The 71362-nt window shown below is 40.3% G+C and overlaps 2 protein-coding genes across 3 annotated transcripts; one reads left to right on the top strand and one right to left on the bottom strand.

Moving 5' to 3' along the window:
- The first annotated feature begins 22920 nt into the window (after positions 1-22920).
- Positions 22921-31707, top strand: TTC14 (tetratricopeptide repeat domain 14). Its single transcript, XM_072344759.1, has 12 exons — positions 22921-23120; positions 23204-23328; positions 23945-24144; positions 24746-24830; positions 24916-25045; positions 25332-25484; positions 25894-25965; positions 26417-26536; positions 26620-26742; positions 27484-27601; positions 29449-29558; positions 30287-31707. The coding sequence occupies exons 1-12, from the start codon at positions 22957-22959 to the stop codon at positions 31248-31250; spliced, it is 2364 nt and encodes a 787-aa protein (XP_072200860.1). The 5' UTR covers positions 22921-22956; the 3' UTR covers positions 31251-31707.
- Positions 31708-31850: 143 nt separating this feature from the next.
- CCDC39 (coiled-coil domain 39 molecular ruler complex subunit) lies at positions 31851-46557 on the bottom strand. 2 transcript variants are annotated; one of them, XM_072345031.1, is made up of 20 exons: positions 46317-46557; positions 45880-45999; positions 45194-45340; positions 44052-44210; positions 43394-43486; positions 43181-43309; positions 42418-42609; positions 41498-41601; positions 41021-41153; positions 39248-39442; positions 38375-38539; positions 37825-37962; positions 37385-37593; positions 36288-36411; positions 35400-35559; positions 34393-34499; positions 33964-34104; positions 33643-33822; positions 33327-33415; positions 31851-32773 (listed from the first exon to the last, which is right to left on the bottom strand). In XM_072345031.1, exons 1-20 carry the CDS (start codon positions 46425-46427, stop codon positions 32632-32634), a joined length of 2838 nt encoding a protein of 945 aa, XP_072201132.1. In that variant the 5' UTR covers positions 46428-46557; the 3' UTR covers positions 31851-32631. The 2 variants fall into 2 exon arrangements, with proteins under 2 accessions (XP_072201132.1, XP_072201133.1); XM_072345032.1 differs by lacking the exons at positions 33964-34104; positions 34393-34499; positions 35400-35559 and having other exon boundaries at positions 31860-32773.
- Positions 46558-71362: the final 24805 nt, after the last annotated feature.

The raw sequence follows: 71362 nt of genomic DNA, 5'->3' as shown, positions 1-71362 counted from the left end.
ATTCAAGACCTCTGCTAGGTTAAATTTAAGTGAAAGAAACAGGCATTGTACTTAAGGATCCACACATTGTCAGTATTGGTGGTGTCAAATTTTGATATTTTTTTTAATAGATTCATCACATAGAAAGCAATACCACTTTTGCTAATGAGGGGAGATGAGGTTGGGCATGTAGTCCAACATGATTTTTGATGGGATGCAGCAAGTTCTTAAGTCCTTAATTCTGCCAAGACTTATGATCTCTACAACCAGAGTTTTCAACAGTTAATGAATGTAGCAGTCGAATAAATGTGAAAAGGAAACAGGAGTTATTTCATAACGACTTAATGAAAATGTTTATTTTAATCCCTGCAAGGGAACCTGCTTTTCAAAATTAAGAATTCTTATGGAGAAACTGTCTCTGAAATAGGACTGGTTAAAAGATAAGACATTATTTGATTCCTAATGAACTCATGAAGCTTAAGAAATACAGGCTTAATCTTCTCTTATTTTGCAGAAGGAATAAAATTTGAACGTCATCTCAATGTGCTACATCTTCCCATTAACCCTGCCAAATAGATGCAACTATACTGCAGTGTTTAGGTGTTGCCAGTGAACCTGACTCAGTTTTCTTCTTTGGGATTGTACATAATGGCCAGAGAACACCTCTGTTTATACTTCTGGGACTTCATTATCACCAATTTGAAACAATTGGCTTAAATTTGGGAAACAAATCTGATGAAAAAGCAAAATTGGATCAGCAGTCAGCTCCCTATCTTCCAGCTGCAGTAAAAGCTTGGTTTGGTCAGCAGCAGAAACAAGCTGTGATCTGGAAAACCTGCAGCAGCAAATCATTGGTGTGCAAAGTTACCATTTTTAAATATCTAATTTTAGAGTAGAATTGTATGAATTTATTTTGGTAGCATTTGAATGTGAAGATAATCAGTGATATAACAAGCAAGCAGTGATGAACCTGTGAAAAGGCCCAGGGGCTGCATATAATCATGTCTTTGGGAATGTGCACAAGGCAACATAAAATAGAGTTATGCACAGACATGATTTTCTGAAAATGTTCCCAACTGCTGAGCTTTCAGAGGAGCTGCTCACCTAAACTTGTCTCCATTCTCTAATCCATGTAAACAAAATACAGCAACCAAAACATGTGCAGCCATCTTGGCTGGGCTAGGTAATGTGTTTTCACAAGAATCCAAGACTGAGAGAGATAATAAACCATGGGAAGTATTGATCGTGTTTGCCTTTTCCATCTGGGATTTAAAAAGTGAGAAAGACATGTGGTCCATTTCTATGGCGTGACTATTAGTCATTACAGCAGAGTCCTACCCCATCTGCACCATGGTCCAGAATGAGGCAAGCCTGTGCATTGTGAAGTAAAAACCAATTGTGTGCTATTTCCATATGGACTCTGAATAAATATTCCATTTCAAGTCACATTCATGTTCTGGCACAGCAGCATCCCAAATGTGCCAGTCACAACAGGAGCAAACAAGAAGTTACCATGTCATTATGTAGAATTTCTCTCCTAAGAGCAGACAGTCAGAGCAAGCTCCATAACTTATCTTGGGATGCACCTTCTGCAGCTCAGATACATTTCCCTCTTCCTCAAGGGAAGAATCAAGAGGTTAGTAGGTTTTGAGGTAATCCTGGCCTTTATCCACTTATCGTTATCTCTGCAGGTTCCTGCACTCAAAGCAGAGCTGTATTTTCCTGCGCTGTTGCACAGTTCCATGCCAGTTTTCACAGTCTTACTTTCAAGCTTGGTTGGGTCTTTGTGGAAATTCTGATGGGGGCACTAAATAATTTTGCTGGGGAAAGTGAGCCCGCTTTGGCTATTAACTGCAATTAGTGTTCACCCTTGCTGTTTTCAATGAGCACACTGATCTGGGCTCCTTTAAAAATAAAACAACAACATTTTGCTCACTCTAGGTTTTGCTTTTGTTTCCTGTAGATAGACACCTTGAGAATTCTTCAACAATACTCTCTATCATAGCTCATCATTCATCAAGACTGGGAGTTTATGATAAATTTGTGCAGTATTTATATAAACAATGGCTAGCAGTTATGTAAATGACTGCGTTTTGTACTGAGATTATTATCGTGAACTTACAATTTGTTAGTGTTGTATTGTGGTGCTTTTATGAAGTTTGACTGTAAATGGTTTCCAACCAAGTTACCTTGGCTTTGCACAGTGCTAGGGAGAAGCTTGTAAAACGCTGGGAAAGAAAGCCCCCGGGGGAAGATAATGAGTGTTTAGAAAGGGTCCATTCTGCCACTCTAAAATTACCCTCAGAATTTCTTCATAGTGAGTGGGAATTTGAGATGAGAGAGTGCCAAAGCAGCAGCACATTTTTAGCCTCCTTCTTCATTCCGTCCTTGAGAAATGATCAGGGAAATGCCTGTCCGCCATAGCGTATTCTTTTCTACAAGAATATCCCTTTGGTGCCAGCTCATGATGTAACAGAGCAACTTCTATTAGATGGCCCAGTGCCATGAAACCACCCCAATCTCTAGCTGGAGACAGAAGGCAGAGTGCACAGTGATAGTTTATGGCCAGTTTACTTTACCCTGAGCTGTACATGCTCGAGTGCAGTTTGGAGTGCTGAGTTGCTATAAGAACCTGTGGAAGGAACCAAGATTTCCTTTTGTTCAAGAGTCATTTTCAAGTCTGTAACAAATACACGAATTTACATGGAAAAATGGTAAGTGGGATGAAAGTAAGTTGTAGTCCATCCCTGTGGGGCAAATCCACTGAAATGGAATCAGCCAAAAGAAAGAGGGAGAAAATTTTGAGGTGGAAGAGGATATAAGAGCCCAGGCTTTCTCTCCTTATGTGTTTGAAGACAAGATATGTTTAGTTAAGCTAAAAAGAATTTGTAAAGTGAAAAAATAATACTTGGAGAAGAAAAGAAAGGCTGTACAGGACATGCAGTGAGCAGCGGGAAGCTGAGGTGCCTCGTGACAGGTCAGGCAAATGTAAGCCATTGTTTTGCACTGAAGCAGATACGCAGTGCTCAGTCAATCTATTTTGCTCCTTTGCTGTAGCAAAGTCCAACAGAGGGCAAAGCACAGAGCTGGGAGCAGTAACCTTTTAAGCTGCTTCAGAGACACAAACAAAAATACATCTGGCCACCATCAGCTGCATGCCCTTCATGCTGCCCGTTGCCACCTCTGCTCATTTGTGACCAATGCACTAACATCTGCACCCAGCATTTAGGGATGCACTGTTTTGGGCAGCATCAAATAGGCCTGCTTCTGATTAAAAGCTTCTCTGACTGCTTGCTGACTCTTTAGTGTTTGCACTGTAAGTCTTGCACACACCTAGCTGTCCTCTAGGTGCTCTCAGAGCATAACGGTAGAAAGTACCCACATATTTTGGTAGGCTGCACATTAACCGGTGAAACATACCTAGACTGAAATTGTTATTACTTAGAAAAAAGTATGCAGTTGGCAGGTATTGTGGGATAGAAATGCTGTATAAAATATCTGGCTTGCAATTCTTTTGCTTATTTTCCTTTTGAAGCTGACAGTGCACCGGGATCAACAGGTGAAACAGTTTTTGCATACGGCCACAATCCCACAGACTCAAACACCGTATTCTGTTCACAGAGTGGCTCTCTCTCAAGGGTCATGGCCTACTCATCTCACAGCAAGCACTAAAGTAGGAGTAGCAGAACTGCTCAGATCAGCTCGTTAGCACTTGAAGCTCTTTTTAAAAGCATGTCCTCAATCCTCAAGTATATATCCATCTATGTCCGATCTGTGTCCCGAGCCAGAATTTTGTCCTGAAACAGCTATTGTGACTAAGCTGAGGGTGGTATTAGGAGGTATTAAATATTTATTTGGGGATTCTGATGATGCTAAACATTTTTTTCCCGTGGAAGCTCCTATCCCAGTGACCGTGAATGAAGAACAGGACTTGGGTGAAGCAGATGGCTCAGCAGATGGTGGCTTGCTCCTTTTTTTAACCAGGCTTTTGTGTAAATGGAGTGTGGCATGGATCGCTGCATGCTTTTTGACTTTGAGAGTGTGTATGTGTGCTTTTAGGTTTTAATAAGTGTTTAATTATGAAACCATGTGTCACGATGATAACACAGATTTTACTGAATGTTTAAAGATTTGGGAAGCTCTTGAAAATGTCATTTGTTTGCTGATTTCTGGAACAAATGCTGTCTTTTAAAAGGCTTTCTTTGGTGCTGATTTTTAATTAAATGGGAGCAGCAGCAGTCAGTGAACGTGGGACTGGACAAAGCAAGGTTTCGTGATAGCTCTTAATTTTTTTGGCTCTGGTTTTGCTTCTCTTTTATTAGACCTAACTTTCTGCCCAGAAGCATTAAGATTTCAGTGAAACTAACTGACAAAAAGCCAAGAGGTAGCTGAAGAAGAGTGAGATGTGAGGTTCACTCTGCAAACAGCTCTGCAGAGCTGCACACAGCCCACAGCACCTACTTACCATTCCTGGGCTGAAGGTACAGCCTTCTCACACCTGCCAGCAGGATGGCTGGTGCATGTGCTCCCTAACCCAGTTATTCCAAATTAGATGGATTAGTGGAAGAGAACATACTGTGCAAATATTGCAGCTTATGTGCCTCATTTAGGCTTATGCAGGTTAAGGAAAAGTCATGTGAGCAGCTTTGGCAGCGTATCCGAGGCAGCATAATTTCTACCACAGGAAATGATGATTTGCAGTGTGGATTAGATGGAGGGTAGCAGAATATTGCATGGACATGGCTAGAACAGGAATGGAATGTTCTTTGGCTGCCTAAGAGTGGTTAACCTGATGCAATGTCTTCTGCCTCATCTTCTTGTAACTCACCTGCTTCTACTTTCGTGTTATTTCATATGACCACCGAGTGGTCTTCTAGAGTCCAGCCCTGTAAGTTGGAACATAATTGAAGAGAGTCTTCTCCATTCTCACTTTATCTAAATTCTCCTATCGCCAGGAATTGGACTCAATGATTGTTATAGGTCCCTTCCAACTTGGGACAGTCTCTGGTTCTATGATGATTCTATGATTCTATGATTCTATTACCCAACTGCCTTATAACCTTTCCCTGGGGGCTGCAAGCTGATAACTTTGGAGATCTGTTCATTCCCTCACTGTTTTCTCAGGTAGGAGATGATGTAGGAAGAGCAGTGGGTTTGCTGGCAGAGTTCACAGGTTTAGCAGATTGCTGTAAATTACACAAAAATATGTTTTGGTTTCTAAGCCAAAAGACAACCTATCTGCAGAATTGTCCAACTTAACTTCACCTCCTGCTTGAAGGGTTTCTAAGATGAATATAACACAGATCTATTCTAGGATTCCTAAGGGATTTCTTCACAGAATCTGGAACCAATCCACAGGCTTCCACACTTTAATCAATGCAGACTCTAATATTGATTTCCTTCACAAGCCAGTGATTTGTTTCCCTTCCCTGGGGACTTTGGGCTGTTACCTTTGGCTGCAGTCCTTGAATTAATATGGAAATTGAGAATATCACTTAGGCCCAGTCTCACACTCCAACAAGGTATACCAGGCACGGAGCCTGGTATCCTAGGCAGGGTCAGACACTCGAGAAGGCTCTGTCTCCTCTGGCAACTGAAAACCCACGCAGTTCCATGCCCATCTCTTTAAACTTCTGTATGTCTGAGGAGCAGAATAGCAAGTCACTTATTACTGATTAAAACATTGCCCACATGAGGATTCCTGACATTATTTGACAGTGTCAGAGTAGAGTGGCTCTCACTTGCTTTATATCACATGGAATTGGAAATGAAACAGTGGGGAATGAGATGTCAGCATCAGGGTGTTCCATGTCAGAATGACTTCAGTCAGTACACAGAGGGTGAAGGTCAGAGGATGAGGGTTTCATGCTCTCTCCTTCCTGATTGCTGCATGTGTGCTCTGTGCTGTACACATGCAGGTGTGACTGACCACAAAGAAATGCATCAAAAGAGTGAGATCAGCAAAAATGTTCTTTTAAATGACATATGTCATTTTGTGAATTTGTCACAGTGCTAAGAGAGTTGAAACAGTTCCTACTAGAAACAAAAGCATGAGTTCAGGCAGTGATGGAATCAGGGTCACATCCAGCCTGATTTGAAGGGTAAGGTTCTTGGTGGTGTTAAATGACAATCTGTCCTGAATTTGTTGTGCCCATATGTCATCAGTAACAACTTACAAAACACACCTCTCATTTTAGATCCAAGTTTGCATCTGTTCCAAGCAAAACATGTGCCATCTCCCTGCATATTTCTAGCAAGGCTATATTAGACAACACATGAGAAAGCTGAAAGTGAGACAGGAAAAATAATTTTCTATATTATGGAGAAATTAATAGCAAATCACTCTCACTTTTACTTGAGAAAACCTCAGTGGAAAGAATATCTCAAAACACTTGACAGCATTTCAATGACACATTACTTATTGTAACCCATGTACATTTCTCCCTTTGGAGAAATACTTTCACAGGACTTCCAGAACATGATGGTAAACAATATATATTTGTTCTGGGGCAAATCAGTTAAAAAGCTACAGAAACTGAGTTACCACTGACTTTTTATGATGCTTTCTCCTGTGTTTCACTGCTCCATCACATAGATAAGGGACATCTTTAGATTAGGATCCAGGCTGAGAGCAATCCATCTCAGGATACTGAGATGCCAGATAGCATCAAAGGACTTGATTTATAAATGTTTTCTATTTTTAAATATGCAGCTGGACATTTAGTGGGATTTACAGGAGCATCTGACTGGCTTCGATACTTGATTTTCATTGACTATCAAGCAATGTTCAGGTGCTTCTATAAATCTCCCTAGACATTTCTCTTCATCTTTAGACAAATAAATGCTCTGTAGAGCTGAAGTAGGGCCAAATTCTCAGCTCCCCCATGACATCAATGGCCAAATTTCAATGCTCTTTTCTGAGCATTCTGAATACTTGCAGTTTCTGAAAATTCACCATCACATGATGGGTACTTTTTCAGGAATTCTGAATTTCTAATCTGAAAAAACAAGAAAAAGAAGTGATATTGAAGAGAAATCTGCAAATCTAGGATATCGACATTTGAACTCTGTAGTGCCCTACAGGAATTCTGGCACTGTTATAAATGCTATAAATGGGAATATCCCAAGTGTTGCCTTTGTAATTCATATTTTTCTTTTCCCTTGTGTTTACAATTCAGTGGTACAAGGTCCCACCGTACACTAACATGACGTTTGGAATTGCTTGTCGGTGTGAATATTCACATCTTGTGCAGCCTCTTTTCTCCTTTTACTTTCCCCATCGTCTCTGCTTCCTGTTGGTATGTCAGTGTGAATCAGAATTGGGCCAAAAGGATTCAAGGTGGTAAAACCTTGAGATTAATTACAATTAGAATAATGGAAATGAGCTCTATGTTCCTTGAAACATTCTGGTAACTGATTGCAATTGGGTGAAATGTGCTGTGCCAAATGATCTGCTTTCTAAACTGTAAGTCCTATGGGAGGGATGTTCTGGGTTTCTAGTTGTTTCACAAGGCTATAGTTAGGGCTGCAAACTACTATTTTTGGATATGTTGGTGACTACTGTGAGAGTTTGTGTGATAAGTAAGACTGGGAAGGAAAGTTCACATCATCCCAAATTAGTAGCCTCAATGCACCCATTTTTCTGCTCTCTGTCCCATTTGGGGCAAGACCAGCTGCCCTTGCAAGGCTATAAAAGAAGGTGCTATCTGCACATATGCAATGTTATGGATTGTTGAATCTCTAAGCATCCAGATGGAATTCTTCAGCAAACACTTCAGAGCATCTAATAGGATTAGGGTTACATTTCAGCTTTTTTTTTTTGCTTTTACTACTTTACCATTTTTATGTTGTTTCTTTAAGACCAGCACGAATAATCCAAAACCAAACTATATTATTAGAAAGTTTTGGGGGAGAACTTTCTAAATCAAGAGACAGGAAGAACATGGCTAATAACCACATATTCTAACACCAAGTTTAGATTTTTAAACCACTGTAATTCAGTTTCATTTTAATGAAATGCAGGAACGTTTCAAAAACTAGTAAGAACTTAGAGCTGGCTTCTTATTGATACACCACCTGATCCAGTACAAGATTTCATCATTTAGAATAAACCAAAAGCAAGCTAAACTCAATTATACATGAAAATGACTTGAAAAATGGACAGATTAAAAATTTTCATTAAATTATATATGAAATGGACTCATTCCAGCACTTTGTTGTCACAAATACAACATGTCAAGAATACTACACTAAAGACAATTGTGGATGAATATGGAAAAGGCAAAATCTAATTACCTGAGAGAGCTTTTAGACTCTCATTTTTCTGTCTGATTAAAATTTAACCCAAATAAATTAAAATAATTGAAAAAATCCCTCAGCAAATTGAACCTCTTCCTAAGCCTTGTGCACTTGCTGAAGTCTTCTTCCTGCAGTTGAGTTTACTCCTAACAGCTGTATTTGCTTGCTGTGGTACTCCTTGGTGCATGTGAGAGGAGAAGAGATTTGGGGCTCGAACAAAATGAGCCATAGCCTAATTAAACATAACTGTCCCTAAGTGCTTCCTTAGGAATAGTTGCTCAATATTATGTCATCCTCTTTCTTAACAGCTCCCCCCACCAAGGCTTTGTTTTCATCTCGTTTATTGGGATTTTATGTTTCTAATCCCCAGTTTTGGTAATGCTGCTTTTGATTTATGTGGGAGGAATATGCGGTCAGAATTTGGCTGCTTGTCATTAAGATGGAAGCATTCTTCAGCAAAGAGCTCTTCAGCCTGAGATCTGGGTTCGGCCCTGGCCTACTGAATTCTCTGGGGCTCTCCACCTACCAGTGAATGAGATGCAACCCCTGCTGTTTATTAAAACTTTTTGAGAAACACCATAGTTAGGCACTGAAAACAAAAGTTCCCAAGGACCAGAATAGGAGAATGATGACCCCAGGGAGAAGATGAAGAAATACTCTTATTAATGAGAAAATAGAAGCTGCTATTTACGTAAGTCCCTTTTCTTCTTAAGAACCTCATCAGTTCGGTTATGACCTTATCTTTCTCCCCATTTGTTCACCAGTTATATATTTTCTATACAGTTTCATGCAATTAACAGGGAATGTAAAAGCAGAATGAGGCCCTTTATAAGTGAGCAGCTATCTGTCTGCAAATGAAAAATAATCTACCACTTGGCAATAGAGCTCTGCAGCGTTGTGTAATAACAGTCACAGCAGAGTTCAGGATAGGAAGAGGAGATCCGAAATGGACAAGGGAGAATTTGGGCGCTCAGACAAAATGATATTAGAAGAATGCTGCTTGGCTGTGCAGGCATTGCAATCTGGGCACTTAATAGGAGCTCAACAGAATCTTACAAAAATGTCAGGGACCTTTACCATGTATGTGTTTTCTTTAGGAACAGGTCAGGGGTTTTATGAAGCCTGATAGATGCACAGCCTTTCCTCTTGACCATGTGTTCATTGCTATTCCTTTCAATTTGCTGTGTCTTTAATGAGCACACTTATGTGCATCCATACCTTTACATCAGAACTACAGTGATATAATTTGAAGTCTGAGTTTAATCTAAGATGTCTGAGCTAGTGCAGAAAAAAAATAGGATTCTTTTATTTCAACTTGAGCGATTTCTTCTTTCCATTTTACATGACATTTTTAGAAACAACTTATTCTGTTTTTAGAAACTTCTTACTCTAGTTGGCAACAATCACTAAAATAATAGGATATGGAAAATCTTTTGTGTCAGTGCAATTACACTGATTGGGAATCTGACTTCAATTAAATGAATGCTACTTTCTCATACAAAGTTCCTATGTGTACCAAATAATTCAAACATTCGTAAAGATTTCTTTGCTTCTGTAGGTTGTTTTTTTCCTATCTCATATATACACAACACTGGCCTTCTGGACCCTTTCCTAAGCAAAACAAGACATCAGTAGCATTGCATTCTGCCTTCAAAACTGCGGATCTGTGGGTTGGGGCAATACTGCTGCTTACAAAAGCAAAGCCTGGGGCTATCTGAATTAATAATTGCTCTCCAGCATTTGCTAAGGACCTTTGATGCAACTCACTACTGTGCTGTTCCAGCTCTGCCTTGTTGGTGGCAGATTTTGGCAATTGAGAACATAACGGAGAAGATTAAGTGCAGGCAGTTGTGCACTCTGTCTTGAACTCCACTGAATCCATCCAGTTCACATGTATATAATGAATGCTATGTGGGAAGAAAATGAAGATGAGAGACAGAAAGGATAAACACGGGCTTCTGTATCCAATAAACTAGAGGAGATTATTTTTCCATTTGTCACCTGAATATAGATGCATCCCACTGAATTCAGTCTCTTCTTAATGCGATTCTCTTCCGACTTTGATCAAACCCCCATGAATGTATGAAGGCGAATACAGCTCCTTCCCTGCACCCCCTGTTAGGTTGATCAGCTTTGATCTCTGAGGCAACTGTTCCTTGAAAACTTGAAGAAAGAGATACGTAATTAACAGCAAGGGAGCCAAAATTGTGAAACTCTTAACATGTAACAGAGAGTGTTTGATAACCAAAGGACTATAATTTCAGCTCCTCAAGGCAGATACTAATTCTTACTGATTTTGTATAACATACCTAGCACAGTAGGTTCCTTTACCTAGTTAAGGAGGATAACATGCAGTCAAAACATCAGGTGCTTGTTTTGAGTACTTTGGGACTTCAAGAACCTTTAACTTCCAGGCTATGAGTTGACCTGAACAGAAGGTCTTTCCTCTGGAATTCTTTACACATAAAGCTATTGCAAAAGTTTTGAGATCTGCTTTCAACACGGAGACTTCAGACTCACAGGAGGATTCCAGGCAAGCGACCTCACCTCTATATGCCTCAATTTCCCCATCCAGAAATGACAGATAACCACACTGTTCTTTTTTATAAATTACTTTGAGATCGACAGATAGCAAGTGCAAGAGAACAGTATGACTTTTATCAGAATTTGCTTTGTGCACTGCATCCATCTTAACAATGAGGAAAGTTTGGTTTAAATTCAAAGTGATAAGCAGAGTTTTAGACAAAACATAGGGCAGTTGGTGGATATACAAGATTCATTCTTTCCTGTATTTAATTATTTTATCAATAGAATGAGATGTAATGGCTTTTAGTTGTGCCAGGGGAGGTTCAGGTTGGGTATTAGGGAAAATTTCTCATCAGAAATGGTGGTAATGCATTGGCACAGGCTACTCAGGGAGTGGTGGAGTCACAGTGCCTGGATGTGATCAAGAACAGTGGAGATGTAGCTCTGGGGGACATGGTCAGTGGCCATAGTGGGGATGGGTTGGGGTTGGACTTGATCATCTTAGAGGTCTTTTCCAAACTTAATGGTTCTGTGATCTCCCATATGAATGTATATATTTTTGGGGGGATTTATGGTATACAAAATCTTCTTGTAAAGTTCTCAATGCACTTGACTGTAAATTATTGCAATCTGCAATAGGTCAGACTGACTGTGTGCTGCCCTGAGAAACTTCCAGTGATTTTCTTAGTAGCCTGTTTTTAATCATTTCGGAGCATTAATGATGTTTTTAATATTTTAAAAGCTGCAGACTAACAAATAACAAAAAAACAAACAAACAAAAAACAAAAAACAGAAAACAGAAAACAAAATACACCAAAAAATGAAGATAGAGATTAAAGTATCTTAAGAAAAATGTTATTGTACGTCTCCAGCAGGCAGTAATTTCAGTCCAGCTGTAGCTCTGAGTCAGGTAAGATTTACTTCATCGCTCTTCACAGACAGCAGAGAGGGAACTTTTGGCTATAATTAGATCTGAGGAGCTGAGTTCCTGTTAGGGTTTGTTCATGAGCAAGAGAGGTGAGCTCTTGTTGTTGCGTCCTTGCTTACATTTCCCAGCTGGGGAGCCAGCGCTAACAAGGCTGTGCTGGAGATATATAGTGCCCTGGTGACACTTGGGAAGAAAACAGCACTGCAGTGCTGCTGGGAACACTTCTGAGCCCAGGGCTGTGCTGATCAACCAGCAGAGCACAGAGGGCTGGCAGTCAGCAGAGGGTCTGGCCCTGCATCCCTACATGATGATTCCCTACTCCTCCTCAGCTCTGCATGCTTTAGCTTTGGCCTCATTAGATGCGTGATTCAAAGCATTACAGCCCAGACAGGCATGTGCAATTAACAGTACCTTTAGAGCAGTTGCTGGTCAGCTTCTTCATTATTGTGTCACACAGAAGGTTGTTGTGAACTCCATTCCTTGAGGCACAAAATCAGTGAGTAAAACTGTACAAAAAATACATCTGTAGGGTTTGAGGTCCATATACTTCTCTTTGGAGTAACATGCATTAGTTCCCCAGGGAGCTGAGGGAAATTACAACTGCTAGGCTGAATTTCTTTATGGAAGGCTTTTAAAACAAGCATAGAGGAAAATGGCACATTACATTTGATGCTTAATCATAACAAAAATGTTTAGTCAGTGGCAGAATAACTGTACAAGAACATTTTGAAGGCTTTTATATAGATTATTTTCACTCAAACTTGTTCCACATGTAGGTCTGTCAATCACTTCAAAGACATTTTCCTGAAACCTTTCCAAAAAATACGATGAAACTCTCTCCTCTCCTCTCCTCTCCTCTCCTCTCCTCTCCTCTCCTCTCCTCTCCTCTCCTCTCCTCTCCTCTCCTCTCCTCTCCTCTCCTCTCCTCTCCTCTCCTCTCCTCTCCTCTCCTCTCCTCTCCTCTCCTCTCCTCTCCTCTCCTCTCCTTTTTTCCCTTCACTTCCCTTTTCTTTTTATGATGGTTGTTTCCATTGTGACATTTGAAAGTAGTTCAGATGTGACATTAATGATTTGCGAAGATGAACTGACCAGTGACTCACAAATGGCCCATGATTCTGCTGTTCTGGGAAGCAGCAGGTGAAAGAGAGCTGCAGAAGCTGTCAGGAGTTTGGCTGTTTGATCAGCTGCCTGGTGAAATCTCCAGGCACTGTGCCTTGCTCTAACCTGTGTCTTGTTATTTGTAGCTGGAGCTATTTTTGAGTCAGTCAGCAATTACATTTTGTGTTTTCTCTTTGCTACTGATCTAATTAAAGCAAGGCTGCTATGGGATCTATTGTTAAGTATTTGTTTTTCTTGGAAAAATGTTTGCCCTCACTGAAATGGGGGTAAAGTGTAGGCCACAGTGTGATAGATCTCAGTCCTGCTTTGTCATCTAACACCGTGCTTCTGAGACTGTCGTTTTGCAAATGTTTCTTTTGCTCTAAGCTCCGGGTCTCAGATCCAGAGATGAACTGAAAGCTGCTAACAAAAAAAATGCTACAGCTGATACAGATATCCACTGGAACCGGATTTGAGAGAGAACATTCAGGTTCTACAGAAAGAAATGCTGAATAATTTTCCTTGGACGTGGAAACAGTTTTCTGAAAAAGTTTTGAAAAAATATAATAGTGGGCTGCAGCATTTGGACTAAATTGCTGATTCTGTGAGTGTTCTGACAGCTGTCACAGAATTCTGACCTTCCTGTATCAGTATTACCAGAAAATCTGTAGGGAGGGACAGAGGTTGAGAATCTGTGGGGTTTCAGCATGTTTTCAGAAGCCCCAGAACATGACAAAATACATGCATAGGATGGTCACAAAAGAATGGGGAGGCCATTCATTAACGGTGCAGCTCTGTTAAGATATCACTTAAATATATATTTGTCCTGGAGGCTTGTGATTATACCATCACATATTCCGATCTCTCCTTTTGTTGCATATGATGCGATCTGTCAGTTCTGTTTCAGCCAGCGGAGGCTTGATAGCAGCAGAGGGTGCCAGCCAGCAGAGCCCTTCCCGTGCTTGGTGTTGTGAAGGGCATGTCTCCCCCACACAATGAAATTGAGAGCAGTGTAACTTCTTTAATGCAATGTTCCTGAACTAATGCGTCTCCCCATGAAGCTGCGTGATGACCTCAGCCTTGGCACCACACCAGAGCAGCCACGCTGCTGTCAGGGCCGCAGCACGGCTCAGAATGTGAATGTGCTGCCGCTGGTCAGCACTGCTGATGGATTCTCCCCATGCTGTCATGCCAAGCTGCCCGCAGGATTTACGTGTAAAAGGCATTTCAGCAGTGAGAGACACATCACAGATCAGGCTGTGCATTGATGCATAGATTCTGAATTATGTCACAGCCCAGAGGGCTCATCAAACATCAGCTGAATCCCCTATTAAGCCCTAAGTCAAGGCAGGTGTTCCCAAGGGGACAAAACAGCAGGAACCCACCACTGGTGTCAGCCACAGTGCTCACATCCTGGGAGCAGCTGCGCAGTCCTCCAGCATCACTGCAGCTGCCTCCAGCACTGTTGAAGCCATCTGGGCATGCTGTGCCATGGGCTGGGAATTCTGTGCTGCGTCCCTGAGGCATGGCACCAGAGTTCATCTTTCGTTGTTCCCCCCTGTGGTTTGGCACAAATAAATAATAGCTGGAACTAAAATGGCAAGCATTAGGCTTATAAACTCTGAGGGAAACTAGTCATAAGAAGGCAAATTGAAATTAACCGGGCTGAACAACAGGCAAATCAATAGGATTATACAGGGGTCACAAAAAAGGACGACTTCATTCTGCTCCATGACCTTTTATGAGGACAAGCTTGGGGAAACACATGAGGCAGAAAAGAAAAGAATCTGAGCTCCAGTTAAATAGCGATAACCAGATGTTGTTAGCAGGTGCTGCAAGCCCAAACAGTGGGATTTTGCTGCATGATGTCTCATTTGTCGGAATCAAAACATTGACTCGGTCTGAGGCCAGAGAGATGCAGGTGGCTGAGCTTCCAAATGCTCAGTGCCTTCTCATATGCTCTGGCTGGGATGCAGAAGGAAAGAATTTCTTATCAGCAGACAATTGATCTAAAAATAACCCCCTCAAACAGGCTTTCAAGCTTCTTTTGTAGGTAGGTATTAAGCAGAAGTAATTCTATGACTGCTAAAACAAATTGTGTTATTAGACATTTGCGGAAGGTTCTTGGTTCACTGTCCAGGGTAGTTTATATTATGGATGTGAATTACAACAATATTCAAGGCTGCAAACTTGCATGAGCTATTGCTGCTGGCAGCAGCGGCTGCAGGACCTGCTGTCTTAGTAGAAACAGAATGAAATGATTTTGAGTATGAAATATAAAATTGTAATCTTTGCAGTGAATTATAGTGATTTTCATGTGTATCTGTGCATATGTACACCGACATCGCAGATGACTCCATTTCTGGAATACTCCCAACTGGTACGAGAACTGTTAAATAAGCCAGACAGTTGTTTGTTTCCTAAAGCTAGTGGTGAATCAAGAGGAAATCTAGATCCAGGTTTATAAATGGGCAAATGTTGTCTTGGAGTAATGGGACTGACTGTAGGGATCACTGGTAGCTCCCCCCAAAATATGTTCCCTGATAGTCTAGGGAAAGAAGTAACTCACATGTTAACGAAACCTTCTAACTATCCTTTGGTTGTACTCTGGATGAGTTGTGACAAAAAAGGAAAGCAAGCAACTGGGAATCAATCTGTTTCCTGAAGCTCTTAAAAAATTGATGAAATACAAGAAAAAAAATGAATTCAAATGGGGAAAATGCCAGCCACTCTACCTGAAAGAAAATAACATTCAAGATTTACATATTTGCTTTGGTGAGGGACAAATCTGTAGAGCAGTAATGTGAAGGACAGAGAAATGGTTGGATCGACTGTGCTCATGCAGCATCCATCAGGAGGTAATTGTTAATCTCTGTACGACTGATAGGAGGACGTATGCTTTTCCAGGGAGCACATTACAACAAACAAGTTGAAGGTCATTCAGTGTGGAGCAGAAAGAATATTGAGGGATTTTTGAATAGACATAGAGGGGAAGATTGAAGTAGACTGATATTTATAGCTTGGTGAAAGTCTATCGGTGGAATAAGCAACAAGAAGGAAGAGGAATTCTTTGGGATGTCCTGGGGCAGATGAGTGCTGAAAGGAAGAGATGAAAATATTCTGAACTCAAAGATTAAAACTCTGATACTGAAATGAACTAGACAGTGTAAAATTCTCCCAGGGAACTATTTAAGCCTTTTTGTTTGAAGACTTGGACAGTGTCTTGATTAAATGTATTTCAGCGAATAATTTATTTCTATTAGCATCAGGACATGACCTTCACACAGACTCCCATTAGTTTCTTATGTGCCTTATGAAGCAACAGCAGGGATTGGGCTGGCTGTCACTGCCTGGCACGGCACAAGGCAAACCCCAAACAACTGCCATTCAGACTCATGACAGGACCTCATACCAGCCCAACCTTCACAGGCGTTGTGAATATCCCCAGTCCTTTAAACTCATAGATCAGCTCAAATTAGAATGTAAACTAACTCAACTCACTTTATCAATAGCCAACTCAAAATGAGCACAAAGACAGTCTGTCATCCTTTGCTGTTTGTGTATTTGCAGAGTGTAACTTTCTTTCCAGAGTTACTTTCTTCTCTGATAGGAATCTTCTTTGTGCAAGCACCCTAATCTTATGTAATTACGGACCAAATCATTTGAGGTGATGACCAGGAGGTAGCACAAAGTTACACCACCTTTCTGTTGGTTTTGTGTCCTAGGGTAGGTGAGGAGATGATCTACACTGACTGGATCCTTCTAGATTTCCAGTGTGTTTCATGCTGTAGAAATGTCCTCTGTTTGTTGTTTCTCTCAAGTGTATTCTTTTTTAATGTCAATATGGGAGTACAGTGTGCCTGAGAGTGAATAATGACTCTAAGATGATTAACATGTTATTATTAAACTATGGGATAATCACCATCCTGTCAAGTGTCAGTGCAGGCGCTTCATCAGCTCCCATCTGACTGCAGCACCCATGCTTAAGTCCCAGGAGCTGTCTCTGATCTATGGAGAATATCTTTCATGGTCAGCTGCCAAAAGTGACTGCTGTGAGCTACAAACATTGCGAGGAAAACAAAGGTGGATAAACACTGCCAAGACACCGAAACATGTTACTGTTTTGTACCATTTGGAATAAACCTCAGGTGACTTTTCAGATGGTGAAGTTCTGCCCCTCCTGTTCCTTTGGTGCTACTTTGAACCAGGGCTTTTCACGGAGCCACGTGAGACTGAAGATAGATAGAGGCAGACTGTGAAGTTCAGATTGCAGTTCACCTGCTGATAGCGTTTAATTTCTACCATCCTGCCACCGTGCCTTTCAGCTGTGAGAGCCAAGGTGTAGGATCACAGAACAGTGGCTTTCTGCACTGAAAATTTGTTTGTTTTGGGTTTTTTTGGGTTTTGCCATGGAGCTGGCATTTAATCACTGAGATGTGTCATGCTGCTAAGCTGCATGAGGGCTTGATGTACTGAAGGATGCTCCCCTCTGTAAATGTAAAATATTCATGCTGTATATTTCTCTATCTTAAGATTTTCTCCAGCGATGGCTTTCCTTTTCTCAAGCTAAATAACAAATAAGTGTCTGCACTGCAGTCCTGCTGTCAGTGAAAATAAGTAACTCTTGTACTCTTATCTTGCTCTATATTTTCCTCCTTTCTGATCATTATTTTAAAGTATGAAGGCAATAAGATGGATTTGTGAGTGGCAGTATCCAAGCTGCCACAATTTCCCACTTTTTGTGGCTTCAAACACAGCCCCTAAAGAGACCAAATGTCCATTTCATCTCTCAGCTGTGTGAGACACAATTTCTGAAGCAGAATAGAGAGGGTTACGGCCCGTTTTAGCTACTAACAGGAACACGGTACTGCTCCAGGTCTGCAATTACAGACTACCTTAGACTATTCATTATAGCCCTCTTGTTTTATTTTAGTAACTTGTTATATTTTAATACCTCGTTATATTTTAATGCTTCCATTTGGCCCGACTCTAGACACTATGTATCTTAACCTCTTTTTTTCCTTATCCTATATCCTACCCTTATTTGTTTTTTGGCTTTGTTTATCTTGTTGTTATCTCGGACAGCACTTTATTACACGTGGTTTCCCAGACTGTTTCTGGCCATGTGATGCTGTGGCTGTTTCTGTGCAGCCCATTGCTCACAAGCAGGCACTGTTAGCTTCAGCACGGCAAGACTCTCCCCTTCTTATTGGAGCCCAATGTCTGAAGGACCCCTGAAGTATCAGGAGAAACCCTTCTCACACTTTGAAATGTCCAAACCTGTTCTGAGTTGCAGGCATCCCAAGGGCTGTCTGGATGCAGTACTGCATTTCAATTTGTTGCTTCTGTAGAACAAAAAAGTTCCTCGTGTCTTTGAGAGCTGACATGGCAGATCAACCACGTTGGCATGTGAGGTTGCCAGGGCTGACCTGCTCCTGGATTACTGAGCTTTTGTTTAAGCTGTAGTTGTGCTGTCCAGCAGGAACCAGGTCCTATTGCACTTTTCGAAAGCATTTTCTTCTAAATCTTCAATTAAATGAAACGCTGTTTGAAGTTCTCATTAAGTCTTGCTGTCAGCGAAGATGCAAATTAGAACTTGACCAGACTGAATTCTGCTTATCAGGATTTTGGTGATGGCTTTTTATAGAGACTGTGTTGACATTCTGTGCAGATGGGAAATTTAGATTCCTTTCTCCCACTTACTGTTCTCCTACACACGTACCCACAGTCCCTCACGTATAGTTGTCAGTTTCAGGAGGATCACATCACCACAAGTACAAGAGGGGAGTTTCAAACCCCGGTGTTTTACATTTGTGTGTTTACCCTGCACTCACAATCAACTAAGCACAGAGTTACATCTGCAATTAGATGTGACAGCAAACAATGCCATTTACATATGTAGGAACTTTGTCTGTGAATTATCATTCTTTCTTAGGGCAGAATTTTCAAAGGTATTTACAAGCTTAACCTACTTATTTGTTTTTGGAAGCAGTGCTTGGCACCACCCTGTGCCTTTAGCTGCCAAATACCTTAAAAACAAATAAGAGGAAAAAAAGATGAACAGAACACATAATTTTCATTTCAGTCTTCTCTGCATTAGATTTGAAATATATATTAATAAAAGAATAAAGAGGAATTCAGCCTCTTGCTGTACTTCAACACAGGTCTCTCATTTCAGTGATTTTACCTGCATGTGCAGACAGCTTTCTTTCGCATGTGTTCTTTATATTGTTGTTGGTTTTTTGTTGTTGCTGTTTCCTTGCTTCTCCATTGGATTTCATTTGTTGAAGACCTTCTGTTTTCTGTGAATCTGTATTTGAGTTGAACTGCCTTAATAAGACACATAGTCAACAGATGTATGTTATCTACATTTCATCAGCTCCAGCCAAAGTGCCCGCATGCTGACACTCAATTGCACTGATGTGCTGTGATTAATGCTTCCTAATTGTAGACAGCAATGCAAGCACAGAAAATTTAATGATAGATTTCTGACTTCCATGGCTGACCTGAAACCTGCTCAAAATCTTCATCCAAAATCCATCAGAAGCACAAAACTTCCCATTAAAATCGGTGCCGGTTGTGGCTGTCACAGCCTTTCTAAATTCTACTGTGAGCAAAAAGACAACAGATTTCATTTGCTGCCTGCTATTAAAAGTGTGTGCTGATACAAACTGGAAACCTCTACTTAAGTTACAAACCAAATGATACTAATACATTTCAGAGCAGATATGCATATATATTATTTTAATGGAATGTGAATTTACTTGCAAATCAGTTCAGCTTTCTGCGTTTAATGCTGTGAGGGATTTGCCAAGTGTTCAAAGAAACAAACATCACATACATACATCAATTTGCTATTTTGATCTCCTGTGTTGTGGGTTTGGTGTCAGCCTTTCCCAGGTGCTGGGAACCCCAGACCTTCTGTCAGAAGGCCAATGGATGTCTTTGCTACACATGAGAGTCACTGTTCATGGCTGTTAATTTTGGAATTACATCCTCCTTGACTTTCTGTGGATGAGTTGTATGCTTGAAGTGAAAAGTCTTGTAGTCGTTGCAGACTGGAGATCAAATATTGTCACTGTATTTTGCTATGTGCTGGAACTAAAGTTTCGGGTTGTAAGGAGTGATCTACTCTGCTGAGTGGAATGCTGCAGTGCTGTAATGATTTACTCTAAGATTCTGAAGCCACAATGACTCCCTTGATACAAAGCAACAGATACCACCAGCCTGCGGACTGTGAGAGGCTGGGGAGTTCATAGGAAGCACAGTGATCTATCTGCTCAGCTTACCTTCTGCTGGGTCCCTCATGTACCGTGGGAATTTGCTCTGTAGGAAGTATTTCCAGATGCACTGCACGCTGCACAGGTGGGTGTGCACATATTGTCTGTGTCATGGTTATCACTAAATTGCCTGACTGATGTTCCTGTTCAATAAGTAAATCTTCACACATGACAGCCTGCTTTTCCACATGCAAGTGAAACAATATCAGTGTCAGTGTTTCCTTCAGCAACGTTTTCAGTTTCACCCGAACCCTTCCAACGCTCGTCACTAATCTGCAGACACGGTGCTGCACCAACAGCACGAGCAGTAATCCCTGCAGCCACACAAAGGCTCAGCAGTGCCTCTGCCTGCAGAGTTTGACAGAAATTGCTGAAAGTCGCAGGGGGTGCTCAGTTGACATTTCTTAACTATTATTTCTTCTGTACTCCAGCAGCGTCTAATTGCTCATTCAGAGCCTGGGCAGTTTCCACAGTCCATCTCTGCATAATTGCTACGTGCAACCAAGTATTCTTTGTCTGCACAATTACACACATCTGAGAAGTGCAAAGTCCAGGGCACCACAGCCAGGTGCCAGGCGTACCTCCGTGAGTCTCCAGTGAAACCTTACTCCCTCTCACAGACCATGCCAAAGTTGGGCTTAGGATGAACATATTAAAAAGGGAAATGCTTGAATGTGCCCAGCCTGGGTTGTACAGCCACTCAGTGTGGTGTTGTTTTCACACCGCCTCCATCATAATTTGGTTGTTCTGTCTGCAGACATCGTGTTTCTCACAAAGGAGAGCTGCTAGCTGGCTAGCAATTATTTTGCACTGAACATCCCTCCCCCATTCTTGAACTAAAATAGTGCCTCTGCTATCACGTCAGCTCTGAACAAACCCTTTGCTGCCTCATAAATGATCAGAAAGGTTGGGCAGCAGGACTACTTCAGGTCGAGCCTCCCAAAACAACTCCAAGAGAACGTCTGGGAGCACAGCTCTCCATGTTAGTTCTCATCAACACCATCAGTTTCATCTTTCTTAGCTGAAAGAAAAAATTTAGTCGAACATTCCACTCCCATTTGGAGACGGATAAAATTTACCTCAAATCTGCTCAAACTCTGCAGAAAATAACCCTTTGAAAAGCGTGATCTTGGAAGATCTAGTCTTTTTGTCAGCGATAAAATGTGGTTCTTGACACAAAATCCTTTCTTCTATGCAATTTTCTTGTAAGCTTTACCACTGATAGTGTCTACCTGGGAACATGGAAAAAGCAGCTTGACCTTGTTGCGTTCAAGCTGTGCTTACTGGAGTTTGATGAAAATCTGCTTAGTGTTTCACATATCCGCTTTAAAATTCTTTCATGCTGATCAGGTTTTGGGTTGTTCGCTGTAAGCAGGAGCCCAGGTTCAAAGGTAGCCTGGTGTGAAAGTATAAGCTTTGTGTTGAGAGAGCTGCAGGGTACATGATCTTAGAAGCAGCCTTTTATCATGCAGTGAGCTACTCTGTCAGAAAATTTACATCTAACTCCTTTGGCCAGGGCTGGCTTCAGAGTGCCTGGAATGCTGCTCTATGAGTGGAGTGATGTGTCAGTGTCCCTAACTTGCTCCTGCAGGAGCAGGGGATGTCCTGCACACCCTCTGCCTTTGTTCAGTAGGGGAGGAAGCAGCACTTATTCAGGCAGTTCTAGAAGTCAACAGAACTGAGGACTGCATGCAGCATGCCCCAGCCCTGGGCCTTGAGTCTCTTACACTGCATTTCCTATCAGCTAACTGAAGAAAAACAAGCAAATGCAGAGGGAATAAGACCCACCACTAAGAACATACAGAGATTTTTAATAGCACAGCAAATATCCCGGCAATGGCCCATGACAAGAAAGGATAACACAGGCTTGTGTGCATCCTGAGTGTGACAGAACTGTGCACAGAAGGTTCTTGGTAGCCATGCTTTGCTTTGGATTTCATTCCTATAATCTGAAAACGAGGAAAGAAAATGATGAGTTCTTGCTCCTATAGCCTGCTATGGCAAAGCTATTTCCGCAGTTGGAATTACACGGTGCGTGTTCTGACCATTTGATGAAGGTAATTTAAGAATGTGTTGGGCCCAGGTAAAATCTAGCATAGCTACCATTGGGCTGGGTTGTTGTTGCTTTGTTGGCACAGCGTCTCTATGGCAGATGTCCCTGTGCAATGGCAGCGGTAGCATGGAGGGAGAAATGATCCCTTTAAATAAGAAATTAACCCTCTCGTTGAGGGGCGACCAGATACAGTCTGTGGGCTGACAAGAGTTTGACTCGCTCAGTTCCCTCAAGTGCAATTGATTTCTGCTCACAGAAGAAAACGTTTGCAGAAGTCCATTAACGACACGGGGCTCAGCTCTAGCCGTGCACTTTTGCGGGTGCAGAAGTGCAGAATCACAGAATCACAACACACCTGAAGTACTTACACTGACGTGTATCTGCATATTGCACAGGAGAAACGCTTACGCAAGCAAAGTTTGTGCTGCAAGCGTTTCTCATTGCTAGCTCCTCGTCCTTGCTGATGAGCACGGACCGACCCCGAAGAACAGCGCAGCCCGCTCCCGAGCCGCTGTTCCCGTGCAGCCGCTTAGCCCGGCCCGGCAGCGGCCCCTGGCGGCACGGCGCTGCTGCCGCCGCTCCCTCAGCGCTGCCGGCTGTGTTGGAGCGCACGAAGCCGCCCGCTTTTTGGACCGCTTCGCCACAGAGCGGGCCTCAGAGTCCTCCCGCCCGCCAGGGGGCGCTGCTCCCGTTCCTTCGCTCTCCCTTTGCCCCCGGCCTCTCCTAGCCAGCACTACGCACGTGCGTTGCCCTGTGCTCACCCTTCCGCTTCCGGCCCTGGCGGAGGTGGCGGCATGGAGCGGGAGTTGCTGCGCCAGGTGCTGAGTTACCACGGCCCGTCGCTGCTGGCCTTGCTCCGCTCCGAGCAGCACGACAACCCCGACTTCCGCGGGCTGCTGCCGCCCCCGGGCACCGTCTTCGAGCCGCCCCGCGGGGCCCCCCGCTCGCCGCCCGCCTGGTGAGGGATCGCAGGGGCGGTTGGGGGCGGCGGGAGAGCCCGGAGGGGCGCGGGGCCGTTCTCAGCTCGTTGTCCTCCCTCAGGGCCGAGGAAGATGCGGAGCTCGACGCCGAGATACAGCGCTTCATCGCCAAAAAGGCGGACCTGCTCTTTGCGCAGTCCTGGAAACCCAACGGCCCTATTGCCGACAACATTGAGGAGAATGAAGGTAAGGGCCAGTTCCTGGCTCCACAGAGCACCGCCCAACCTCATGTCTGCGGCAGTGGTCGAACACTTGATGAACTCCAGCAGCTCAGGGCTGTGCCCGCTGCCCCGGCACTGTAACGTGCCCACCGCCCTCGGGGGAGGAACCTTCCCCTCATTCCCAGCCTCCCCTCCCCTCCCTCACACAGCTCCTCGTGTTTCCTTGGGTTCTGCTGCTGTCACCAGCGAGCAGAGCTCAGCACTATTTCTCCACTCCCCTTTAGGAGCTGTGGGCTGCATTGAGGCTTTTCTTCTGCTCTGGGCTGAAAATACCAAGGGACCTCAGTCATTCTTTATATGTCTTGTTCTCTAGACCCTTTCTCCTCTTTGCAGTCCCCCCTTAAACTCTTTCTAATAGGTCTATGCCCTTCTTGTATTGTGGTGCACCAAACTGCCCACAGTGCTCCAGGTATATTTAAAAGCCCAGTTAAAATTTTTGCTTTTACATTTTCTAGTCCGTGCATAAACTTTTGCTACCACAAATGAATCGGGTCTTAAAGCATCGTGCTATTTTGAAGTATTTTATGCTTTCAGGCTGTAATTTGGTCATTTTGGAACTGTGAACGTCTCCTGTGTTGCAGAGTATTATGCTGTGATGCCTCCCCTGGAGCAGTTCATGGAGGTTCCTGGGGAAATCAGGAGAGAGTTATTTTTTCGAGACATCGAACGTGGAGACATCGTGATCGGGAGGATTTCTTCCATTCGTGAATTCGGCTTTTTCATGGTGTTGATGTGCCTGGGAAGTGGCTTTATACGGCAGATTGATGACTTACAAATCAGTGTAAGATTTGACTGATTGCTTTACAGGCGTGCATTGATCTTGCATCTCATAATGCAGTGGTGCAAGTAAAGGCGAAGCTGTGCTTTGGGACAGAGAGTGGTAATTGAATTAGTGGACAATTCATGGTTTTATGATGCTTTGCTGAGTCAGCAAGCACTTTCATTGTGCTCTGTGCACAGAACGTGTTACTTGAGAGTGGAAAAGTTCATTGTTTATGGGTTTGTAATTTGTAATTTGAACCAAGCCATGCATTTAATTATTAGGAGTTTCATGTGCGTGAAGATTAAACTTATATTTGTCTGCCTTAATTTTCTGGAGCAAAAAACCCTTCTGGTTTTGCTCAGATGCTTTTGTGGAAGTATCTGTGCTGGCTTGGTTATTGTTAGCACATGTTTTGCTTCAGGGAGGAAAGAGCTCCCATTTTTAAGGAAGTTCATATACTCACAGAGTGTTCCTGCTTTGTACGCATGTGTGTTGAAAGATCGTAGAGCAGATAAAGTTGAGGCTTGATGGCAATAATATGGAAAATTCTGTACTGCAGCCAACTTAGCTCTGTAATTACACCTTGTTTTTGTGTTATTCCTGCTTTGCTGTGTTGTAGGCTCTTTGTCCACTGAGAGATGTGCCTTCTCAAACCAACCATGGAGATCCTTTGTCTTATTATCAAGCTGGAGATCTTATTCGAGGTAAGTAGCTGCAAGTGTAAACGGGAATCTGTTTCACTTTTGAGACCTCCTTTCTGCTTTATCCTAACCTGTATTGTTTCTGTAGCGGCTGTTAAGGATGTCGATCGATACCACGAGAAGATCACATTATCACTCTACAGCTCTGCTCTTCCACCCAATCTTTCTAGTTCAAAACTGGGAGTAATTAACTCTGAGGACTTGCCCTTACATTATAGGTAAGAGTATATTGTCCAGGTTTTCTATTTCTATTTTCTATCAGGCTTCTTATTTTTATAATGACTCTGGGGCTGAAATAGTAACCGCTTTAAAGTTTACTTTGGTGGGAAGGTCGTAGCTGTCTCTGCCACTTTCAGTATAGCTAAATGGTAGCAGAATTTATGCCTGTAAAAATAAGTGACTTGTAAGCAGTATTAGGTGTCAGTATGGGCACACATCTTCTGAAGCTAATATTTAGTACAGTATCCATCTGTGATGTTTTGTGTACACTGGTGCTTTTTTAAGGCGAAGCTTGGAAGTTGCAAAAACAGGAGAGACATTCGAGGAGGTTTTGCATCGTTCCCCGGGATTTGCAAATCCATCATTAATTGAATATTTAACAGAAAAACTAGGGATAAGTGAATCAAATCCACCATCTTTGATGAGAAGTCTTCAAATGTAAGTGATTTTTACACCGTTCCTATCCTGTAGCTTTGTTATTCTAATCCCAGCATAGACTTGAGTGTAAGTCGTAGACCACTGATACTTCAGCCATTAATAAGTACAATAAATGTAATGTGAGCCTTCCACACATAGATGTATGTATGTTTTGATATCATACACCCCAAGGTAGATGTGCACATGATATCTATAGTTTTATATGTGCCGTAGCCATGCTGCAATCTTACAACAGTTCAGGAAAAGTAGATCCAGAAAGATAACAGTTCCTGACTGAGGGAGGGATTTAATGCGTTGTAAAAGTGATAGTTAAGCTCATTTGAAACGCATTACGTATCATCATGTCTGTGTTATAGAGTTAAAAGGCAACTCTATGTTCTTTTTTTTCATATTTTTATTATTTTTAAAGGAAAAATATTGATGAAGAAGATTTTGCTCCTGCACTGAGGAAAAAGCAATCTGAATCTTGGGCCCTGAATTGGTACGCACTGACTGTTTTCTTTTCAGAGGATATTGTAAGACTAGGTTAGGCTACAGCTTGTATTTCCTGAAGGAAAATACCCGTTGGACCAATTTTTGCACAGTAACACTTCAATTTTTTGGTTGAAATTCTTCTTTTGAATTTACTGCATGTTCGGGGGGGAAAAAATGGGGATGAGTAGTTATTGTTTCTGGATTCTATGCTACCAAAAGCAGTGCTTTTCTTATAACAGTTGTGTTTAGCAACTGCAGTTAAATGCATGAAAGATCACTTACAATGATAAATATCTTAAATCATGAATAATAGTGTCTAAAGAAAGCTCTAAAATTTATTGTGTAATTTACCTTCCAATAAGTTAATTGCTTGCATGGAACACCAATTTCTGAGCTATTGGCAGTAGAAAATGTGTAAGCTAACCATAACAATGCTTTTATAAATCTGTTTATCTTAGTGTGAAGGCAGGGGTTGATTGTTTTAAGGACGGGCGCCACGTGGAAGCCATGAATGAGTACAACAAGGCTTTGGAAATAGATCCACAGAACGTTGAAGCGTTGGTAGCTCGTGGAGCTCTGTAAGTCTGCTTGTTTCATTGAATTTTCAACTTTGTGGAAGAAACACTTCATTAAAACCTGTGCAATGTTTGTGTTGTTGTAGGTATGCAACAAAAGGAAGTCTGAACAAAGCCATAAGTGATTTTGAAATTGCTCTAGAAAACTGTCCTACGCATAGGAATGCAAGAAAATACCTTTGTCAGACACTTGTGGAAAGAGGCGAGCAGTAAGTGTCGTTAGCACTGTGTTTCTGTTCATCTGTGAACAGTTTTTCTTACAGTAGTTTTTAATATGTCCCTGCTTAGGGCACAGTTTGCCACCCGGCCTTCCTGGTTGTTTATATGTTGGAAATACACCTGCCTGTGGGTTTGCATTTTCTGCTCTGTCCTAGTTAAAATCTTTGCAAAATAGTCAAGATTTAATCCTTGATGTCTTTTCACAGGCAGGGTACCAAGCTTGATTAAAGTGTTGTGAAATGGCTGTAGATATTCCCATATACATAGGAATGTTGACTGCTCCTGTGTATGTAGGAATATGTATATTCTCATATGTCTCTATATATTTTTAAGAAAGTATTTGTATCAAGATCATGCTTTGTTAGTTCTGTGAAATATTTGTTAGCCTCTGCAACAGAGGAATTAACTTCTGAGTGCTCAGGGAATGGATTTGTTAGCATCTGCATTAAGAAGAGACACATTATTTTTGAAGCTGGGTTTGAAATTATACAGAGTATTATGTCTAATGATGATCAGGACGTGAGGAGATAATGTGTCAATTACTGTTTTGTTTTTGTACTGATATGGGATGATTGGTGGTAGGGAGGGATGGAGGGAAATAGTAGCAGTGCTACCATGCAAGTAAGAAAGGCTGTCCAGAAAAGAAACAGCCAACATAAAACTGTCAAGTTGTTGTGTATGTGCTGTGTATACAGTTCTTAGCTGTGTGTGCTTCATCGTTTAAATGTTAGGTTGGAAGAGGAAGACAAACTAATGAACGCTGAGAGTTACTATAAAAGAGCCTTAAGTTTGGATGAGACTTTTCAAGAAGCAGAAGAGGCCTTAACAAAAGTCCGTAAGCGTATACAGGTGATTCTTTACTTTCTCTTCATATAATTAAATGACGATAAATATCAAAAATCCTTTTAAATCTTTTGAACAGAGAGGCTTGAAATGGATGGTTTGTCTTACTCTCTGCTTCCCTTCTCCATAGTAAATCTTTTATAGTGAGCATTATGGCTGTACCTACCAGAAGAGAGATACCTCTTGACGACTCCACTGTTTTGTATGGAATAGTAAAGAAATGCCAAACAGTGGAGATGGGAAAAGAGGATAAAACCCTTAACCTTAGCTAAAAGCAGCCAAAGGTAGCTTGCAGGAAGATGGCTACAGGGCAGATCTGTAGGTGATTTAAAGGAAAAGAGCGGGCTGGGAGGATGGACAGATGATTTTGGAAATGGCAGCTTTCTTTTCTTGTATCTTTTTCCTTCCTTCCCTCGCACACAGCGTGTTTCCCAGGTGAGCCCTGGTTGATCTTTTGACTAATCTGTTTGGTTTTTTGTTTGTTTGTTTTTGTTGGTTGTTTTTATTTCCTTCCTCGTTTTCCTTTCATTTATCTCCTTTACTTGTGTTGTCTTCCAGAGAGGATCAGAGTAAGGTATAGCACTGAGGAACACACTTGGTGTGTTCTGTGCTTCTGCATATAATGAAGTAAAGAGATGAAGGCAGATGGCCTTAGTTGACACTTCTTCAGTTGGTGAAGCCATAATGCTGACAGGTCGTGTTGAGAGAAGGGGAAGAGGAGCTATAACAAGCTTTTAATAAAACTGAACTGCACTGTAGATAAACAGTGCTCAAATATCAGTAGATATTTGCAGTAGAAAGATCTCAGAGTCTTGGTAAAAGTGAAGAATATTTGCAGCAAATAGGAAATACTTCATTTTCTTTTAGCATTTTTCTGGTATTACAGTGATTGATGCAGCAGGTGAATGCAATGTTGGCTATTGTACACGTAGCTTTATCTTCTATTAAGGGTTTCCTGTATTATATCTGTTACGACTATTGCTAAGTTTGCTGCTGTTTCTGAATAGAGCAGCTCTTTAGGGGTGTAGGCTGCAGAAGTCTGATCCTTACGAGATTCTAATGGGCTTGTCTGATAATCACAATCTTGCATTTATATGCATTTGAGTATGTAGTTCTGATGCTATCGCTGTTGTGTTAGAATGGCTGAAACAACACCCACGTGTGTTTTCCTGTAATACTGATTATGTGTTTTTCTTCAATGCATTTTCTTCTGAATTGGACCGTTGTTGCTGTATCTGACACCTGGTGCTGCTCATCACCAACAAACCCTTGGAACATGATTTCTTACGTAAACTATGCATCAAACTGGTCTGTGAAATTGATACAAAATGGTTTGTATGCACACATGGCCAACTTGAACATGTTTTTACCATGGGCTCTGCCACACTTCGCTTGTAAACTCCAATAACAATATTTCCCCTCACTTGTAAACTCCAATAACAATATTTCCCTTCAAACCTCTTTTTTTTTTCTCTTTTTTCTTTCTTTTTTTTCTTTTTTTTTTTGTTAAATCTTCCTGCTCTTTTTCTCCGCTTTTCTAACATTGTGTTTTTCTTGCACCTGCTCTCTATACCCTTCGGGCTGTGTGTTTCGTGCTGTGCTGGATCACGGGTCCACTGCAATGGTTGGTCAAATACATTTCTAATGGATCAAAAAACTGCGACGTGGTCATTAACAAAAACCTGATCGTAACAATGGCCAATGCCAAACTTCTTGTTAATTGTCCATCTGGGAATCCTGGTAAAACATCCCTGCTGTAACTACATATTTGAATGGGGTTGGGGCCGCGGGGAATAATACCTGTGTTAACACTTTTAATGAATTTTTTTTTATGATGTTTGGGTTGAAAAAAGAAATCTTTGGAAATGAGGGAGAAACAAGCTGCAAAAGAAGAGAGAGAGAAGGAAAAGCAAGTAGAAACAAGTGCAGAAAAATTGCGTAAGCTTTTAAAAGAGGAAAAAAGGTAACCTTGTTATATTCAGTACTGATTCTTGACCATATTAAGCCAGAATGTGAGCTCTTTTTTTTCCAATTAAAGAAAGCCCCCCAAACCAGTGAGCTGCAAACCAGTAAGGGGCCTGTTGTAAATATTCATGTTTCCAACAGCTAAAGCACAAATTAAGTGGATAAAAATCTCAGTGCATAAAGCAACCCAGTTCCATGGTTGTGTCTCAACCCAACCGTGTGCTTTTAATGAATGCTGATGAAAAACAAGCTCTGACACGAGCAGTTTATGAAATTAAGCCATTATCTGCATCCTAACTGTTATTGTTTCAACACTGGCCATTGAATAGGCCTTATGATTTTAAAAAGAGCAGTGGTTGCAGATAAGGCCACATACAACCAATTTTCCCATGAACTGTCTGATGGTAACATTTGCTGGTACTGCAGCCTTTTATAGAGGTTGTGTGGAACGGATGTCTGTGTACACTTTGTATACATGGTACAGTATTTGTGAAGCACAGTGCCGTATCGAACAGGAAGGACACCTCATATTGCAGTGCTTAGTGGATTTAGTCTGCATTCTTTTGGTAAAGAAATGACATTTTAAAGTGTCTTGCTAGGTCAGGCCCTGTTTCTGCTCATGCCTTACCATCCAATCTCAGCCAGACTATGCGAAGTGCAGATGCTTTCTAGATAAAGTGTTTGCCTAATGCTGAAGATAACCTCACAGGTTAATTATATTTTTAGGTTGAAGAAGAAAAGGAAACGATCAACTTCTTCCTCCTCCTCTTCATCCTCTTCTTCATCCTCAACTGATTCTTCATCAGATACATCGGTTTCTTCCTCCTCTTCCTCTGATCACAAGAAACGGAAGAAAAAGCATCGGAATAGATCGGAGTCATCCCGTAGCTCCAAAAAACGCTCTTCCAGAGCGTCCTCACGTTATAAAGATCAGCTTAGGAAAGAGGAGTGGTGTTCACCTCCAGCCGATACCTCCGCCTCCTTCCTTAACCAAAATTTTGAAATGGAAAAACTGCTGGAGGGGCAGGACAGCTTAGTGTGTCCAAAATCAGAGGTAAGAGAGAAAGACAGACGCTGTTCTCTGTCGAGGACTTCAGGTGATGATGAAGACACTTTTGGAGGTAGGTCTGAAGATTCGAGAGATTCTTTTAGTTCCAAAACTCAGGCAAGTACTAGCAAAACTGAAAGATACCATAAAACAGATAGATTTTTCCCCAGTAGAAGGGGATATTCAGGTTCATATTATAAGTCGGGTGATAAAAGCAGGATGCATTACTATAGGAGATCGGATTGGGATGCAGAAGGGAGAAGAGAACACTATAGAAAGCATGGCTGGGGTCAGGACAGGTATTACACATCGCCAGCAGGGTCTGACTATTCTGGCAAGTCAATGGGAAAGTACAGATCGTATTCTAGCACTCCTTTACATGAAGGTGATAAACGTTATGACAGTGATAGGTGTGAGTTAACTCAGCATGAAAATGAAAGCAGGGGTAAGAATAGGGAAAGAAGTTACGAGGAGACCAATAAAACAAAGGAACCAGACGGGGAATCTACTTTAAATGATACAGGACAAACAGAAGGCGGCACTAAAAGAAACCTGCCCCAGAACTTAGTTAACATATTCAATCAAATTGCTGAGTTTGAGCGGGAAAAAGGAAGTAAGCAGAAGAAACAGCAAAGTACATAAGGAAATGCTTTCTGTTGGATGTAGTTATGAATTTTTATCTGGGTATCTCTTGAGGAAACATGCACGTGAAAAATGATGAGCGGAATTTCTTGTCTTGCAGAATGTCAAAGAGTTCTTAAGGTAAAGATTTGTATGGTGAAAGGGATGCAATGATACCTTACATAAGATATCTATGATTCTTTAAAATCAGATCTTCTTATGCTCTCAAGATGTTCTTGTACAACATGCTTGGTGTGATGGAATGAAATCGTTTGATTCTCTTGGACTGCAGCTGTGGAACGTCCACCAAATACACACTTGAACAGCAGGAATTTGTTTTTGTTTTACTTCCCCCTGGGATACAATTGACTATTTGCATTAAGCTTTAACTTCCTGCCACTGAAGGTGGAAAACTAAATGAAATTCGTATGCCATCAACGTATATAACTCGTTTGGTCAATAAATTTTCTTAATTTTGTGTCCTGGTTCTTGTTAATGTCACTGGGCTGTTTGATGCAGGTGCAGTGGTTATTTTATGTGCAGCTCTAGTGAACTGAACCCTCCAGTGTCTGTGAGAAGACAAATGCATTGTGCTCTTTAAGTACATCAAACACATTCTCTGATGTCTTTATAAGAAGAAATTTATTATTATTTCTTAGTACTGAAGAAATAGCTAACATCTGGCTAATGATGTGTAATACCAGTTGTATTTCATTTCAACTGCACCTTCACAAAGTAATTCTTAATATGTCAGCTGCCAAGAAGGTACCACATAGTTTTGCAAAGCAGGTGTTCTACTGACTGCAATTGCACTGCTGTGTGGTGTCATCATCTTTGGATTATGGTAAGATCCGAGATGACTGTTTAGAAGTCAAGAGTGACCTGGAAACAACACCCAAATACTGTTGGTTGTTGCAAGTGTTCCGTGTTGCTGTTAAGGTCAGAAAGACACTTATAGGAAAATGTGACATCTTAATCTTAAGCTTGATCCTTCTTTACAGATTTATTGCCCCCGCTGCAGCTTTTGCAAGTACAGAATAGGCACAATACTGTCAGCTGACTACCTGGAGTTCCACGTTGTGCGTTGAGACTGCAGTAATTGTGAGATAGCAGTTAACTAAAATTAATGTTAGTTATGTTAAAGCTATTTTAATTTACAATGGGAATTACTGGTTTCTAAAGGGTTTTGCAGGTTTTTTGTTCTTCAGCAGCACAATCAGAAAGATATTTAAGGTCAACTTATGCAAAACACCCATTATAGTAAATAATACATTGCTTACTTTAAAGAAATAGAGAGAAATAGTGTTCTGATTGCCAGTAGACCTGCATAAATTAAGCTGAAATTTAAACAATTTAGAAGGCTTCAGTGCGGCCTTCAAAAGCTTATTTGAGAGTTGTGATTTTAACTGTCAGAGCTGCTGGTTCTCCTGGATGGTGGTGAACCGGCAGCAGCTGCTTCTGTGGGAACGTCGACAGATAAGTTCAAGTCCACGACTTTGAGCAACGAAGTCTGACTAGAGCCTGAGTTTGTGCTTCTGGAGGATCTGAAAAACAGAGATTTACTCGTCAGCATACAAAATCAGGGTCTGCTGTAGGGAAATGCACTGCAAGAATCTTTGTAGACATTACCAGTACTGGCTCAAGTAACCTGTGGGAATGCTGTTAGATCACACTGATACAGTATGTTTCCTGCATTGTTGATCAAATGTGTTTTGGAGAGAGGAGGAAGGTATCAATAAAATAGTTGAGGCCTGTCTTTCCTGATTAATTACGAGAGGCAGTTTACAAACTTAAGTGCCAAGTCTGGTTGGAGCTCAGATTTGTGCTTGTGAAACCACTTTTTAGTGGCAGCACAACTGGAAAAACAGAACAATAACTGCAGAAGAGTTAATTTTAAACTGTGTGCTAAAAATAATGCGGTAGACCAAAAGGAGGGAGAAACTTTTCACAGGGTGTTGAGTAAGCAGAGGCAAGACTGAGAAAACCTGCAAGAGTGAGGAAATTTATCGTGTAGGGAATAACTTTGGTGTTCTAACTTTCAGTTAAAAAGGAATGAACACATCCCCAACCCCACGTAAGAACACTGCTGGCACTTACCTGCTAGAAGACAGTGAGCTTCGTGTGGATGATGATCGAGAACTTTGACTACCCCCAGCAGAAGCAACTGTTGGCAGCTCTAGATTGAACTACAAAATTTGGAGGGGAAAAAAATAGTTGTGTAATAGGATACAGCACAGCAGGACAGTTTATAATGCTTTGCATTTAAATGTATGTTGAAAGCTGATGAACACATTTTTGCTGTTGTACTGTAAGTGTACTTCATTGCTGAATTAGGCAGCTGCCCTTGAAAGGCACTTTATCAGTAGGCCTTGCTATGAATCAGGATTTTAGTGGTAGTAGCTGGAAAGCTCACCTGGTCAAAGTACTTTTGAAAGGATGTAGTTAAGTCCGGATTTGTACTTAGAACCTCAGCTAGCAATTTGTTGATGGTTTTGCTGAAGGTCTTCAGTGCACGGAGATCAATGTCTTTCTCTTCCTGTGTTTCTGTTTTAGTTTTCTTTAGGGACTGAATCTCTCTGGAGAGTCTGGAACACTTAACATAAGTAAGTTTAAAACATGCTGTGATGAAGATGCAGTTTCCTTGCAGAACTTGCTGAGGTCAAGTGCTGCGGTTTTAACACAGCACAGCTGTTGACCACTAAAGTTACAAGTTGTCATTAATCAACGTACAGACCTGTTTCATAACCCTTTCTAGTTTTGGCTTCTGTTCTTCTATGTCTTTGTTCAGCTGCAATATAACAGCTTGTTTTTCCTTATTTTGCTCTTGGAAGATGGCCTCCTGCTTCAGGAGAGAATCCAGGTTTTTTTCCATGCTCTGCAAATGCATTTGAACAGCAGCTTTAATTTATGAAGCAGTTCTGATATCCTTTCAGTTTTTGTCAGCTCAGTTGTGGCTCAAAGAAATGCAGAGAAGCAATTAATTTTTGAAAGGATATGTAGAGCCTCACATCAAAAAGTTGCATATATTGATACAAAGTATAAGTTGTGAAAGAGAATGAGACAAAAGTCGTTCTAGAATTTCCTGCTCTTTGGATGAGATGGTTTGTATGGATGGAGATACATGCTGCAGCCATTTCTGACTGAACTTTTGCTTGTGTTTTACCTGGAGATATTCCTGAAGTTCCCTGACTCGTCTGCGTTTGTATCTGTATTTTTCCTCAGCAACCCTTTTCTCTTCTTCTAGTTTCAGTTTTTCCTCATACTCCTCACCTATGATCCCAAACAATGAGGCAGAGTTGGTGCTGAACAACTAACGTACACAATGCATTTTTCGTTTCAAACTAAGTTGTACTTGAATGTGATTGCACTGCAGAATATTACTTAGTGTTGAAGCATTACAAAAATATCTTAAACCTCGAGGTATCTGTAACATTCCCTTGCTGGTTCCAAAACACTGGCTTTATGGAAGATAATGATTTTAAGTCCATTGTTTCCAGAGCCAGCAGAAGACACATAAGTTAAATATCTTCTAGGATTAAATTTTTATATAATTGCTCGTAGTGCTTTTTATAGGAAGAAAAAAGCAACACAAAACCCACTAGTTTATGACAGAAACAAGAGGTGAAGATGAGTCCCACTAGAGTGCATGTACCTCAGCTGGCTGTAACTGAGCTAGAGTTGCAGTCCAGTGGCTCTGGGTATTTTGTGACCCAGCTAGTTCAGTTGACTCCAGAAGATGATCAGTGGATAGTTTGTTTTGTTTCTGCAATTTGAGCTGGTTGCAGTGTGAGATGCAGCACTGCAAGGAGAGCAGTGCTTTTTGTGCTGTGCAACTCTATCTACATACTTCACTTGTCATTCCTTTCTCCCAGTAATGACTTTCCCAGTAATTATCTTTATGCTCTGCTTCCTCTAAATGTTCCTTTGCAGTATTCATACAGGCTTAGAGGATGTTCACATAAATCAGATGGAAGAATGTGAATGTCTTCTGTGGTTACTCTGCTCAGCCTTGCTGAACTAATCATAGTGTGTGAGTTGCACTCCCTTTTGCTACCACAAGTTTAGTCTCTGGCTGTGATTCATTCCTTTGTGCCACTGAATTTCCCCACTGTACTGCAGTTATACCATCATCTATAACTCACAGCAAACAGTAATTTACATTTTACATACTTGTCTCAGTGACTTCCTTGAAAGAGTTTCTGTAATTGCTGTTGCAGTTATTAAGTATTTGCAGAGTGTTTTCAAGAGCTACAATTTCATTTTCAGCTTTGCTGATCTTTGCATCTAAATCATCACCTTCACGCTTAAGTGCTTCCTTCTCCTGTGCAGCCTGAAAATAAAACTGTTATTTTAGGTGACTGAATGCATACTAAAAACATTAGGACAATTATACAGAGAAGAATACATTCAGTATTTAGGGGGTTAAAATCCTAGGTGAATTCTGAGGTTATCTATGTCAGGATTGGACTGAGATTTGAGTTACTGGAAGCAGTGGGTATTTACAGTATAGAAGCTGGATGCATATAAGTCAGTGGGACCCAGTGGGAATCATTCCAGGTTACTGAAAGAAGGGTTGATGTTTTTGTGAGACCTCTTATAATTATTTTTCAACAGTCTTGGGAGGCTGCAGAGGTTGCAGGTGATGGGAAGCTGGGGAGGGTCTTCATTTTCAAGAAAAGAAAGAAGATTCTTGTAACTACAGGCCTGACCATCTCACTTGGCTGCCTGGTAAAATTATGGAGACTATGCTGGGAGTTACTGAAAAACACATCAAAAACAACATAGCCATTGGTTATGGCCAACACAGGTTGACAAAGGAAAAGTCCTGCATAACTAATGTCATTTCCTTTTGTGACAAGGTTCTAGTTCACCAAGAGAGGCCAGTAGATAAAAGTCGTCTTGAATTCAGCTGAGAAATCATGAAATGCGTAGATGTTGTACTGAGGGAACGTGGTTCAGTGGGAAATATTGGTAACAGGTGGGCAGTTAGAGTGGATGATCTTGGAGGTCTTTCCCAGCCTTGGCAATTCTAAGTTGAACACAAACATAGTAAAATACCTTTATTACATAGTAGGTCTGAGATTTCTCCTCTTCTCCTTCAGGTGGCATCATGATAATGGTAAGAACCTCGTATCTGCATCTCAGTTTATCAATTTTATTTAGGCGATCTTGAAATTCAGCACTGAAATATTTGGGGGAAAAATAAATAAGATGAGCAGATGTTTGTCTAGCAGCATTCTGTGTGCACTTCTTGCTGCAGCAGTTTATTGTTAGTCCTGCAGTCTGCCCCTCTACTAGGATGCAGGCAAGGTAGCAATTGTGCTGCCTTTCTGTGCTCTCTCAGCCACAGTCACCTGTTTTCTTGGTTATTTACTGTTATATCTCAGTTCTAAAATGAGTCAAATTTATTTTCACATTTCAGATCATAGCATTATGAAAGGCTGTGCCACAGTCCTCCCTGAAAACGTTTAAAGGTTTGGCATTTAAATCCTGCAGCTGCACAAGCTGCCCCCTGCTGATTCTATCTTAATATTGCCACTCCGAGATGAGAGTAAGCAACAGCAAGCAATAACCCCAAATCAAATTACATGGAAGTATCAATTAGCTGTGTAATTATCAAAGGGACAAAAACACCCATTCTGCACTCTTGGTGAGCAGTTAAGCCTTAGTCACACCAAATCCTTCTAATTTCCCATTGTGTGGGGTGTGGTTAGCAGAGCAGTGACTAAAAGCCCTGCCAGATTTCAGCAGTTCAGCTGCTGATGCATTGATTTTTATTTATTGTTTTTTTACTAGGTACAGATACTGGTCTTTAAGAGTTAAGGCCTGTTCCAAATACTTCATAATGATTATTGTAGAAGGAAAAAGTTGTTTTTCTATCTCAGTCTATGACCGAGATGTATATTCCTGTCTCCATATATGACTTACAGTAAGATTTACTTCACTCTCACTTCCTCCAAGTGGTAAAATGGGTTAAAATGCCTTTCTTTTTAAGCAAGCTCACATGTAAAAGGTACTCGATAAAATCTTTTTAATTGCTTTGAAGATGAAGGAGCTGAAGGATGATTGTTTGGGATTTTCAGGGATACGTAGCATGTTTTAAATCGTAGTGTTGTTTTTGTTGCTGCACTAGAGATTTGGAAAATAATCATTACCTTATGCGTTGCCGATCCTGATCCACAAGTCTGATCTGGGAATCCAGCATTGCCTTGTGGATCTTAATTTCCTCAGTTCTTTCTGCTATGGCTTTCTTCAACTCCAACTTTTGTTTCTCCAGTGTTAGAACCTTCTCTGTCTTATGACAGAGCGCATCTTGAAGACGCTTCGATTCTAGTTTTAGGAGATTATCTTCAATCATCATCTCCTATCAAATGTCAGAAAGATCTCAAAATAAGAAAGTATCATTTTTAGGTAAGATAACAGTGATGAAAATGACTTCAAATAAAAACTTGGAAGGCATAACACAATAAAGTAGGGGCACATTATAATGTAGTACCAGAAGAGACAAACAACCTTCAAGTGACACATGAATTTATGTATACGGGGGGGAAAAATGGTGCACTTTTATTAGAAAAAATACAACATAGAACCGTACCTGCTTAATGGCTTTAGCTTTTTTTAACTCTTGATCTGACTTCTCATTGAAAAGATTTAGTTCATCTATCTTCATCTTCAGACCATTTGCTTCTTCTCCTGTCTTATCCATTGCTCTCTTGATGAAATGGACATCGCTCTGTTTAATTCAATATTAATTTATATTTATTTCTGTTAATGAAAGTTGCACAAAAAACTACTTGTTTATTTAGGTGAAAAGAATCAAGTGCTGGAGCCAGGCACCATAATGATCTTTTGTCCATATATCCGTATTCTGCCACATCCACAGTGCCAAGAGCACTGCAGTCCTAATGGAGTACTGCTGGCATTGCTTCATTGGGAGTCTCGTACTTAATTCTTATTTACACAATGTGCGTATTTCAGCCAACTAATATAATCATGTATTTTGGTCTATAAAAAAATAACATCTGCAGTCATGGCTGGCCATGACTTCCGTATTCTTAGTTCATCTTCATGAAACTACCCGACTCCAATAATACTCCAGGCTATAAACATATAACACAATCAACCTACTGTTCTAAGGAAGTTACCTGAAGTTTCTTGTGCTGTGCATTTAAAGTATCATAAGCACTTTTCTTTTCTTCTAAGGCTTTCTTAAGTTCAGCAACTTTCTCTTCCAAAACTTGTTTTTCCTCTGCATTAACCTCCCCTTCTAACCGTGACAGACGTCTCTGTACTTGCTGAATATAAAAATCCTGTTAAAATATTTAAAAGCGAATTCATAGTCTGAGATAAGCAATTACAGCCTTCCCATAAAGCTAGAATGCTGGATCTAAATGTTGCTTTAGGATAGTCACCTAATTAAGCTATTGTTTCATCATAATTTATGGCTTATAGACTTCATAAATGTAAAACATTAGCAGAATATTCTTAGGTGACTGATGTGCAAAGATGGCTCAGAAGGAATCTGCCAGAAGAATTACAAAGCACGCTTAGCAGTCTGCTCTAAGGGAGGCTTACCGCATAGTTGCCATCTTGCTGTTACCAGTGGATGCCAATATAAAAGAGCACATTTTCAAAGTGGTGCAGAGGAAAATTTGCACAAAATCCAATTAGTAAATAAAAGGATTTTGGCATGTACCTCTTGTATTGCTTTAAAAATGTACCCCGAGGTGTCTGTGGTTCACAGGGATCAAAGAAAGGAACCGATTGGAGAAATTAGTGGGAAAAGTATCAGATCCAAAAAGTAACGAAATACACACACACACAACACAGGTGATACACGGCAAGTTTCAGGTATTTCAATTTTACTGATGCTTCTAGAGACAGAAATGCAGACTTCAGATTAGTACTGCACAGCAGTGTAGAATGTTACGAGACAGACAGGGATTACAGAACTCGAGCAACTTACTCTCATTACACCCTGGGAAAAATCAGAATAGAAGAGTGTGTTGACATTTTACCTGGTTGTATATCATTTCCTGTTGTTTTAATGCATCTGCATCAAGTCTGCGCAGACGGCTATTAAGATTTTTAAGTGATGCTCGACTGCCCTCAATTTCTGACAGAACACACTTCTCCTTATCCGTCTGCACCTTTAGCTCTTGAGTTCTCTTGAAAAATACTTCTTTTAGCTGGTTCAGTTCTGCTTCTTTTTCCTAGTGACAAATTAATCATTAAGTAAATTGTGAAGATTTCTTAATCATATGGAGGGAGATAAAAGATTTCAATACTGTATCCATTAATGAGAACATGGAATTTCACAGGTCTTCAAAATGGTTGTCAAGAAAGATTTTTTACTTGGAGAGAAAGGGTTTGTTTGCCTAACCTTGATCCTACTCTGCTATTACATAACCTGAAATACACATTTTTAAATCACTTCCTTATCCAGAGTTAAGTTACCACTGACACATCAATCAGTGCAACAAATGAGGTCTGAGGAGGGTCTGTTACAGCAAAGACGTTGCTGAACATTTCAGGTAACCGGAAACAGAGCAGGATTGGAGCGTTTTTTTTTTAATAGCCCTAACAAGAAGACAGCTCTCTTTCTTCCCTTCCTTCCCCTAGCCCCCCACTCCCCACCCCTCCAACCCCCAAATGACAACAGTTCTTCCAAAGCTCAGGCAGCTCAATATACTTGTTTCTTATAAGGTACACGGCAAAAATGAGGTAAGTGGCATTGCATTCTGCTGCCTTTGAGAGTCCTGTTCTGAAAGACTCAATTGCCTTTAGTACAGCTCCAGTACAGAGTCTGAATATGCACATTCTAATTAATAAAGCAAAACTACGCAATTCACTCTTCAAATTGATTAAAAGTGCACTTATTCTTGATTTTATAAGTGTACATTGTGAATTTTGCTTGTGAATGATCTTGCTGGCTTTAGTAACATTGTAAGATGAGTTAAATCCTTTAGGAGTTCGTAATCAAATTCACCCATCAGAATTTTTTGTAGTTGAACTTGACAGCAAGTGCAATTCCTAATCCAAATCTCAGGAGGGAAAAAGCAAAGGTAAGTTTAGTGCTGAATCTGTTAAGCAGTGGGCCCTGGATCGTAGTCAAGCAGAGGAAGTTAATTTCAGAAGTAAACTTTTTAATTTCTTGTGTCCAATTTTGAGGTGTGTTTCTGAACCAAGAGAAAGTAATTACAGATTCATCAACTGAAACTGGATCAAGATTTGACCCTATTTTCATAGTCTCTCTTGCATATCTAAATTATTTAGTAGAATTTTTTCCCCCTCTCTTTAAATGTGGTTGTCAATAGCACAAGGATATTCAGAAAGCTTCACGGCACAACAGTGTATTGGCAGAGATAGAAGAAGAAGTTTCAAAGAACTAAAGCGTAAAATGGTGAGATTTCATCCACATTGTTCCTGTAAGTATCTCTTCACAGTAAATTAATAGATGCCACAAAAAGTCATGTGTAGCTAATGTTGATGGAAAGCATCTTTCTGACTAATACATTGCAAATGCTGTTCAAGAATAGCACATCCAACTTAAAATACTACCCCGAAGCTCCAGAGCTGCCAAGCTCAGTGTCATCTTAGGTTATCCGCCACAGACGCGAGTAGAGAAACCCTGCTAATGGTTTAGCCACCCTGGTAATAGTCTTAAGTAGAAGCAAGTAGGTTTTTCATTTTAATGGAGTGTTTTATTATTCCAACTTAAGTGTTTGTTCTAGAAAGAGCTTGCAAATTCAAATGAATCCTCATTTGTAAAAACCATACAAACATTTTACCTTGACAGTTCTCTCTTCTTCCCTTAGCATTTCTTCCATCCTCAAAGCATTGTCTTCTGAACTGAGTGTCTGCTCAGTTACAAGCTTCAACTTATTGGAAAGACCTGCATTTCTTTCTTTAAGAAAGTTTAGTCTAAAGAAAAATAGAGATTTAACAGGTTGCAAGCATGTTGCACTTAGAACACTACTAAAATCAAGTTATCATTAAGTATCTTACTGAGCAGCTGCCCAATAACACAGACTGAACTGGAACCTGTGATAACTGAGGCCCTAGCTGGATGTTTCACTCCCTTTCAAAACATTGTTACCAGGAATATTTTCTAACTAAGAAATTACTGTACACAATAGTAAAATAGACATGAAATAACCAGAGGGTTGGAGGCTTTAATAGTTAACGTTATTTAAGGTTATTTGCTAGAAGGATCTGATTATTTCTGTAATTCTTACAAACTGTATTTTTAAAAGTTTATTTCTTACCTGGATTTTTTTTTCTCAATTTCTTTCTTCATATTAGTTACCTGTACTCTTAAAGACTCTAGATGGGAAGCAGTTTTGTCCACAGTGGATTTCAAAATGTCCAGCTAATAAATTAATTAGGAAATCAGAACATGAACCACCTACTATGGAAAAGCTGTCCAAAGTTAATTCAACTGTATTTTATTACATTTTTAAATTATTAATCTTTTTAATTGCCAAGCTTGCTGAGTAGCCCCATAATGCCATTTTCTTGTTAAGAGAAAACTTACTGCAGTAATCTGATTGTATTCCTTCTGCATAGATTCATGAGACTTGGGTTACCTCCTGGAACAACGACTACAGGTATTTAAGTGACGTGGCTCATTTCTAGCTCTAAATGCAGATTAAATATAAGTTTAAACAGCATCAAACATTTCCTGCTCACAGGGCAGCTTTATTCTGTTGGTTTGATTAGAAAGCTTTCAGAAAATGTTTTTCAAGAATTTTTAAGCTGACTGCAAGGGCAATCAACGCTCATTTGTGGTAGGACGGGACAGGAATTGTTTGGAAGAAATTTCTCTCATCTTTATACAGTACTGGAGTCTAGGTGAAGAAAAGGCAAGACACATCTGAAGCATCTAAGAGTGTTATATCATTTAAGAGAAAATGAATTCATTTAATTGCAACACCGCAGAGAATACAAGCTCATCTCAATGGCCGTATGCTTGCTTTTCTATAGTGCTGTCACTGAAGGGTTTAAGTTCAGGCTTACGATCCAAACAATCAAGAGTAAACTGGGAAGAACAGCTGTTGTGTTGAACTATTGAAGAGCCTAATATGTGAACAGAAAAGCGAATGCTATTCAGGTATTTCTTTCACCTAATCAAAATTAAGAAATTACAGCTTCAGTCTGGTTTTCTGAACGGACTGGACATCCTCACCTCGTTCTCCAGCTGAACTCTGTAAGTATCCTGAGTTTGATACTCCTTCCGGAGATTGGTCGCTTCCCGCTCAGCAGAAGAAATCTTCTTTTCATATTCCATATTATTAATAGTTTCATTCACTAAGAAGGAAGCCTTCTCTTTCAGCACAGTTTCTTTCTTTCGTATCTCCTGTTTTAACTCTGCTAGTAGCTATGGGGAGAAAAACACTTTAGGTTTTCTTGCATTATGTTAGATGTGTTAGATTAGAGCTAAACCAAAAGGCAGATTACTGTTAAGACTTCTCATACATTTGTTCATGGGTGTAGAAATGCTAACTCCTTCCACTTCTAAATGCTCACTATTTTCCTTTCTTTATATCACAGCCCAGACATAATCCCCTCACTGCTGCTGACAGTCTTTGCACTCTGAGAAATAAATAACACTCCATCTTGTTGCTGCTTAGATTCTTAGGTCATAAAAAAAGAGCAGTTCTGAAACTGGCATGCTTTGCATTTTCAGACTGAAAATTAAACCTGATGCAGCATCAAGCAGAACACTATTATTTACACTGAGGAAATGCTTTAAAATAAATTCTGACTACCTTTCAGAAATATATGGACTTTGAAAACACCTTAATAGAATACAGAGGTCAACACAGAAAGAACACTAAGCATCGCAAAAAAACCAATGGTTCTCATGAGTAAGTGGCAAAATGTCTCCCAATCTCACAGATAGAAAAGTAGGCTGATATAGTGATATAAATCAGGCAGAGCAGTTTTACCAAAGCACAACGATCAATCTGTTGATCTCTTTTTTGCATCTGTTGGATTGCATTCTCCCACTGCCTGATGACTTCTTGCCTTTCCTGATGAACTCTGCGAAAATCTTCAGCTGTCCTATCGAGCTCCATCTGCTTAATAGAAAGCATCCCTATGATTTCATGTTCTAAAAAAATTGGATATAAAGACATACTTCAATTACCTCACGTACAAACCTGAGCAGTTATGGTTTCGGTAAGCTCATTATCAAGAGCTCTGCGTTTCTGATTTGCTTGCATGGTCAACTTTTCTACTTGAAGGATTAGCGCCTGAAATGAAATGATATGAAAATAGGCTGTATTTAGAAGTAAATATATTAAAATATCTTAAATCTCTAAAGCTTTGCAGCAACTAAGGATGGAGTTATTGAGGCATCCATTTTATTGTATTTTAGAGAACAAAGAACTAAGAATCTAGCTTCCTCAATTTCTCTTTATACAAGAGGCCATAACCTTATGTCCCTTAGGTCCAGACTGGAGCTAGGCCTAAGGAACCTTTTAGCCACATACAAAATGTGTTTATGGTCTCCTCAGCACCGGTTGTTTCGCTCAACTCTTCCTAGTGTACCGCGTGACTTGTTACTGGAGATGTTATTTGTCTAAATTGAAGTTTTGTGGTTACATATTTAGTAAAAATCAATTTTCTCCCCACTGCATTTGAAAGCTAAAATGAGCCCTATTCAAGTTCCACTCTTGTGCTAATTAGGAATCATGAGTATAAAGTGTACAAAATCTCAGTCTTACCCGATCTGACAACATAAAAAAGTCTTGAGATGCTAAAAACATATGTGGCTTTTTGGTTTTGTTTCTGATAATTGCAGTTTATTTTACTTACTCCTAGTTTCCCTTCATCTTGTTGTGCATACTTCTGGATTGTCATAATATCGTTATCTTTGCGATTTGATTCCTTTATCCAACTCTCCAGCACTTCCTCATCGCAGTTCATCTGTTGTTTTAAGCTTTCCAACTTCTTCATGGTTTTATTTATAGTATTCTGTTAAAATGTGAAATAAAGTTAAGGGTTAATATTAAATAGTTAATACTTTGACTAGTAATTGAAACAACTGCTTCAAGCACTGTAGCAAGTTTACACTCTTGTTGCCAACAGAACCGATAGGTAGGTTTGTGTTGGTTTTGTTTTTTGTTCATTGTGCCCAATAACTGAGATGTGCTAATATATGTCCTAAAGAAGAAACAAGGCGATAAGTTATCAGAAACCTAAAATGCAAATGATTTCAACCAGAAATGTCAATTCCTGGCAAGATACCCATCTGCAAGATATTTCTTCCACTTAATAAACCGATCTAAGGCAACAACAGGAGGTTTCTCCCTCACACATTAGTGCCACGTTCTTAGATCTTTATCCTGTGTCTGAATTAACAAATGGTCCCACATGACTGTGAAGAGACTCCCTGATATAAATATGATAGTATCTGGATGCAGCTGGATAGCAAAGGCATCTTCATTCTGCTGCCCTGTCTGAGAGAGTGGGGAGCACAAACTGACATAATGAGAAGAAAGAGATCATGAAAAATAAAAATTCAAATGTTTTGTAGAAAAATAAGAGACTGTTCCATAAAATACGAAGATACTGTAGTTACACAGCTTCAATTTTAATCTTTTTTTTTAATGTAAAGCACCCTTTGCATTTTGAAATCATACCCTGAATTTATTGTATGGGGGAAAAGAAGACTTGCCACCAACAATCTAATCTGTAAACCATAAAGAAAATAACTTCCAGAGTTACCAAGAAAGGGATACAGATGTGTGGTTGTGTATCTGGCATCAAGAATTGAAACCTTTCAATATCTAGTTAATATTTGAACCAGTCTGTGCAAGGAGAACTTCAGTGTCATTCTGTTTACCTTATTGAGCTGTCTTGACTTCTGATTTTACTTCTTTACCTTCAACTGAGGACAAATGTAATAAAATTTAACTGCAATGCAGAAGTTCTTTTACAGAAGTTTTCAAACTTACTTCTTGACTGTTTTTCTTTTCTCTTAAGGAAACAGACTCGTCTTCCAGACGTTTGATCTCACTTTTAAGACGTCCATGTTCTCTTTCAGCAAGGGCTTTAAAGTGTTGTTCAGTTTCAATTTCATTCTCTCTGGCCTTGTAGAGAGACTAGAGAATAACAGAATTCAGCAATTTACAACAGACAACAGGCCCTCATCACCAAGGAACCAAAAGAGATGACATGATTTTGTCATGTAAATACATTTGTAAGTGAATATTTTACATTTATACGCACATTGCATCAGATAACCCCAGATAACCATGTACATCACAAGCCCAATTTCGCCCAAAATACAGGATACTGATCTTTCAAAGTCTCAGTCTTAGCCTCTTAGAATAACAGTCTTAATCTCACAGATTAAGATACAGAAGGTACAGGGGATGAAATGCTTTTATTGTTGTGTGCTGAGAGAGACCACCAGGCTGGCCTACGGCAATGTATGGACTAATCTTTCTGACACAGTGATTTGACAGGATTTTTCCCCTACAAATCTGTCACTTTCTAGAGGCTTCTCTTGCATTCTATGTGCTGCCTCTCTCCTCATGGGCCAGTTGAAACATGAAATGCATTCTAAAATCTATGATAAAGAAATCTAAGCTGTCCTTGTTGGTGTACCAGCGATAACCTGCCGGCTGTAGCAGTTTACCTGGGTGAAGCTGAACTCCTGCCTCACGTTTTTCAGATGAGATGTCATCGCTTCCATACGCTCTTTGAAGTCGGTCAGCTGATTCTGCAGGTTCGCTTTTTCCTTCTCCATCTTCTGCAGCTATTTAAGAGTTAGAAACGTCAACTACGAGTTTGAGGGGACTGCTCCTTACCTGCAACTTCTTGTTCAGAGAAACCAAGTGACAGGTTTAGAGATCTTTAACAAGCAGCAAAAGCACTGGAGCCATTAAGAACTGCTGATCAACGTAACCAGGATCACCCCAGACTTACACGGCAGGCCGGCATCATGCACCGGCCGGCACCCAAACGTATCCCAAGCGCTCCTGAGCTCCGCGGGCCGACCTGACCGAGCCTTCCCCGCACCCACCGCCGTGTGTGACCCTCGGCTCTGCCCCACAGCCACAGCCCCGCGCTCACGTCCTCCTCCAGCGCCCTGTTCTCCGCGTTGGCCACGGGCACGGCGTAGCCATCGTCCCACTGGAGCTCGGCCAGCACCGAGGCGGTGGAGCGGTTGCCGGTGTTCTGCATGGCCGCAGGTACGAAGGGAGGGCGGCCGAGCGCCTTGGCAACCGCGGGCCCCGGTAACCAAACGGGAAGTGCGGAGCCGGGAGCCGCCTCCAGCCCCGAACCGCCCCGCCCGCCGCGCGGGGAGAGCGGCTGGTCGCGCGGCGCTCCTCGCGCCTCGGGGGTCGCGTCTCACAGGCAGAACGGAGCGGCTCGTCCGGCCCAGAAGTTGTTCGCAGTGTAACGAGACCTCAAAAACACGGCAGGTCCTTTTCAGTTTCACATTTATTTATTTACTTTAATTACTCTCTGCCTCCCTGGTTCTAACAGGCGGAGCGGGCTGCTTTTTACTGAGCAGAGTTCTTGCTGCGTGTTTGGTAGTTCGCTATTTCCCCTCGCCTTGGGTGAGCTCTGATGCCAGAAGCACCTCCAGGCCGTACGTACCTCGTTTGTCCCCTTTTACACCCTGCTCCTGGTGCCCTTTATTTTCACCCTTCTGGGCATCCGAAGGCTGTGGCCACAGCACCTCCTTAGCAGCAAAGGGGTGGAGTGAGTGTAGGTGGAGAGCAAACGTTATGTTCTGGTTTGAGCTTCTATGTTTGCGATGTGGGAAAAGAGAGGGCTACAATGTGAGTCCTTGCTTGGCTGGTAGGAAGGTAAGGGAGAAGCTTGCTGTCCACTGGTAGAAAATCCAGAAGGTTCTAAGAGCTTGCACCAAGTCACAAGCAAGGCCTTGTTATTGGAAGGCAACATTACCTGTAACTGCTTGTAACCTCACTGAACTTGCACTCCTCAGGCTGAAATGCCTTCAGCTGACAGGCTGCTAACAGCACGTTGCATTCCACCTGGTTCAGTGCCCTCAGACCAGCCATGCTCCGTCACAGCTGGGGTCAGTCCGAGTGCACAGCTCACCTGTTACTGATAATGCCAGATAATAGATTGCCAGGAGGGCCTGCTACATGTCCTGTTTCTGAACAGGCTGCTAACGTTATTTCTTAATAGACTTCTTGAACCTGAATTTATTTATACTCCTGGGCTGGGCAGCATACTCTGCCACTGAATTTGGTTGCTCTTGGTTGAAGAAAGGCATTCCAGTCTTTGGATGAAATCTACATCTTGCTGCAGGAGCCCTCTGTTGGTAACTCTGCCTTGTTGTCTGCTTGAAACATCAACCCAACTAGGTCATTGAAGGGCTGATGGGTGAAAAGACATTAAGTAAATTGAACAGTGCGTGATTAAAATGTGCTTGTTGGAGAAGGGGCTTGCAGTAAGTTTGAATGTAGAACATGGTTCTGTGGCACGACAGTGAGAACTGGTGATTTTAGTAGACGTCTGTATATAATGCTTCTGGAGAAGAAAAGGTCACTGAAAAACAGTGAAAGTCAGGTCTGATGTGAATGCATTAAAATGGCAACGTGCTGTTTTTTGGAGATTCACCCCAGGGAAAAGTCACTCAAATTCTTTACTGTGCTGAAAGAAAACAGTAAAAAGAATTACTGGGCAGCTGCTTTATCACTAGGTGAGCAGTTCTGTTCACAAACATTCAGCAGAAAAAACGTTAATTTATAATCATGTAAAGTATATAATTAAGAAGCCAGACCAGAATCATCTTAGTGCAGTTAAATCACATACCAGACTTCTGAATTTTTGTAACCATACGTGGTCTGCTTATATTTTTTAAATACAGCACTTTATATACAGTGTCTGAGGTGCAGAAAGCACCTTATGAGTAGAGGATTATTCTGCAGTTTTCATAGGAATCCTGTGCTCCTTCCCATTGCTTTCAGGTTGCTGGCTGAGTAGATGTCTGCGATAGGCTTTTGTTTGTATGGCTTTTTTCTTCTTAGCCTGTGGGATTCACTTCTGTGAAGTGCAGAAATTTTTGGCAGGGATGCTGATCCAGCAGATGGTGCTGCACGTCTGTGTATTTCAGGGCGACCGTTTTGTGTTTGGTTTGGGGTTTGTTTTTTTCTAACAGTTATCAAACTCCTTAGTCCAAAAGGGGAATGTAATTCTGTTTGGGAAAAGCATCAATGAGAACACCCAGGTTTTTCTTTTCTTGTGAGATTGTGGTGTTATTTTTAAGGGTGGTAGGAAAAACAAAAATAATTGCAACGTGGCGAACTATTTCCCTGTTGCATTGTTCCTTTGGGATTGAGTTTGCTGTGCTGCAGCCCACTATGCCTGTCTGTTCCAAAGACATAAATGGCAAATCACTGTTTTGTTGCATTTAAAGTGCGTTGCTCCTCTTTTACCTCTTATGGAGAGAGAAAAAAAAGTTTCATTTTTTGTTTCTTCCCAAGTTTTTGTTTGTTTGTTTGTTTTAATTCTCCCATTCTTATGGTTTGTTTTCTAGCAAGTCGTTTTTGTTACCTAAAATGCAGGAAGGCCTGTAGGCTGAGCGGTCTCCTGGAAAAAAGACAGACCCATTCAAAGGTCTGTTGGATTATCTGAAATTAAACCAACACAGCCAGTTACTGCCATTTAATCACTGCTTATAATAAATTTCATATTGAAGACCTTTCATCTTGAGATGTATTTAATGGGATGTATTGGATCTCTTCTTTCAGATGGGTATGTCAAGACCGGCAATGCAGTAGAAGAAACTGAAATGGGAAGAGACTGAGGAAGCAGCAGTGGTGAGTAAGAGACAAAACATGCTGGAAGCATGAAGGGTGGAAAGTCTGGCATGACAGTGGCTTACATATTGGCTAAAAATGTTTTGTCTGTATTGCTGCATTGACATTTGGATCTTCTAACTTGGATAGGAGAAACATAGATACATGAAAAGCTGAACTGCTTATAATTGAAGTCAGATGTGTTTTCAGTTACGTGTTTTCAGTTACGTGTAGTCCATTGCTGACCTGTGAATGATATGAATTGACAGCAGCTTTAATTTGTTGATCTTAAGAAAAAAGGCAAGCGTAAGCCAAGTTCCTCTGAAATTTGAAGTTTAAATTTGTTACTGATAGATTCTCTTTGACCTGTTCCATACTTTTTGCACAATTACGCTGGTAAACAGTGTGACTTTGCTGTCACAGTGCTGTGGTCGTGGGCTTTCATATCGTGGATATGGGTGCTGAGAAGTAATCGGTATCCCAGCACAAGGATTTTTTCTCTGAAAAATCACTCTGAGCCCCAGTGGCACGGGGTACGAGTGGAGCTTTCAACTGGGAGACGCTGCTGGTGTAGCTGGGACAACAAATCCTTCCAAGCATTGACTAATGCTTGTTTTATGGCAGTGAAGGGTATGTGCAGCGCTTCTTGAGCACCAGCCAACAGAGGGCGCTGCAGCCAGTAATCTGGTCAGTGCGCGGTGGTTTAGGACACACGTTTTCAAAACACTGTTCAGAAAATGTTCATGTAAAACCATTACTAGGTTTTATTTAATAACCTCCTAACCCTCTCTCTCTCTCCTCCTCCTCCCCTGTGTTCCTCTAATGCCTTTTACAGCTCTTGCTGCACAGCATGAAGCCTCAGAGCTGTATTCATCAATGACTCACACCCTTGCTTAGGGGCCAATTTTCATGGAAGCTATATAGGAAAATCTTGAAATGCACCTATCTCATGCAGGGCACAAGATGATTTCTCTATTCATTACTATTCCAAAAGGACTTGTTGCCCTTTGGAAACGTTCAGATATTACTTACATTTGTGTGTGCATGCATACGTGTGCAGCGCCAAGTCGCGTTTAGATTCAAGTGTTCAGAAAATAAAAAATGTTGTTATTGTTGACACTAGTCAGCTGAAAGGCAGCCAAGGAACTGCTTAAACAGCAAACGTCAAAGAATAAGCAGCACTCTGCTTTAGATAAGCACGAAACTTATGAAAAAACCCCATCCTTTTGTTTGATGCTGTGATTAGGGGCAGCCTGCTCAGGACTGAGTTGGGGAGTAAAGCCGAAGACTTACTTGAGGAGACTACGTTTTACTTTTTCTCCCAGAAGTTATTGCTGTAGGTCAGAGTTATGGTGTGCTTCTCAGTCCATAGAAGACAGGATGTTCCTTTCCCCTAAAGACATCATATGTTAACTCAAGCTTTCAACTTTGTGGAGGATGGGGAGAAAAGGTCATAGAAATTATTAGCCAAAGTGACCTTTCTGATTAAAACCCATCTGACGGGAAGGGAAGCTTTACTGCAGAATTGTCTGTTGGAATAATTGCATTTGGAGGGGTTACTAATTATAACCAAAATGACTTTAGACAGTTTGAGGAACTGCTTAGCATAAAGCAGTTTTATTTACATATTCACAAAGTAGCTTACATCACTACAGGATTAGACTTAATTGCAACATTTCCCTGCAAACTGTTGTAGAAATGGTGTCATGCAATGGTAAATCAGAACTGGTAATTCCAAAAATAGCATGTCTTTGTCTTAAAGAGAATGGAAGAAGTCCATTTCTGCAGATCAGGCCTGTCCAGCAACATTCATTTCTACCTTCAGTCTGCTCAAGTGAGTTTCTCAAGAATGTGTGAAAGGTCAGGTTTGGATACTGTTTTGCTAACATAACTTATTGCTTAGTAGAAGATGTTAAGATGGCCTAACGAGGGAGCATTGCTTTACAGAAGCATGTAGAATTGCAAAACTCCATTGTATGTGTATGTTATACATAACAGGAAAGTTAGCTCTGTTAGAGCCAAAAACAGTGAATCTCACAAAGGCAGTAGTAAGATAACTGATAAAAAGATGGAGAAGCAGAGGCACAAAGAGGTTAACTAACTTGCCTCAGATTGCCTGCAACACCAAGTAGGAGATGGGAATAACTTACTTGCTGTCAAAACTACACCACAACTACTCTCTCACTCCTTGTCTTCAAAGAAAGAAGAGGAAAAAAACATGATTGAAAGGATTTCAAAGTTTGTTTGCAACGCTTCCTCCCTGCTTCTTTTTGGTCACTCTCTGTCCTTGTTCCAGCATGGGGTCCCTCCTATAGGATGCTGTCCTTCCCAAACTGATCCTACATGGGCTTCCCACAGGCTGCAGCTCTTGAAGAACTGCCTGGAGCAGCTCCTGCCCTTCTCCTCCACTCACCTTGGTGCCTGCACAGCTGTTTCTCACTCATTTTCTCATTCTGCTGTCCCCAGCTGCTGTTGCACAGTAGTTTTTTTTCCCCTAAGTCTGCTCTCCCGGAGGCACACCCAGCATTGCTTGTTGGCTCAGCTCTGACCAGTGGTGTGTCCCTTTAGGAGCTGGCTCTGATCTGACATGGGGCAGTTCCTGGGCTCTTCTCACAAAGGACAACCCTGCAGCCCCCCCAAAAAATTTTTGCCATATAAACCCACTATGCTTGCATTTTATTTTCAGACACAAATATAACATCCTATATGAAAGTAATTGCTATTCTGTTTACATGGGATAGCCTGTATCCAGTTCTTCCACTCTAAAGTCCATTTGTGCTGTAGAGAATATGTAGGGATTGTGGATGTACCCATAAGTACCATTCCACAGTTGAACTAATTGCCAGGCCAAGCAAGGGACCACAGTAAATGGGTGAATAATTTGATCCAAGATGGATTTGTACTCTACCACACAGCCTGAAATCTCCTAATGCTTTTGGATTTGACTGTGAGCTGTCCATTGTTGTTTGAGCCTGTTATTTTCTATTACCATATTTTCTCTGGATATCATTTGTGTCCCTTATCTTTGTATAAAAGGCCACATCTTTACTGTATTTCTGGGGAGTGTTCTGTAGAAGCATACAAAATTTACTGCTGTAGACCAAAATATGACAGATAAAGGTAGTGCATTACAAAGTTCTTGCCCTCAATCATGCAGAAGGCTGTCTATGCTTCTGTGAGCAGTGGTACATATGTGGCTACCCTGTAAGGGGAGAAGGGTTAATGGCAAACTAAGACATTTTCTGCAGCAAAAGCAGAGAGAGCAAAAGCTTCACTGAGCAATTACCTTTTATGTGATAAACAATGTCATGTGTTCACTGGTCAATAAAGGGAGTTTTCTTGCCCTCATCCCCTTCCATTTAACTTTAAAAAAAGAATAATAATGCTATTAGTTTGACTAGCGGGATGGTGTGTTGTGAAGCCTGACCGTAGTTGTTTGCATGTTGAATTTACACTGCTAACAGAAGTGTTACTGCAGCAGCCTTTGTCTTTCCTTTCATTGAATAAAATTCAGTGAATAAACTTAGGCTAGAACTGCGTTGATGTCAGGTACGTTTGGCAGATTTGTCTATTTATATACTGCAGTTTCTTTGCAATACAGAGTACATTGCTTTTTATTACGGGCAATTTTAGCTTCTTTTGACTGAAAATTGAGCTCTAATTACTAATGAGTACTTTCTAAAATAATTTAATCTTGGGAAAGAATGCAGGTAACATAATTGTTAAATATCGACTGGTAAGATAGGTAGGTTTTAACTAACCCTTAAAGGAGGTTCAGGTTTGATAACTCAAGAGTTATCAAGGAAGGATGGAAGGCTGATGGCATTACAGTTGCAGGAATCTGGTCAAAGAGAAGAAGTGAGCCCTGACCTTACCCACAGCTACTCCTAGCACCGCTGTAGTCTCAAGTAATTGCTATTCCTTCAGTTCCCCACTTTCATCTATGAGTGCTTGAATATTTCTTCTTCTGACTTAAAATTCTACATCTAATAAAATTCTTTCCTTTCTTTCTCATTTTGGTAGCACTGAGGGAACTGGAACAGTTATTACTTATTTATTTCTAATCAGTTCTGTTTGGTTTGGTGCTGTTTTGTTGGGTTTTGTTTTGTGGGAAGAATTTGGCCTTCTTCCCACCAGCATACAGAGAGCCAGAAAATGCCCCACAGTTGTCAAGGCAACAGCTTTTGATGGAGAACAGCAGAAGGAAATGTGGCAGGAACATCCTCCAGAGTACCGAGGTCTTTTGTTGTTCATCATATAAACGTGTGTGGTCCCTTTTCTGCAAACGGTATCAATTTATGCATTAGGGATGATAAGGTATATACAGTGCAACATAATGAGATGGAGCTCATGTTTCAGACAAAAACATCCTGATACTGTCTCAGGTATATATTTATGGGCCCAGGGCGATCTTCTCTTCAGTTTGTTCTCGTGTACATATCCATAGAAAATATTGGCGTAAATCACATGTTTTTAGTGTGTTGGGGCAGAAAATGAGCTTGGCTTTCTTTAGTACATAGAACTTTTAGCAACTGGAACCTTCTGATTAATATTTTAACTCCAGAAGCAGGACTTCTTTGGGTCTAAACTATCAACTGGGTTCTTATTAAAACTTTTTTCTAGGAGATTTTGTTTCTCACTCTGGACAAACTTAGTAAAAACAAACAGTTCCTCAGTGTCTGGTCTGAACCAACAGAACTATGTTAAATTGTATCTGCTGTGGACAGTGACCTGCATGAATTCAGCACTGGAAACATCATTGCTGGAGTGCTAGAAATGGTCATAATCTGGTACATTCATTCTATCATAAGGGCAGAACCCAAGCAATTTTTCTATGTAGTACTGTTGGAATTTCTACTGCTTCAATAGGCAAAAGTTGGAATATCTTACATCTCTATAATACAGTTGGAATTTTCAAAGCCTTTTTCCATGGGCATGAAGATGGGCTTTTAGGAGTAGAGTATCTGGTCTTATGGGCATGTTGAGGTATCACCTGAGAGGCAACAGAAAATACTGTTTGTTTTTTACTTATTAGTAGTAGGGATGAGATACTGTGAAACATGGCGAGCCAAAAAAGTCCAGGCTGTGGAAATGCAACATGCTAGAAATTCCTCTCCTCCTTTTACAGTCTAAATGTGCTTTGTGATCTCTTCCCATTTATTATTTCTGATGGAATCAAAACTTTATTGCAGAATTAGCCAGTACTTCATATGCTTGAATGCATGTTCACTCTTCCAGCTGCGTCTTTATCTTTTCTCCATTCCCTTTTTGAATTCTGGTTGGATAGAGCAAGGTGTTATCTCAGACTGCGCAGAAAAGACAGACTTAGATTTTCCTGGGTTTTATATTTGTAAAATGTTCCTGTTTACATTTAGTAGCAGTGTTATTAGTTCAGACTGCACTGATTGGAAAGTAGAAGTCTTTAATACAAACCCTTTCAAAGTTTCTGATAAATTTGTGATATTTTGCCAGCTTTGCTTGCAAAACAGAATAGAGCTGTTGGAACAAAATGCTCCAGCTGCAGGAAGAAGTGAAGCCAAAAATGTAGATGCATCAGAGTAGCTAAAGCATGTTTTGATTGCATACATTCTGTCACAGTTTGTGCGTTGTGCTGCAGATGTGTCCAACTTCAATGAACACAGATCATGTTCTCTGCTGTTGCTTACAGCTCGCTGTTTACAGCATTACTTCCATCTTTATGTAGGTGGACTTTTTGATAGTGCTTCCGTCTGAGACGCAGTAGGTTTCATTATATTATATTTCAAATGTCAACTTTTCTTTATGAGATGGAGATTTTACTTGTAAACTTCCCTGACCTACTTAACAGTTCTAACAGCAAATAGTTTTGAACCCTTTTCTGTCTATTGACTATTACAGTATGAGATAGAGGTCTGCTTTACAATATATGTTTTTAATGTAAAAGAAAATGATGGCAGCTATTTGTTTGGAATCTGGACCAGTCTTATAATAGGTGCTTTTACCTGAAACAAAATATTGGAACGTTTTCAACAGTTCCTGAATGTGCTGTCCCCACCCTTCACTGCCATGTTTTGCATATCCCTGATCTTTCTGGGTCTGTTTCTCACAGCAATGTTGAGAAAATTTCATGCTTTCCCATTTTTGAGCTGTAATACCATTTCTTTCTCAGAGAGCTGAATATCCTCTAGTATTCTGCCAGGTCCCTCTCCACACTTCCACGCTGACGTAGTTTTATTTGATCTTTTTATGCCCGAGATTTAATTTCCTTCTGTTGTATGGGAAGCTACTGGCCCTTATTTTCAGGGAATTGTCTTCCGTTCTGTGTTCCAAACTGCTGAAGCAGCTGTGGTTTTGTTTCAGTACCAGAACATTGGTTTTGCTCTCATACTTTCAGGGAAAGCCCATTTCCGAGTGTTTACATACAGTCTATGTCTCCCATTATGGCACAAATCCCCTGGTTCTTGCTTAGGAAAACTAGCAGTAATCGAGAATGCAAATATTTTCTAAGTAAATGCATAAGCTTACTGAGATGATTGGTAAGAAGGATTTAACTGATGGGTTCTGAATGTTTGTGGGTTTTGGTGTATGAATTAACACACTGATTCTCAGGGAACTTTCTTCTTTTACTCAATTCTGTAACTCCCAAGTACAGAAATGAGCACTGAAATGTGCATCTGACTTACCATCAAAGTGCCATAGGTGTTTCAGAACCCAATTGCGCCGTCTGTGCTCAAACGTCCACCATCTCCAAAGAGCAGTTTTACCTTCAAAGAGGTTTTCCCTGCGATGGGAGCTCTGCCTAAAGAAGGAAAGTTGCATCAGTCCCACATGTTGTAGAGACTTAAAATCGGGAATTAATATGCAGTAGGGCTGTGACAGTGGTTTTAATTCTACTCACATTAATTTTCACTGTTATTATTAATTAAACCCTGAAAATCAGGGATTTAATGGAAAGCCTGACAGACCTTTAATTATAGCATTTCACCAGTCTTATAGTATAGAATGTCCTCTAGTATTGCGCAGGACACTCTGTACTTGAGAGGGTACAGAAAAAAATCATAGTTTTTTTTGTGTTCTTTATATGTTTTAAATTGTGTTGTTTTTTTAATTCATGAAAGGCTTTTACTCATTTCTTTCTACTGCATCTGGTTAAGTTACACCAAGTGAAGATTTGAACTGTTCAACAACTGCCAACAGACCTATTCAAAAACAAACAATTGCTTGTTATTGCTCAAAATTACCTGTCATTGGCTTAGGAAAATGTATTTCAGTCTATGGAATTCCCATCAGCTACTTATATAGTCCATCTTAGTACTCAGAGATATATCTACAACTTCTGTCTAGATTGCGGACTTTCTGCAGGAAGGATGGCATTCTTTTCTGTTTGTCTGCCATCTGTTGTAGGAGGACAAGGATCCCTGCGCCCTCCCATAGTACAGATGTTACATCAAAGTAATTCATCACAGATTAGTTGTATCACTTTGCCTAAAACCTTTGCATCTGTGTGTGTGTGAAGACCTCAGTGTGAAGTTTAACTGCTCAGGCTTTAAGTGCACAGTGTGACTCACAGTGAGTTGTCAGGAGGCACAGGAAACTGAAGGGAAAGACCAGGTGTTGTGGGGAGCACTGTGCCCCTGCAGCGTTCTGTAATGCTTTGGAGCTTGCATCAGTTTTATTGAAGTGAGAAAATAATGGTTCCTTGTAATTCTGTGCTTGAATTGCATGCTTTGCCTCTTAGAGTCCCTTTATACCAGGTTCACTTGGCAGCAGTTGTCATTCCATTAAAAGTCAAGTGAGCAACAGTGGTAATGCCAGTTGGCAGTTGGGCTTTAAATGTTTTCCTCTGTGAAATAAAAGATTCACATGTACATATTTTGTCATCATCACCGAAGTGCATGAATTATGGATTAATTTTAGTAGTTCAGAGCCCAGTTGTGTTGTTCCTCAATATACAGCTTACACGTCAGTTGGGATGGTTTCCCTTGGCTTGAGTGTGGCAGGTGGCTGTCAGATCGGCACGGCTCAGGTGGGAAGGAGCAGCCTGAGGGTGAATCTGTATGGCTCTCATCATTGCTGAGAATGTGATGTGAAATAAAACACTGCCTATAGCAGATAACAAAGAAATAGGCATTTTATATATACGTAGTCAAAAACTCCTCAGAAATAATTGCTTCAGCATCAGAAAAACTGCTTTAGTAGAGGAACTGCAGAGACTTCTTAGCAGTGCCAGCATTGATTGGCTGGGCTTAGCAAAGTGCTGTGGATGTCAGCTATGGACAAAATTGTTGTTAGCATTAGAAAATTGCCTGCTGTGTGGATGGGCTTAATGCACTATTATATGGTATGGATGCAAATTTAATGGGCTTGAAAATGGAGAGATTGAGCCTGAAACCTGTAGGGCACGTCCTTGGCCCAAACAAACCCACACCACCACTAATCAGCAGTCAGTACAGGAGTGGAAGGTATTAAACTAGTAGCTGATTAGAATCAGGACCCAGTTACTTAAAGGGGAGCTTTGGGTGGGTGACAACAAAGGCTTTGTGGCCATTTTTATTTTATTTTTTAATTTTTATTTATTTCTTTCTTTTCAAGGAGAAGAATAGCGAGTAGTTTAAATGCACAAGAATTACAAAGCAGAAACGTTAAAATAGCATTTAGAACAGAATGCAGACAATACCAATGGATGCGGTTTGAGGTGTCCTTCCTCAGACGGTAATGGGATTGCCGCTGCTGCTCAGCACATCACAAGAAAGTTTTATCCTAAGAGAGCAAAATAATATCATTAACAGAAAATTAAACTTAAAGTCACCATGAACTGTGGACTTAAAAGACCCTCAAGAAATGAAAACCAATTGTCTGTTGGAAAATCAGGAGGTCAAGTAGTCATTGACCAACCAAAAGCTGCACCGATTGCTGAACTGTACAGTACTTTCAAATCCAATTAACTGTTTCAAGCAGACAGTCCTCATTTTCTCTTTCATCAGGAAGGGAAATTTGCAATCATATATTCCAATGAAAGTTAAGTTGTTTTGATCTGATAATTGTCAGATGTATTTATCTTAATTTGTAAGTTTCTAATGCTAAAGCTCCAAGCTGTTCAGATATAACAGAAGTACTGGGAAATGAGGTACAAAATGCTGGAATTCAAATTAACCAATAAATATATTTTAATATATATCAGCAAGACTCTAGAGGATTCCATTAATGTTGAAAAATAGAAAGGATTTAGGTTAATTTGGTAAGAAGGCAGGTCAGAACGTTTACAACAGTGGCATAGAATTGTATAGAGATGCAAAATTTTTCAAGAGAGCAGAATTTTTTCAAAAACGCTGACTCTGGCTGTCACAGCCCTGCCTTGGTTAAATCCAGTGGAGAGATATGAGGACTTTCTAATTTGCTTTCCCTCTATTTTAATAATAGCTGTGCATAAGTAATTTATGAAAGGCCAACCAGGCAGTGGGCAACAGAAAATTAAACTCATTTTATCTGAAAGCAGGTGGATTTCTATATATCATTAGCATGCATAGAATTCTCACAATGTTATTTCTCATACTGATGGAATGTAACCAAATAATATATGAGTTTTTTGCTTATGCACGAGTGAAATTTTTAGATAAAAGTGCCAGCCCCAATGGCAATTTTCTGCAAAACGAAAACTAATTCTGCGAAGCTTCTTATTACTGGGAAGACTCATTTGGCTTGCATTAGAGACTGACATAAGTGACTTTAGGATTTTACTAACAGATTAGATGAGATGTGCTATATGCAGTAATATCATTAGAGAATGTAGCAGCAGAGGCAGAAGAGTTTGTGGCACTTAAGGACACTGGCACAAGTAAATTGTTTTCATTTATGACAAGCATTTAAATGATTATTTTTTTTTTCTCCCCATGAGAAGATGTTTTAGTTTTAGGTTTCCCTTCCCCAGTATTTAGAAAAGCTTGTTCAGAAATGGCTCCTCTTACTATCTCACCTACTGATACTGCATCTGTTGTATATGCCAACTTTATCAGCTGGAGGCTAGATCTTCATGAAGAAAACAATGCTGAAACTGAATAAGTTTAGTCTGTTATTCCAATATAGATGAAGGCATAGAAGCAAACCACATATTTCTCTACTTGCTTTAGTCTCACCGTTCATTAACAAATACATTCACGATCTATAGCTTATCATTCAAACATCATCAGATACACTGCAGCCATTTGACTGTATCTGTTAGAGCCCTCCTTTTCCTTACTCATAGAACTTGTGAGTTTTTCTTTTAGTTATGATAACTAATAGCACATCCTTCTTAAAGGTCTGTTCCACTGGTTGTTAACAATAAATGGCATTTGCCACACAGTATTTTTCTCTGAGGCAAGAAGGACTAAAACTCTATACAGTATCACCCAAGGCGTGCATTTAGCTTAGGCGTTACAGTGAGGAGACAGTCTGGAAGCTTGTCTCAAAGTGTAACTTTCCATTTTCTTTCATTTTTTATTTCAAAAAGCAATAGTAGCAGCAGCCAGGAGTTACCAGTAAGCAGCTCTTTGCTGGGTTCTATTAGTTTGTACCGATTCTTTGTAGTTGGCAATACATTTTGTTCACATTTGAATTTCAAAAAAGAGGAAAGATGTGGCTTGTTGTTGGAACCAATAATACTGACCTAAGTCATATGACAGAGATAGTGTCCCTTTGTAACCCTAACCCAGGTCAGGTGATTGCTTCCAGCTGTTCTTCAGCTGTTTATTCAGTTGCTTCTATCAGCACTCATGTATGTCACACTTACATGACTTTTTTATATTAAGTGACTTTCTTCATGCTTCTTTCTGATAGCAAAGTTTATATTGTCCTCCATATTCAGCTATCTGTACTACAGATGCCCTAGGAAATAGGAAAATAACATCCTTGGGTAAACTGCATGGGCATAAATGTAGAATGACTATGTTTACTTCAGTGAAGCTAATCTGGGTGTATAATGCTCAACGTAAAAAGCAGAGTTTGGCCCAATGCATGCAATATTGAAAACAGCCCTGATATTAAGAGAACTGTACGTTGTCTCGTCAGTTGAGGATGCTGTTCTCAGCCATACCGAGGCGTATGCAGAGCAGTTCTGCTGAAGTCCATCAGTTTCCTTCAGCCTTTGCTCAGCTTAAACTGGCTCTGTTGTGACAAGCGCTCAGCTAGTGCATGAAATAGTAAGGACCAGAACAGAGATGGTCGCATCCAGTCATGTTGATTGTAGGGCTCTGTACACACTGTTTCATGAAGTCCTCCCCTGTTGCAGTGTGTAAAGGAGAGAGAAGAGGTAACTGAAGATATGTGTGAGAAGTCTGAAACTTCAGTATTAAAGCACACAGACATTTTGCTGCCACATCTGCTGAATTCTGGCTCCTACTTGCATGAGAGAACTCAAAGGCAATAAAGGGCAGACAGCTTCTCATTCCGTATCCGTTCTTCCTTTTTTGTCATCTAGTACCTACCTCTGTATAAAAAGACCTGACTGGTGCTAACTTTTATAGGATGCTAAAAGCTTGTATAGAAACTTAGGCCAAGACAATATCTTAGACTGCTAAATCTGTTTATTGTAGTCATAGAAGTGTCCAATTAATTCTGATCACATCTCAAACTCCACCCTAAAGGGGAGATTCTCTGCTCCCACTTTTTCTATTGGAAAGCTGATCCAAGTCCTCTTTGCATGAGAAACGTTCATGGCAAACCAAATTTAACAGCAGTTTTAATTCTCTGCCATCTTCTTTATCTTAATTAGACAAATACTTTCTTGTGTTTTTATTGTTTTAAATTTGATGTTAGTCATGGGAGATCTGCATAGAGGACCTGGAACTCTGTCCTGCTCTTCCATAACCTGCCTAGATACTCCTCGAATCTTCTGCCATTATCCAGTCCTACATTCTAACAAGAACCGTTTAGAAAAAGCCAGTTCAGCGCCTTAAATGGTAGGAAATGCTTTTCCCTCTACAATGTTTCAGTTTATGCTGATACTTAGTAGATGTGTGTACCAAGCCTCCAGCACTTGTGACCTTAACCATAAGATTTCTGTATAAAGTATCTATGTTAAGTATAACGGGGATTGGAGTGCAAAGTACAGAAGTGCGATCAGATAAAGTAGATAATGAGTGGAAGAGCATTAGAAGAGGTTTTCATTGCAAATGGACTAGAGGCAGGTGTACTTCTTTATAAACTTGTTTTTTGTTTTGCCATATTTTATTACCTACTTAGAACATCAAAGTCAAAGCAGGCGCATGGATACGTCTTCATTCCCCTCTGCCCCCCTTTTTATTTAAATTTGCAGCCAACAATCAAAAAGTATTTTTGCCGTATTCTTAAAAACTGAAAAATAAATAATATACTTTTAATCTTAAGCGTTTTAAAAACAGAAGGAGATACTTCCCAGTGTCAGTAAGTCTAACTCTAAGTTGCTTGTGTTGACATACTGCTGAGGGCTAAAAACAGCTTATACAGATTTTATTTGTTTATAGGGCAAATTATAAAATGTTCCACTGAAATAAGTAATGACAATTTTTGTCTGCATAAATGTGCATGTAAATGTAATGATGTTTGTTGTCATTTCAACATGACTACCATTATTGAAATAGAAGAGCCAGTACTAATTCTTGCTGTCATATTCCTTAAAAAATGAACATAAGACATTTACAGAAGCGTCAAGGTTTTCAGTGTTGATCATTCATCTCCTGCATGCTCTTAGAATAACACCCTCAGCAAAACAGACAGACAAAAGCTGACTAGAGTTCTGCTTTCTAATCTCTTTACGAAACATACATTTGAAGATATTTTCCAACTTCAGAGTGTTCTGAAACTCAGTGAGGTCTTAATGAATGAGATGTGTGCATTTGTCATTGTCCTTGAGGTTGTATAACTGATCATAGGATAGAAACCCTAAGAAATCTGACTTTGTTCTCATCAGCCGAAGGAAAGTCTTCTCTTTTTGCAGCCTCAAAGTATTTAGTTAAAACTTTGCCTTGATTAGCTTTCATGGTACCAGTCCTTCAGTGAGACTATCCAATGGACAGTGATTTATAACAGGCCAAAAATCCCTCACAACTGCACTGATGTGATTTCAACATAGCAGAGCTTTTTCAAACTTATAAGAAATACGTGTTCCTTTCGTCCCCCTTCTGCTAGCTGTGTTTGCACCCTTAGACAGCAATGGTTCAGTTCACACAGAGGAGGGGAGCAGTGCTAGTGTACTGCTGGCGGTTGCTTGCACTTGCTTCCATGCTCTAGAGGATTTTACCACTGCTCCCTTGAGAAAAAACAAGCTTCAACTGATATTATTTGGAACTTAACAGAAGTCTAACGTTTCAGTTTTGTATGATGACTAAGGATGTCACCAGCCGCTCAGCTCGGCCTCATGGTACCACTGTGCAAACGTGGCTTTCTCTTTGTGAGCGTGTCCTGCTGGGGGCTTTTGGGTACTTCTGTTTTGGCAAATGGCCATTGCAGGATCAGGAATGGTGTTAATAACTGTTTTAAGTAGGTCTTATGGCTGAAGAGATTTAAGAGTTGAGAAGTCATGAATTAGGGTAGTGTGGTTAGGTTGCGGTTGGGTTTGATGATTTTTAAAGTCTTTTCCAACCTGAGCAATTCTGTGATTCTATGAACTCCAGTCTTACTGACTCAACCAAAGTGACACAAAGCTGGGAGCTGCTTGTTTTCTGAGGGCATGTCTGTTTTTTTTGGGCACGTTTAGATGTTCCTTTAAAAGGCCCAAGCATTTGCATGCCTTGAATAGAACTCCAGCTTAAAATTGCAGGCTTATGAAGTCTTTGAAATCAGAGGCCTCACGTTCCAGAAAGCAAAAGCTAGTTTTGAAATATTTTAATTTCTCCATGCCTCAGGTCCCCCCAGGTACCTCCCGGATGATGTGAGGGTAAGAAGGTTACTAAGGTGCTGGTATCTATGAGACACTGTCAATATGTAAATGCTATTAGTTTTTTCTGTGGTTTTTTTCCATTCTGAGGACTTCTAAAACACTGAGCAGTGGGACAGGCAGAAGTCCCCTTACCACACTATGACACAATCAATGACTGCAGGGTGACTTGTGGCTGCCTCCTAACAGTGAATTTCCAGAGCAGCAAAGAGGGGTTGAGGACCCAAGCCTGTTTCACTTGTGAAGTGTACAGGTGGAAAATGAAAGGCTGAAAATGTGGATTGCCCTGAATCTGTGTGTTCTGTGGGGGATTCTGCACAGCTTTATCCAACAGCCCTTCTGCTAACTATAAAACACACCTCTGTGAGAGAAGCAAACACAGGAACAGCAAACTACACAATGGCATGAGACCATTTGGGGGAAATAACTCTGATACGCGTCCTAGACAGCTCTGATCGTAAAAGCCAAGAAAATAGGGGAAAACTTTCCTTCTTCCTTTTTAAATTGATCGAATCCCCAGATACTGCTTTAATTATTCACGCTCGTGATGCGGTACTTTGAGCCATTTCTGAGAAGCCAGACCCACAGTATGCTCACCGATTGTTACTATCGTCATAAATGTTCCCACCATCTTTCGTCTTATGTAAATTTAATTCCAAGCACACCACTTCATGCTTTATTATCTCACAACAGCAATTGCATTTGGCCCTTTGATTCATCTGTGGAGAATGCATTATGAAGCAAAGCATAAATATCATAAAGTGGTTAGTTCATGGGGCTTCTAATTTCAGGAACGCCACAATATGCTAATTCATAGTCTTCATTCTAGCACGGAAAGTATATTTCAGTAGATGTCGTGAGGGTAAATCCCTGCTCTCAGTCTTCACTTTGGAAAATGCTTCAGCTTAAAGAAACTTAAAAGCTCTAATAAAACTTAGAGCAAACCAGCTCGCTGGAGGTTTCATCTACCATTCAGGTTATTTGGAATAAAAAAACACGTGAAGAACCTTCAAAATAGTCTACAGTGGAAACTAAAGTAATGAAGGAACAGGTGGTGTTTGCTTCTCTTTTACCTGCTATATATTATGGTGCATGGCTGTTTTCCCATTGGTGTAGTTTATTTACGAGAATCTCAAAGGTGAACTTTCAAGGTAATTTGTTAATTAACTGAATTAAACGACAGAGAACTCAGTGTGGTTTAGTTGTGTGTTGTTTTCAGTTGTTCAAATCTTTGCAGCAGCAAGATAAGGTCATACCAGGGATCATAAGATGCCCTGGGTGTATTGTAAAGAATCAGTGTGAGCTAAGAGAATGTGTTTCCTTACAGACAGAGTTTGTCACCAAGAACCCCGGCTGCTGCTCTGAAAGAGCAAGCTTTAGAACAGCCCCAAACACAACACAGTCCTCTTGTCACCTATGCTCTCTTCACCTTCTTTGTGAGCAATGTGCTGGGCAGGGTGCTGATAACCCGGGCATGCACAGGAGCACAGGCGTTATAGACTATCTTGGTTATGCTTTGGTTTGTTTGCCATTTGTTGCTGTAGATGGTGGGCAGGTTGGAGCCTAACAACGGTGTAGAAAACAGCAACAGTCTTGTTTCTGCTTTTCTGAAATTAGGATTATTTTATCTTATGGCACAACAAGATGTTTTGCCTGCCCTGTCTGGTAGCTAACACAGCAAGGTCTGACGGCTGATGTTTGTATATATTGGTCCTTTCAGTAAAAACTAAATAAATGCAGGCTTACTGCTTAGTTCACACTTCTGGTAGTTTACATCTGAAGTGAGCTGCTCTTATACTTTTCAGCTCTGAAGACAGCATTGTTTCCTGGCTCTTGCTCAGAATTGCTTGAAAAGTCAGTAGTTTGCTTATCGGCTGGTGTAAACTTGACCTACTTTTACTGGAAAGCACAGAGATGTATTGATTTATAATAGTGAGGATGTAATTTCTTGTCTCTCAAGCCTGTTTATGCAGCAAAACTATCGTATCCATCAGTTTTCTGATCAAAAAGCTTATACTCCTACTGCCCTGCAGCCAGTTGTCATTATGTACGGATATAGGAAAATACTGGCTCTTCCAGTTTGCTATGTTTGTATGTTGAGGGAACAGCGCTGGGATGCTCTGCCCAGTACAGACAAGGCTGTATTTTAAAAAAATTTGGCTCATGCCTGCTTAGGATCAGAATATGTCTTTATGTCACGTAGCAACCTTGATTTTTATACTGGCCGGCAAAACTGTCGAGTTTGTGATTTCACTCTCTGCAAATCATCGTCGTTATTTACTCTTAGATGAATAATTTAGATATGTTACTTTTACGAAGACTGAAAGGAAAATTGAGTCTGTATCTCCACCACCAGCAGAGAGTTTCTAAATTGTATTAGGATGGAGTTTCTAAAATCCGGTCAATGCTGTAGATAATTTTATTTATGAATGGAAAGGGGTAAGGTATATTTATTCCAGGGTACATTTAAATTTGCTAACCTGTACGTGAACTTTAACTTCTTAATATTTATAACATTGCCTTGGTAAGAAAACAAACTCTTGCTTGCCTTGTGTTTTTGTATTTTCTATAATTTTGGATATTTCAGGCAACATAGGCATGGAAGGCTGTAATAGCCCATGATTTCTAATATTGGGTAAAGCACAAATATAAAATATACTCGAAGCTCAGCTCTAAGTAGATTATAAACATTTAATATAGAATGTTATCATAATATTCAGAGCGCCAAATTGCAGACTTCTGTCACCCACTTTCAGGCATGCTTCTGAAGATCATAGTTAATTCTGCTGATTTATGGTAATGCTGTAGCACTATCATATGCAGCATCAGAAACCACTAACAAGCTTAGTATAAGCTTGGACTGAAATGGTTTGAGGTTTAAATTTCTGTAACGATTATAAACTAGAGGGAGTGAAATCCCACTTCAGCAAAAAAATAGAAGTGTCTTGTTACAATTCAATATTGCATCCTCTCTCTCTCCCCCTCTCACTCCACCCCCCTCACTTTCTCTTCTCTCCTCAGCTTCTCTGAGGAGCCATATTGGAGAAAAGTAATTTTAAATTGTGACTGGCATTCTTAAATTTAAAAATAATCCTTTTTGTATGGTAATGTGCTTTATAATTAGGAGACACAATGTTAGCATTTATTGGAAGGAAAAAAAAAAAAAAGGCGAGGCTGAAAAGTATTAAAATCAACTAGATTTTATTTGCCCGTTTCATTTGAAATGATAGCTATTTATAAAACAAATCTGATGACTTTGCCAACCCTTTCCATAAACATTTTAACAGCGTATGTCGTATTTGACTGTACGGTGATACTATGGACTGCAATTACCATAAAATCTGTTTCAAAACTCACTCTGAACTTAGAGTTAGTATGATGTTAATGAAGGTGTGCAAAGAGAAAGCATTATGACCCAGAACATGTGAGGATGTAAATCACAGTGCTGTTGTTTCGTACTGAAACCAAAGGAACTACAATAGCTTACATTTGTTGAGAATCTGGCTTTGCATTTTTACCTTTTCTGTGCTGGGCTATTTTCTTTCCTGTGCCTTTGTGAGAGCCGTGCTAAGTAGCCACTATGGGCAAAAGGCCAATCTTAGACTGCAAGTAAAGAATTTTAGGAATCTTGCCATTGGCTCAGGCAGCATTGCCATTTCCAAACTGGATTCACTGCTCCCATTTGCCAAAATGGCTTTTCTTCTCCTTGCTCTTGTGGAAATGTAAAAAACTGACCAAGATTTTGAAAACAATACAAAGTGTTTACTTTCTGGAGTCCAAATTTGATATCCACAATTGAATCTCAATGTCTGAATATCAAACCTTTAAGAAATCTGATTTTGAAGTTTGTCTCAATTTTGTCGTATAACCAAATTTGTTTCCTCCCCCCAGTAGAATAATAAGAAGAAAGCTGTTATTCACCAAAATTAAAGTTAAGCAAAACAGCGCTAGGAAAACAGACTTATTTTGTCCTGATTTTGGTGCAGCTTGTACAGGCACTGCAGCAGGCTGCCCAGGGAAGTGGTGGTCACTGTCCCTGGAGGTGTTCAAGAACCATGGAGATCTGGCACTGAGGGATGTGGTCAGTGGCCATGGTGGGGATGGGTCAATAGTCAGACTTGATAATCTTAGAGGTCTTCTCTGACCTGAATGATTCTATGACCTGATTGTTGTACCTCAGTGCAAGCTGCTCGATTTTGCAGTTCTAATATTTGCTTCCCATCTTTAAGGAAACAAATCATAATCAAGCCTTAATCGAAACTTCACTATGATGAGCCAAATTCAAATCTACTTGTCTTCAGTGGGACTGTGACGTTTTTTAAGGCAAGAGAAAAATGAGTGTAGATTCTTTGTGGTTTATTGAAGCTGAGACACATCTTGATCACGGTAATCTTAAGTGGACCTTCATATTGGGTTTTTCATCCTAAATATTGAAAAAACAGGAATTGTAACTTTAAATAAAACTCTTACTTTCAATAACATGTTTTACCCAAACAAGTTCTGCAGAATTTGTCGTGTGAATCCCACGGCATCAGGATATGATGCAGCAGGTGATTGTATGGTGAAGTACAACCTTGATTATGGACAATTTGTGCTCTTACGAAAGGCATCACCTTATCACCGTCCGCACAGAATCACAAGTTCACATACTTCAGTGTTTCTCCCACTAATAATGCGTGGAATTCCCTGTTCTTATGTCAAAAAGTTGAGAAAGGGAAGGAGTCAGCTCTGTCAGGATTGAAACCTCTGTCTCCAATTTGGTCAGATGTCTTGCATCTGCTGCTAAGGCTACCTATCCACATAGCCAGCGATCAAAGTTTCTTACTCTAAAAGTGGATATAACTGGTTCTGTTTCTTTTTCTCTGTTAGCCCAGCATAGATGTGAAAAGGAAGCCACCAGGTTCTGTAAGATTTGGGAGGGCTCATCATCTGGTGTTGAAATACCAACTCCACACGCCTCAGCTTTCTTTTCAGGATGTCACTCTCCCGCCTCCACACTCACCACCAAACAAACATAGAAATCTACTACTGTTCTCCCCATGCACTCCATTTTCTTCCAATCTGAGAGCCATTTGTGTGTATAATTGAAAATTAGCAGTGCAGCTGTTTGAAGAGAGTAATTTATCACAGCACATTGTTCGCTCCTGACACTTTAGACCTGGCTCTAACAAGGCAGTGGTTGCTGGGGGTTGAGCTGCAGAAAGTGATTCGGCAGTAATGCCGCGTTTCCCCTGCTTTGTTGCTAATTGTAGCCTCTTTTTCTCCATTGAATTGGGAGTTGAGTAAAAGAGCTTGTTTGCTCTGTGCGACGAGGCTGCCAGGGCCGCTTGGGCTATTATCACAAGATACTCTTGATCTTTTGAAAAGCAGGAAATAGAATTTTTCTCCAACAGGGAAAGTAATTTGCGATGCGTCCATTAGTTCTTCATTAAAGCAAGATTAAATTGCACAGCAAATCACATCTGTGTTTGGATGATTAAAGGGTGGCATTTTAGAGGCCAAAACTAATTACTAGCCAAAATGAATGGGAGTGAAAAAACAGTCATGTTTTTACATTAGATAGTGTGGCTTGTAATTAGATTCAAGCTAATTCCACTATTTCTTCTCATTTAATGAGATGAGCCTGTCCTCATCTTTTTCTAGGCCATGCTAACAGCCCCAAATGTATAATTTTGATAATACTGAGAGTTTACTTTATTGAAATTTCTTAGCTACCTGCCACAAGTGACTGTTCTGTCTAGTGGTGCTTCATTATACATCAACACCAAGCTACTGTGCATGGCCCGAGTGAGCATCTCAAGCAATCCCTGCATCTTTGTATGTATGCATGTATATTGACATAATTATAAATCTGTGTGTCTGTATAGATGTACACACACATCTAAATATAACTGCCATGATATACACATGGCTTTTTGTTAAATTAAGGCAGGAATGTTTGAAAGGGCATTGCAGGAAAGAAAGTAAGCTTGGTCTTTGAGTATCTGGAAAGTATGAATCTCTATGGGGAATTCCTTGAATTATGAGGTTTTGAGGCAGTTGTTCTTCAGGTGTGAGAAGGAGATAAACAGTTGCATTGAGTGGTGAATGGCTGAAATAACACAACATTTACTTGCTTCTGAAAATGTGGTTCTGATAATTGTCATTAAAACAACGCAGCTTGAAACCAATAACTTGTTCCAAATGACCGAGTAATTCACTAACTTGAACATATATTGTGTTCCTGAGATCAGAAATTGTTTCTCAAAATCAGATGTCCAATATAATGTGGTTCTACTCCTCTTCTTGGGTTCCTGTATTGAGAATTAGGCCCAGAGTAATCGTTACAAAGAGGGGAAATTCTCCACGATCAAGACTCTTTTCCCAGCTCTCACTTAGGAACTCGAGACAATTTAGCCTCTGAGGCTGACTTCATTTTACTTTGCCTCACAAAAGTATTTCTCAAGCATCACTTGTAGCTGGCTCTCTGAGCTGCCCGTTGTTGCTTTTGTCTCATAGAATTTGGAGCTTAAATTTCTTTTTTTTTTGAACTTTTCTTCTTCTTTTTTAAAATCTAAGACTGTGATTTTATTGACTGTCTACTACATATCATTTATATGATCTCTGGAGATAGGTTTTATTTTCTCATGGACACGAAAGTTGGTACTTAGTTTTAAGAAGTATTTAGAGTCAATTTAATAATCACGAATTGCACAGTGGACATTTATAAACAGTATTTCAAATGAACACAATAACATTAATGCTCACTCTGTGTTACATCTTCTCAAACTCATCTCTCCAGTGTGAGCCACATACGGTATTAATACAGTAGTTGAAAATGTTGGTATTTTAATTGTTCTCTAAACTTCTTTTCCCTATTCTTCATCAGTTTTAGAAACTCATGCCATTGCACCTGTGTTCAGATTCTCGTAATGACATGGGACCTTCCTTGCTAAAATACTAACTGAAATGTGTCTGTTTATCATTGCTGGTAGCTAGAAAACTGGTGACTTGCCATACCTGTAGATACTCTGACAAGCAAAAAGGCTTCTTACAGCTAATGTGAGGGGCTGAGAACTCATTTGAAGAGAAAAGGATTTTGTTTTATTCTAAAGATAGTTTATTTTCTAAACTGTGAGAGCTTCCTCAAGTAATGGAACAAAAATTTGCAACAAAGGGCCTTAAATTCCACTTCAAATGACTTAAATGACCAGTATTCACAGTTTCATAACATATTTCTTTTCTACATGATATGCAGTCATGGATCATTTTCTACTAAAACACTTAAAAATGTAAGATTTGTGGATTCTGGAGAAATTAGTTCTGGCTGTGGCAGCAATTCTCAAAGCATTCTTTACCAAATGTCACCACAGTTGGCAGCTGATGTATGCTTTGATTGATCATTTCCAAGCTCCCTGTGACTGGTCTATCAAACTCAGGCTTCCAGAAAAGTAACAAGCATTCCCACGCTTTCCTGTCTCTCTGGAAGACTAGTAAGAGGTAACCTTGGGGTTCAGTCCAGCTTTATGCATGCATGTAATTTGTCCAAATAACTACAACATGCTTGTAAGTCCAACATGCAATTTATCTAAGCTGTGATCTTGGCATTTTGTGGAGAGACTCTAATTAAAACAAAAGTGGATCAGATCCATTCACTAATAAAGTCTGTGCTATGACAAGTAATAATCAGGTCACACTTCAACTTTGAAGTTTTTATGGCCATTCTAAGTTAAGCACTCACCTGTGTCTGAAGTAAGCATGCAAAGCCTTAGTTGTCTCCATTTGTCTATAACTACTTTAGAAGCTTCAGAAGGCACCGTGCTCATAAAACTGCAGGCTTCAAAGAGCTTATTCAGAGATTCCATTCTGCTGCTGCCATTCATCAAAGGGGCACTTTTAAAATATATATCTCTTTTTAATATATATATATATATACTTTTTTTTTTTTTTTTTTTTTTTTTTTTTTTTTTTAACTATAACTGACAGTGGGGATGATTGAAACAAAATCTCCATTGGCTTCAATGACAGCAGAACTGAGCTCCATAGTTTTAAAGTTAACATTTATATTTCTACAGATTGTTGTATTCAATTGTATTATAAATGTAAGAAAGCGGAATCCATTTTTCCTCTCTTACATGCTTTTAAATCTCTATTTCTGTGGAGTTTGTGGAAATAAATATGTATGCCTTGAACTTAAATGTTAACCTTGAACTTTAAATCAACTTTTAATTGAACTCATAATGCTGAGAATGATTGTCTCTCCTAAAAGAAATGGAGACTCACTGTTTCCAAGTAGAATTCACCTTGTTGGACAGATACAAACCTGAAGAGTTGATGGAATCTTAAAGCCAGATTGTAATGTATTAAGAAATAGTACAGGAATTATGTAATTTTCCAGTCCCATGATAGATCTTTCAGATATCTTGTACATGATTCTAGATAAATCTCAAAGCATCGAGTTATTTTACATCCCCTTTATACAGGAGTAATGC

The sequence above is a fragment of the Excalfactoria chinensis genome, chromosome 9, assembly GCF_039878825.1.
Source record: "Excalfactoria chinensis isolate bCotChi1 chromosome 9, bCotChi1.hap2, whole genome shotgun sequence".
Classification (NCBI taxonomy): Eukaryota; Metazoa; Chordata; class Aves; order Galliformes; family Phasianidae; genus Excalfactoria; species Excalfactoria chinensis.
The sequence above is the reverse complement of the archived record's forward strand: the minus strand, read 5'-3'. Positions and strand labels throughout refer to the sequence as shown.

Excerpts from the sequence above, each read along its gene's own strand:
- CCDC39 (XM_072345031.1), bottom strand. The coding sequence starts at position 46,427 with ATGCAGAACACCGGCAACCGCTCCACCGCCTCGGTGCTGGCCGAGCTC. Across the intron at positions 38,540-39,247 it reads AGGAAATGATATACAACCAG|GATTTTTATATTCAGCAAGT; the intron begins GTAAAATGTCAA and ends ATATTTTAACAG. Across the intron at positions 37,594-37,824 it reads AAGCTAAAGCCATTAAGCAG|GAGATGATGATTGAAGATAA; the intron begins GTACGGTTCTAT and ends GACATTTGATAG.
- TTC14 (XM_072344759.1), top strand. The coding sequence starts at position 22,957 with ATGGAGCGGGAGTTGCTGCGCCAGGTGCTGAGTTACCACGGCCCGTCG. Across the intron at positions 23,329-23,944 it reads CAACATTGAGGAGAATGAAG|AGTATTATGCTGTGATGCCT; the intron begins GTAAGGGCCAGT and ends CCTGTGTTGCAG. Across the intron at positions 27,602-29,448 it reads AAGTCCGTAAGCGTATACAG|AAATCTTTGGAAATGAGGGA; the intron begins GTGATTCTTTAC and ends GGTTGAAAAAAG.